Source organism: Saimiri boliviensis, chromosome 12, assembly GCF_048565385.1.
Source record: "Saimiri boliviensis isolate mSaiBol1 chromosome 12, mSaiBol1.pri, whole genome shotgun sequence".
NCBI lineage: Eukaryota > Metazoa > Chordata > Mammalia > Primates > Cebidae > Saimiri > Saimiri boliviensis.
This window is the reverse complement of record NC_133460.1, coordinates 15,086,642-15,147,589: the sequence shown is the minus strand read 5'-3', so window position 1 is coordinate 15,147,589 and position 60,948 is coordinate 15,086,642. Positions and strand designations below refer to the sequence as shown.

The following is a 60,948-nucleotide window of genomic DNA, read 5'->3' as shown; positions in this document are numbered from 1 at the left end:
ATTTTATTGTCTCACACACACAGCTGGAAGTGAGCCACAAGTCTGACTTCCCCCGAGTCCTCTCAAGGATTGAAACGGGATTCAGTTTCCATAAAATTACAGCCAGCCACTTGCTCAAGAGAGGCACAGCTCTTCCTTCAGGAGACCCTGGAGAAAACTCTCCCGAGCACCCTCAGTGAGATCCCTGTGATTCATGTGTTTGTGGACCTGGATTTGTAGCTGCTGCCCCAGGGTCCATGGATGCAACTGATGACTTAATGAGGACGTGAAATTCCATGAAGGTGATATTCTATGAGGCCAAAGCAATGCAGTCTAATTATTTAGCTCTGGGAATTTAGAAACTCTGGAAGGTCTGAACTGAGGGCAGTGGCTTATGCCTGTAATCCCAGCACTTTGGGAGGCCAAGGTGAGTGGATCACTTGAAGTCAGGAGTTCAAGACCAGCCCGGCCAACATGGTGAAACCCTGCCTCTACTAAAAAATACAAACATTAGCTGGGCGTGGTGGCACACGCCTAAGTACTAGTCCCAGCTACTTGGGAGGCTGCAGCATGAGAATCTCTTGAACCTAGGCAGTGGAGGCTGCAATGAGCTGAGATTGGTATGAAATCCAACTCCTGGCCAGATGTAGTGTCTTATATCTGTAATCCCAGCACTTTGGGAGGCTGAGGCGGAAGGATCACTTGAGGCTAGGAGTTTAAGACCAGTGTGGGCAACTTAGTGAACCCCTGTCTCTACCAAAAACAAACCCAAATAGCTCGTCATGGTGGTGTGTGTCTGTGGTCCTAGCTACTCAGGAGGCTGAGGTGGGAGGATCGCTTGAGTTCTGGAGTTCTAAGCTACCGTGAGCTATGATCACATGGTTGCACTGCAGCCTGTGCAGCAGAGCTAGACCCTGTATCTGAAAAAGAAAGAATGAAAGAAATCCAGCTCCTTCCCATGGCCTGCAAGACTCAAGCTTGTATAGGAAAAGGAATCTCCAAGGACAGCTTTTTCCATAGTGCTAACGATGAGGTGTGGTAGATTGCAAAGAACGACCTCATGGTCTTCATTCTCCAGTAAGAGATGGAATCTCTTTCTTCTCTGTTTGAAGCTGGGGTGGCCCATGGGGCCATTAGAAACTTGAGCCACACCTTAAAGGTGCTTATGCACTGGGGTTTGCCTTCTCTCGTTACTCTTGGGAACCGTGCGATTCACTTCCTGTGATCTAGTTCCTTTATCTCTTGCCCTCTTTTCACTTCACAAATGAGCATAATTCTCACTCATCCCAAATCTTTTTTTTTTCTTTTTTCTTTCTTTATTTTTCTTTTTGAAATGGAGTCTTTCTCTGTTGCCCAGGCTGGAGTGCAATGGTGCGATCTCGGCTCACTTCTACCTCCGCCTCCTGGGTTCAAGTGATTCTCCTCCCTCAGCCTCCCAAGTTACTGGGATTACAGACGTGCACCATCACGCCCAGCTAATTTTGTATATTTAGTAGAGACGGGTTTTCACCATGTTGGCCAGGCTGGTCTTGAACTCCTGACCTCAGGTGATCTGCCTGCCTCTGCCTCTCAAAGTGCTGGAATTGCAGGTGTGGGCTACCTTGCCCAGCCTGTGTTTCACATTTTTTTTTTTTAATCAGTGTCTAAAGGTAGGAAACACTAAGAAAATGTGTAAATAGCCAGGTGCAGTGGCTCACACCTGTAATCCCAGCACTTTGGGAGGCAGAGGCAGGAGAATAGCCTGAGGTCAGGAGTATGAGACCAGCCCGGCCAATGTGGTGAAACCTCATCTCTACTAAAAATACAAAAATTAGCTGGATATGGTGGCATGTGCCTGTAATCCCAGCTATTTGAGAGGCTGAGGCAGGAGAATTGCTTGAACCTGGTAGGTGGAGGTTGCAGTGAGCAGAGATCATACCACTGCACTCCAGCCTGGGTGACAGAGCAAGACTCCGTCTAAAAAAAAGAAAGAAAAAAAAAATGTGTAAGTAGGCTGGGCGTGATGGCTCACTCCTGTAATCCAAGGACTCTGGGAGGCTGAGGTGGGAGGATACCTGAGGTCAAATTCAAGACCAGCCTGGCCAACATTGTGAAACCCCATCCCTACACAAAAACTTAGCTGGGTGTGGTGGTGGGTGTCTATAGTCCCAGCTACCTGGGAAGCTGAGACAGGAGAATGGCTTGAACCTGGCAGGTGGAGGTTGCAGTGAGACGAGATTGCATCACTGCTCTCCAACCTGGGTGACAGAGCAAGACTCTGTCTCATAAAAAAAAAAAAAAAAAAAAAGTATAAATAGCATACCAACATTTTCTTGTACTCATGAGTTAGAATATTCAGAAATATTTGTTTAAAGCTGTATTTGTGATTTCATTTTTCTAAACATTTGGATTTTTAAAAACATTTATTTCTTTATTTTTTGAGACAGTGTTTCACTCTTGTTGTCCAGGCTGGGGTGCAATGGCGTGATCTCGGCTCACAGCAACCTCTGCCTCTCCTGGGTTCAAGCAATTTTCCTGCCTCAGCCTCCTGAGTAGCTGGGATTACAGGCATGTGCCACCATGCCCAGCTAATTTTGTATTTTTAGTAGAGACATGGTTTCTACATGTTGGTCAAGCTGGTCTTGAACTCTTGACCTCAGGTGATCCACCCATCTTGGCCTCCCAAAGTACTGGGATTACAGGTGTGAGCCACCGTGGCTGGCCAGAACATTTAATTAATACAATAAGGGAAGTCTAAAAAAAATAGATATTGAGTAGATATGAACATTGCTATGGTATTTGCATTTTATTGTGTACCTTTAAAAGAATGATATTACTAGTTTCAACTTAAAACTATGGTGTTTATAATATACCATAAATTACATTCTTTGTGACTACAACACACACATACAAATATATCCTTTAAAAATTTTGTGCAAAAGTGCTCATGCCATAGACACTATATTTAACCTTACTTTTTTCACCTAATAAAATATTTTGCACACCTGTAATCCCAGCACTTTGGAAGCTGAGGTGGGCAGATCACTTGAACCCAGAATTTCACAACCAGCCTAGGCAACATAGGGAGACCCCATCTCTACCCCCCCCAAAAAAAAAATTCAAAAATTAGCTGGACATGGTGGCACATGCCTGTAGTCTCAGCTACTTGGGAGGCTGAAATAGGAGGATCACCTGAGCCTGGAGAGGTCGAGGCTTCAGGGAGCCAGGATTACAGCACTTCGCTCCAGTCTGGGTGACAGTGAGACCCTGTCTCAAAACAACAACAACAACAAACAGAATCCAAACGTTTTGGAGATCTTTCCATGTGAGTACATATGGATCTACTTATTTTTATCAGCTGCATGCTATTTCTTTATTTCAATGTAGCAGAATACATTTAACTCAATGATTATTTCAGTAATTTCAGGTTTTTATGCTTTTATGCACAATGCTACAAAAGATAACCTTGAATACCTGTCACAGGAAATTTTAGCAATGGGATCTCTGTGTTAGAGAGAGGTACCTTTTACATTTTGAAAGGTGCTTTCCAAATTTTCACCCAGTAAGGCTGCACTTTCCACCAATGGGGATTGCAAGTGTGTTTTCCAGATCTCTCTCAGCCTGGAAAAAATCTAAAATGTCCAAGTGGTTAAAAACAAGATAGATAGATAGATAGATAGATAGATAGATAGATAGATAGATGATATAGAGATAGAGATATTTTTTGTTTTGATTTGCATCTTTCTGTGCATGAGGTTAAGCCATAATGAGTGAGATTGAGCAACTTTTCATATTTTCATTAGCCATTTTATTCCTTTATTAATGTCCTGCCTAATTAAAAACTGGGTTTTTTTTTCTTAATAATGTATGCATACTCATTGTCAGTTAAGAAATGAATTAGACCTCTGTCTGTCACATGTATGGCAAATATTTTCAGAGTTGACGTTCTGTCTTTTATCATTGTGTCTATGTGTGTGCTTTTTTTCATCTATAGCTGCTTTAGAATTTTTATAAAATTGTATCTTTAAAATTAAAAAAAAAATTTTTTTGGCGGGGCACTGTGGCGTACACCTGTAATCCCCCACACTTTGGGAGGCCGAAGCGGACAGATCACTTGGGGTCAGGAGTTGGGAGACCAGCCTTGCCAACATGACAAAACCCCATCTCTACTAAAAATACAAATATTAGCTGGGTGGAATGGTGGGCGCCTGTGATCCCAGCTGCTTGGGAGGCTGAGACAGGAGAATCACTTGAACCTGGGCTCGGAGGTTGCAGTGAGCCGAGACTGCCCCACTGTACTGCAGCCTGGGTGACAGAGTGAGACTCTGTCTTAAAAAAATAAAATAAAAAAAAAAATGTTTTTGACTGGGCACAGCGGTTAATACCTGTATTCTCAATCCTTTGGGAAGCTGAGGCTGGGATTACAGGTGTGAGCCACTGCTCCTGGCCCCTCATTTTTAAATTTATTCAGTAATTTATTTTTATCAGTATGGAGTCTTGGACACTTTTTTTTTTTTAATGGAGTTTCGCTCTTGTTGCCCAGGCTGGAGTGCAATAGTATGGTCTCGGCTCACCACAACCTCCGTCTCCTGGTTTCAAGCCATTCTCCTGCCTCAGTCTCCCAAGTAGCTGGGATTATAGGCACGTGCCATCAGACCTGGCTAATTTTTGTATTTTTAGTAGAGACGGGGTTTCTCCATGTTGATCAGGCTGGTCTCAAACTCTTGACCTCAGGTGATCCACCCGATTCGGCCTCCCAAAGTGCTAGGATTATAGGCATGGACACTTACTTTATACCTTGGGTTATAATCCATTACTGCTTTATTTATTTTGTCATGTGTAGATTAAAAAAAAAAAAAAAACTATCACTGGGTGCAGGGCTCATGCCTGTAATCCTCACTTTGGGAGGCGGAGGTGGGCAGATCACTTGAGGTCAGGAGTTTGAAACCAGCCTGGCAAGCATGGTGACCAGCCTCGCCAGCATGGTGACCAGCCTCAGCCTCCCAAAGTGCTAGGATTACAGACGTGAGCCACCGCGCCTGGTCCCGCGTTCTGTATTTTCTCTGGTTCAGATGATCAGGCCTTGCCATTTATGAGAGGTGTCTAGTGTTCCTGTCAAGCCTTTTCCCTCTCATGACTACAAAAACATCCACCTATGTTTTATTTTAGTGCTTTTATGGTCTTGCTTTTACCTTTTAACCTTTGGTTCATTTAAAATTTATTTTGAGCTAAAGAAGGAGGCAAAGATCCAACTTTGTTGTTGTTGTTTTTTTTTAAATGAGGTTACCCAGTGTTCCTAACACTATGTAGGGGTCAAAGGAAAGCTTCCTCTTTACCCTTTGAAGGTTCACTGAAAATCACTGACAAGAGGCAGATTAGTAGGTGAAAAGGCATCTATAGTTATTTGATCAGAGTTTAATGTGACATGGGAGCCTTCAGAATGAAGACCCAAAGATACAGGGGAAACTCCTATTTTTTTTTTTTTGGAAACAGAATCTCGCTCTGCCTCCCAGGCTGGAGTGCAGTGGCACACTCTCGGCTCACTGCAACCTCTGCCTCCTAGGATCAAGTGATTCTCCTGCCTCAGCCTCCCAAGTAGCGGGGAACTACAGGCATGTGCCACCACACCTGGCTGTTTTTTATATTTTTAGTAGAGACGAGGTTTCACTGTGTTAGCCAGGATGGTCTTGATCTCCTGACCTCAGGATCCGCCCGCCTTGGCCTCCCAAAGTGCTGGGATTACAGGCATGAGCTACCGGGCCCGGCCAGGGAACTCCATTTTTAAGTTCAGGTTCAGCAAAGTAGGACAGTCTTACAGAAATAGGATTGGGAAAAAGGGTCTGATTGACAACTAATACACTGAGTGGGGAAACCCCAAGGCCTGTCTGTCTGCATTCTTCTTGGCCCCTCTGAGCAGCACTCATTCCTGGTTGGCGTGGGGAACAACCTTCTCTGGAATGGGGGTCTTATGGCCTAACAGGATAGATCAGATAAATTCTGGGTCAGTTTTAACACCGAAAGGCAGAGGAAAAGGTAGAATAACATTTTTAGATGTTATGGCTGGCTTGGGGGAAAAGGGGACGTGGTTTCTATCACCAGCCTTAGGGAAGAAGGATTCCAGTGTCTAGGACTTGCTTTAGGGGAGAAAAAGGAGCCGGAGACAGGAGGGCAAGACGGCAGAGGAAAAACTTCTGTTTCTGAGGCCTTCATTTTGGGGTGTCATTTTTTGAGCCCCAGTAACTATTTAGACATCTTTTTATTTATTTTTATTTTTATTTTTGAGACAGGGTCTCACTGTGTCACCCAGGCTGGAGTGCAACGGTGTGATCTCGGCTCACTGCAACCTCCGTCTCCCAGGTTCAAGCGATTCTCCTGCCTCAGCCTCCCGAGTAGCTGAGACTACAAGCATGCGCCACCATGCTTGGCTAAATTTTGTATTTTTAGTTCAGCCAGGGTTTCACCATGTTGGTCAGGCTGATCTGGAACCATGTTGGCCATCCTGACCTCAAGTATTCACCCACCTCGGCCTCCCAAAAGTGCTGGGATTACAAGTGTGAGCCACTATGTCCAGCCTTATTTAGACATCTTTAACTCTCGACTGTAAACATCAATATAAATTTCCCTGTGAGTGTTTGAGTCTAAAAGGACTCCTTTAAAAAACCTACCAGGTATCAAAGAACTGTGCGTTTTGTTTCTTGCAAATTATTCACTCTTGGCCTTAAATGAAGAATTCCTTGAAAAAAAACAAGATATGCCTTATCTTTAATGGGAAACTACTCTACCCAATAGCAATTTATATATATCAAAGATAAAATTCTTATGATTTAGGTCAACAGGATTGTTTGTATGTCCCCTAAACAGAAGGATACAATTATTTAGAATTTAGATATATAGCTATACTAATGTACATTTCTACTCTATCTGTATGTATGTGTAATCATGATTGTGGAAATAAAATAGTTTACAGTGAGTTGCCAGACCAAGATAGTTGCTTTTATTTTTTTAAAAAAGATTGTGACATTTTATCATGTTTGAAGAATAAAAAGAAATAATATACTAGGGCCGGGCTTGGTGACTCACCGCTGTAATCCCAGCACTTTGGAAGGCTGAGGTGGGCAGATCACCTGAGGTCAGGAGTTCAAGACCAGCTTAGCCAACATGGTGAAACCCCATCTCTACTAAATTAGCTGGGTGTGGTGGGGCATGCCTGTAATCCCAGCGACTTGGGAGGCTGAGGTGGGAGAATTGCTCAAACCTGGGAGGCAGAGGTTGCGGGAAGCTGAGATTGCACCACTGCACTCCAGCCTGGGCGACAGAGTGAGACTGTGTCAAAAAAAATAAATGAAGAAAAACCAGGAAGAGAGAGAAGAAGAGAGGAGGAAGAGAGAAGGAAGGAAGGAAAGAAGGCAGGGAGGGAGGGAGGGGAGGATGGAGGGATGGAGGGAGGAAAGGAAAGAAAGAAAAGAAAGAAGGAAAGAAAGAAAGAGAGGAAGGAAGGGAGAGAGAGAAAGAGAGAGAAAACTAAAGTACTGGTTGTGGAAACAGACTTACATCTCCGCTGTGTGTGGTCCTGGTCCACACTCCTTTACCTCTCTGGGTCTCAGCTCCCTTGTCTGTGAAATGGGGATGGTAATTATGATACTTACCTCACACAGTTGTTGGGTGGACTAAATAAAATAAACAAAGCCAGAATACACTGTGCCTGGGGCTACCACTGACATCCAGACCTGAGTTCTTAATTTAAACACCTACCCCAACGCACATTGACACCTTCAATTAGGTTTCAGCTTCTGGGTGGTCTTTTTTTGTTGTTGTTAACTATTATTATTTTTGAGACAGGACCTCACTCTGTTGCCCAGGCTGGAATGCAGTGGTGTAGTCATGGCTCACTGCAGCCTCAAACTCCTGGGCTCAAGAGATCCTCCTGCCTCAGCCTCCCAAGTTGCTGGGACCACAGGCATGCACCACCATACCCAGCGAATTAAAAACCATTTTTTTTTTTTTTGAGATGGAGTTTTGCTCTTGTTGCCCAGGCTAGAGTGCAATGGCGTGATCTTGGCTCACTGCAATCTCCCACTCCCAGGCGCAAGCGATTCTCCTGCCTCAGCCTCCCATGTAGCTGGGATTACAGACGTGTGCCATCATGCCCAGCTAATTTTTTATTTTTAGTAGAGATGAGGTTTCACCATGTTGGCCAGGCTGGTGTCAAACTCCTGATGTCAAGGGATCCACCCGCCTTGACCTCCCAAAGTGCTGGGATTATAGGCATGAACCATTGTCCCTGCCAAAAAAAATTATTATTATTATTTTAGGGATGGGAGGGTCTTGTTATGTTTCCTGAGCTGGCCTTGAACTCCTGGGCTCAAGTGATCTTTCCATCTTGGCCTTCCCCAGGCATGCCGACCTCACCTTCTGTTTTGTTTTGTTTTGTTTTGTTTTTTTAAATTTTTATTTTATTTAACAAGCCAGCTCCTGACTACACAGAACACTTAGCCTCGTTTCTGTCCACCCCATCCATGACTCCTTATCACTGTTGGCGGTATCATCAGCCGGTATCACTTGACTTCCCTTCTTGTTCTAGCTAAGAACGTCCTGCCCACCTATGGGTATGTCTTTGTACTTTCAGCTAGAGGTTACCAATGCAGCGCCCTCTGCACTGGGGTGATGGTTAGGGTCCTGCTTAATTATCCCACTGTTTTCTTCCCATTGGCCTATGGTATCAAGGTCCTAGGGGGTCTTGTGGAAAACTAGGATACTTTTTTTTTTTTTTTCTCAGTATCCTCATCTGTGGAATGGGGATGATTTTATTTTATTTTATTTTTGTATTACATTTGCTTTATTATTTTAATTTTTTTTATAAGAAAAAGAATAAAGAAGAGGAAGAAAGAGAAAGAAGAAGAGGGAGAGAGAATGGGGGTATTGCTTTATTGCCCGGGCTAGAATGCAATCTAAATACGGGTATGCCTATAATTCTCCTTAATAATGGAGCTATAAAAGAAAATGAGGGAAGAGAATAACAAACAAGGAGCCAACCAACATTTCGTTTAAACTTCTAAGTTGATATGATGTGGTACTGATCTACGTATTCCTGTATTGGGTGCATATGTATTTAGGATCTTTTGCTCTTCTTGTTGTTGCATTGATCCTTTTATCATTATATAATGTCCTTCTTTGCTTCCTTTGATCTTTGTTGCTTAATTGTAACTTCTGCTTTTTATTTATTTATTTTAGCTCTCTGGTTGGTTGGTAAATCCTTCTCCATCCCTTGTTTTGAGTCTTTGTGTATCCTTGAATGTGAGATGGGTCTGGATGCAGCATACTGATGGGTTTTAGTTTTTTATTCAAATTGCCTGTCTGTCTTTGGATTAGGGGATTTAGTCAATTTAAATTTAGAATTAATAATAATATATGTGAGTTTAATACTGCCATTTAATATTAGCTGGCTATTTTGCCCATTAGTTGATGTAAATTCTTCATTATGTTGATGCTCTTTTTGGTATTTTTTTAGAAAGGCTGATACTGTTTGTTCCTTTCTGTGTAGTGGTTCTTTCAAAAGCTCTTGTAAAGCAGGCCTGGTGGTGATGAAATCTCTGAGTGCTTGCTTATTCACAAAAAACTATTTTTCCTTCACTGGTGAAGCTTAGTTTGGCTGGATGTGAAATTCTGGGTTGAAAGTTCTTTTCTTTAAGGATGTTGAATATTGGTCCCCACTCTCTTCTGGCTTGTAGGGTTTCTGCTGAGAGATCTGCTGTAAGTCTGATAGGCTTCCCTTTGTGGGTAACCTGACCTTTCTCTCTGGCTGCCCTTAGTATTTTCTCCTTCATTTCAACCCTGGTGAATCTGACGATTATGTGCCTTGGAGTTGCTCTTCTTGAGGAATATCTCTGTGGTGTTCTTTGTAGTACCTGGAGTTGAATATTATCCTGCCTTACTAAGTTGGGAAAATTTTCCTGAATAATATCCTGAAGCGTATTTTCCAGCTTGGATTCATTCTCTTCATCACATTCAGGTACACCTATCAAGCGTAGATTAGGTCTTTTCACATAGTCCCATATTTCTTGGAGACTTTGCTTGTTCCTTTTTATCCTTTTTTCTCTAATCTTGTCTTCTTGTTTTATTTCATTGAGTTGGTCTTCGACCTCTGATATCCTTTCTTCTGCTTGATCAATTCGGCTGTTAAAACTTGTGCATACTTCACGAAGTTCTCGTATTGTGTTTTTCAGCTCCATCAATTCACTTAATATTCCTCTCTAAATTGTGTATTCTTGTTAACATTTCGTCAAATCTTTTTTCAAAGTTCTTAGTTTCTTTGGATTGGGTTAAAACAAGTTCTTTTAATTCACAGAAGTTTCTCATTATCCACATTTTGAAACCTGTTTCTGTAATTGGAACACACTCGTTCTCCATCAAGCCTCGTGCCGTTGCTGATGAGGAACTGGGATCCCCCGCTGAGGGAGAGGCGTTCTGATCTTGGATATTCTCAGCCTTTTTTGGCTGTTTTCTTCCCTTCGTTATAAATTTATCCATCTGTGGTCTTTGTATTTACCGTCTTTGTAATTGGGTTTGTGAGTGGACGTCCAACTTACTGATTCTCAGCGCCGAAATCTGAGCAACCCACTGCACCGACTCAATCAGCGGCGTTAAGATTGATGGTGCTTTTCTGACCCTGCACCAAGAACCAACGCTTCGAGGTGCCGGCAAAACCGCCTCGCCGGTCACAAGAGTCACGCTGGCGACCCATGGGGCTCCTCCGCTGGGAATCTCCTGGTGCGTGAGCAACAAGAATTCATGTGAAGGTATGGCATCCTCTCGTTCTTTGCACTTTAACTGGGAGCTACAACCCCGAGCTGCTAGTGGTCAGCCATCTTGGATCTTTCTCCGCAAAACTAGGATACTTATTCTCACTGGGACAAATGTCCCAAAGACTAGGAATGCAAATGACTCTGTTGTCAGAATTTCTGGAATTGTGACAAAAAGACATTGTTGACAGACAGGTTGACACCCTGTCTGTTGGACCAGAGTTGAGTCATCAGTGGTGGCCACATAAACCCCAGAACAGCTTACTGGAATGTGGCTTTTGCCCTCACGTTCTGCTTTATGTGACAGTTACTGATGCACCTGACACATCTCCCCAATTTGACTGTAAAGTCCGTGCGACATTGTCGGTTACTCATCTATATTCTGATATTGAGGTGTGCCTCAAGTGTGATGACTAAAGTATTGCCCTGTGCACAACCACAAGCTGGGGCTTGGGCTTCAGAAACACTAAGGACATGTCTTCTTGCTGTGGTGTGTCTGGTCCAGCATCTCCTAGGAATTCTGAAATCTATGAAGCAAACAATATCTTGGCAGAAAAGGGAGTTCAGTTTTGGCAGAAAAGGATCCTCCGTTTTTGAGGAGGGGACAAAAATCCAGCTCCAACTGGCTTAAGAAAGAAAAAGACCTGAAAAAGACCAGGGCTAGTTCAGGCACAGCTGGACCCAGGGCACAATATGGATTCATCAATCTTGCTCCACCTCTTGGCTCTGGGAGTGGCTCCCTTCTCTTCTGGCCCATCCCTTCTGGTGGCGAACATGGTGGCTGGTAGCCTCAGGTCTAAATCCTCATCCTCAGCAACCCCGTTGAAAGGATGGCTCATGCCTGTAATCACAGCACTTTGGGAGGCTGAGACCGGTAGACCACCTGAGGTCAGGAGTTCAAGAGAGCCTGGCCAATATGGTGAAAACCTCTCTCTACTAAAAATACAAAATTAGGTGGGCACCTTCCTGTAATCCCAGCTACTTGGAGGCTGAGGCAGGAGAATCACTTGAACCTGGGAGGCAGAGGTTGCGGTGAGTCGAGATTGTGCCATTGCACTCTAGCCTGGGCAACAAGAGCGAAACTCAGTCTCAAAATTTTAAAAATAAATAAATAAATAAAAATACAACAATTAGCCAGGTGCAGTGGTAGGCACCTGTAGTCCCAGCTACTCAGGAGGCTGATGCAGGAGAATCGCTTGAACAAGGGAGGCAGAGGTTGCAGTGAGCCGAGATGGCACCACTGCACTCCAGTCTAGATGACAGAGCCAGACTCTGTCTCAAAAAAAAAAAAAAAGGAGGGGTATGTCTAACTCCCCAAAGTCTCCAGGAAAACTCCCAGATTGGCCTGACTCTGACCACACGCCCATCCCTGAAGTATGGGCTGGGAGAGGGAATGTCTGATTGCTGGACCTGTGTCTGAAGTGCAACCTTTGAAGGAGTAGGGAAGATAAGGTTGGGGAGCTGAATGTTGCTGGGGAAGGGGATCTGCTCTACCCAAATCATGGGAACCTGGAGTGGAGGAATGGTGACTTCCCCAAGGAAAATCAAGATGCTGTCACCTAAGGAAGGAAGAGTGAGATCTTGAGCAGATATGTATGCGAGATATCCATGGACCATGGGACATAGCTGGAGAGATAGCATCAGAGAGGGACAGGGAGAGTTAGGTGGACCATTAGGGAAGCCAACCAGTAACACGGGGAAAAAAGAGGCATTGGTAATTTTAAGAAGAAAAGTGACTTGTTTTAACAATCCAGAAACAGAGATGGGCGTGGTGGTTCATGCCTATAACCCCAGCACTTTGGGAGGCTGAGGCAGGAGGATCACTTGAGCCCAGGAGTTTGAGACTAGCTTGAGAAATACAGTGAGATCCCCATCTCTAAAAAAAGTTTTAAATTAGCTGGGCATGGTGGTACATGCTTTTAGTCCTAGCTATTCAGCAGGCTGAGGTGGGAGGATTACTTGAGTCCTGGAGTTCATGACCAGCCTGGGCAACGTAGGGAGACCCCATCTCATATTTTTAAAAGGAGAGAGAAAAAAAGAAACAGTTATTACATGGATGTTCATAGCAGCATTATTCTGCACAACCTAAAGGGGGAAACAACCCAAATGTCCATCAACAGACAAATGGATAAACAAGGGCCAGGTGTGGTTGCTTTTGCCTGTAATCCCAGCACTTTGGGAGGCTGAGGCAGGTGGATCACAAGGTCAGGAGTTCGAGACCAGCTTGGCCAACACGGTGAAATCCATCTCTACTGAAAATACAAAAATTAGCTGGGTGTGGTGGTGGGCACTTGTAATCCCAGCTACTTGGGAGGCTGAGGCAGGAAAATCACTTGAACCCAGACGGTGGAGGTTGTAGTGAACTGAGATGGCATCACTACACTCCAGCTTGGGTGACAGAGCAAAAGTCCATCTCAAAAACAATACAACGCCAACAACAAAATGTGGCCTTTACATATAATGGAATATTATTCTGTCATCAAAAGCGAGGAAATTCTGACATACGCTGTGTTGGAAATAGATGCTAAGGGCCACAAATTAAAGTCAGCACTGAGACAAAGGATTTTTCAGCAATGCAATTTTTACTTCCTGGACTGCAGGAAGGGTACTCCTGCTAACCATCTTGCCACGAGAGTACAATGAACAAAGGGAAAACACACAGCTTTAATCCTTGCACATTTGGGGTCGTCCTTACTGCTGTGTCTGATCTCCATTGGCTGGAGCCAGACCTCACAATCTAAACTAAAACCCAATTGGGTAACAACTTAAAACTTTTCTAGTGAAACCCCGTCTCTACTAAAAATACAAAAAAAAAATCAGCTGGGCATGGTGGCGTGTGCCTGTAATCCCAGCTACTCAGGAGGCTGAGGCAGGAGAATTGCCTGAACCCAGGAGGCGGAGGTTGCGGTGAGCCGAGATCGCGCCATTGCACTCCAGCCTGGGTAACGAGCGAAACTCCGTCTCAAAAAAAAAAAAAAAAAAAAAAAAACTTTTCTAAACAGGTAAAAGCAATGGAGAGCTGGGTGCCTGTGAGCACATCCAGCACAGATACATTGGTTAAAGTACAAGGACATAGAATGTACTATGTGCCTGTAAGCATGGCATGTCTAACAGCTACATAAGATAGGGCTTACCAAAGTTACTAGCATACTTATTCTTTAATAGGAAAACTTTAAAAAGGAACTTTTCTATTTCCCACATGCTGCAACATAGGTGACCCTTGAGGACATTATGCTAAGTAAAATAAGCTAGACTAAGAAATTTATGTATCATGTGATTCACCTAGAGTAGTCAAATTACTGGGGACAGAAAGTAGAACAGTGGTTCCCGGGGCCTTGAGGAGCAGGATTAGGGAGTTAACAGTCCAGCGGAGTTAAAAGTTTCAGTTTGGGAAGATGAAATGTTCTGGAGGTGGACGGTGGTGATGGCTGTATAACAATGTGACTGTATTTAATGTCACTGACCTGAACTTAAAAATGGTCAAAACAGTAAATTTTATATTATGTATATTTTCCCACAATAAAAATTAAATGAAAAGAAACAGTTGCTGTTGGGACTGAGAGGAAGGAAGCCATTTCGCCCCACACCTTGACAATACACTTAACTCAGACTTTGCCTAGTGCAGTGCCCTGCAAACAGAAGAAATAAATAAAAATTTCCTGGATATATCAATAAAGCAACTTGAGATGTTCTGGCCCCATCACCAAGCCAGCAATAATTTCTTTTCTTTCTTAATTTCTTTTCTTTTTTGTTGAGAGAAAGTTTCACTCTGTTACCCAGGCTGGAGTGCAATGGCACGATCTTGGTTCACTGCAATATCTGCCTCCCAAGTTCAAGCGATTCTCATGTCTCAGTCTCCCGCGTATCTGGGACTACAGGCGTGTGCCACCATGACTGGCTAATTTTTGTGTTTTTTGTAGAGACAGGCTTTCACCATGTTGACCAGGCTGGTCTCGAACTCCTGACCTCAGATGATCCCCCGCCTCGGCCTCCAAAAGTGCTGGGATTACCGGCGTGAGCCACCATACCTGGCCACCAGCAATAATTTCTGAGCAAATGTTAAAATCACCATCCTCTGGCCAGGCGCGGGGCTCACATCTGTAATCCCAACACTTTGGGAGACTGAGGTGGGCGGATCAACTGAGGTCAGCAGTTCGAGACCAGCCTGGTCAACATGGTGAAACCCCATTTCTGTGAAAAACACAAAAATTAGCTGGTCGTTGTGGCACATGCCTGTGGTCCCTGCTACTTGGGAAGCTGAGGCAGGAGAATCACTTGAACCCAGGAGGTGGAGGTTGCAGTGAGCCGAAATCACGCCACTGCACTCCAGCCTGGGTGACAGAGTGAGACTCCATCTCAAAAAAAAAAAAAAAAAAAATCATTATCCTCCACATGTCACGTTATAGCCCTGAATCCTTGAGTCCATGTGGGGACCTCAGCATTGTCTCACGAAGACTTGATCATCACCATGTGTCTGCCAGCCTTCCCCAAATAGCCCAAATCCTTTTCAGTTCTCAACCGTTCTTGCCCCTAGAGCACATCAGGCAATATCTTGTTCTGTTGCCAGGCTGGAGTGCAGTAGCACCATCTCGGCTCACTGCAACCTCCACCTCCCAGAGCCAAGCAGTTCTCCTGCCTCAACCTCCAAGTAGCTGGGATTACAATTTTTGGTTGTTATAACTAAGGGATCAGGGAGATTTCATAGATAGAAGCCAGAGATGCTGCTAAACATTTCAGAATGCACGGGACGGATCCCCATAAAAAGTTATTCAGTCCTAAATGTTGATAGTTGCCAAAGCCAAGCCCACCTGGGAGGCCCTCTTACCTGTCCAAAAACTCAAACACACACATGCACACACACATGCGCAGGCACACACACACATGCACACCCTCACCTATGTCCTCCTAGGTACCTTCCTGGTCTGTGTTAACTTTAAATGAATCACGTGAAGTTTACAGCATAGAAATACACTTCTAAAATTAACTTCTTGCTCAATATCCTTTACAGCAAAGGATCACGCCATAAATTTGCCTTGGATTTAATTCTGTGCCTGGGATTTTGCATGACAGGGTGGAGGCAGGAAGAGGAAGGGAAAGGGAGGGGCATTGAGATGCGGTCATAGCCCAAACAATAAGGACCAATGCCCTCTCCTGCCCAGCTGGGCCCATCTGAACCCTCCTGACCTCAACACACAGATGTAAATCACCAATTAAGTGCAACACACAAAACGGACTTTCTAGAGGTGGCAAGGAGGGTTAAGGGGTAAGGAAGGGAAATGCATACTGTTTGAAAAAATATAATCACACAGCCAGGCATGGTGGCTCCAGCCTGTAATCCCAGAACTTTGGAAGGTCAAGGCGGGAGGATCACCTGAGGTCAGGAGTTTGAGACCAACCTGGTTAACATGGTGAAACCCCATCTCTACTAAAAATACAAAAAATTAGCCGGGTGTGGTATAGTCCTAGCTACTCGAGAGACTGAGGCAGGAGAATCACTTGAACCCGAGAGGCAGGGTTGCAGTGAGCTGAGATCATGCCATTGCACTCCAGCCTGGGTGACAGAGCAAGATACTGTCTCAAAAAATATATATATACATACATAAATATATATGTATACATATTTTTATATAGGCATATATGTATATACATATACATATATATGTATATGAATATATATACGTGTGTATATATAATCATACAGTTTTATTTTTAAAAATAAACATATGGTCGGGCACCGTGATGCACGCCTGTAATCCCAACACTTTGGGAGGCCGAGGTGGGCGGATCACGAGGTCAAGAGATCGAGACCATCCTGGCTAAGGTGGTGAAACCCTATCTCTACTAAAAATACAAAAAGTCAGCCAGGTGTGGTGGCAAGCGCCTGTAATCCCAGCTACTCAGGAGGCTGAGGCAGGAGACTCGCTTCAACCCAGGAGGTGGAGGTTGCAGGGAGCTGGGATCACGCTACTGCACTCCAGAGGGAGACTCTGTCTCAGTAAATAAATAAATAATAAAAAATGAACACATATTGGCCTTCCTGTGTTTCTCGAGAGATGGGTTAACTTACAGAATGTTGTAGTTTGACACTTTCTATCAGGTCAGAAGTTAAACTTTCTACTTGATTGACTAAAATTCTTTTTGTGAAGCAAAGTCAGAAAAATCAAAACAAAAGCAATGAAATTTAATTACTTTACGTATTCCTCTCCTTGTTTTTAAATGTTTTATATCCAGCTTGCTTCCGGTTGGATGAGTTAGCCTAAGCACATTTTTTCCTCCCTAGGTTTTGTTTTGTTTTGTTTTGTTTTTTTGAGACAGAGTCTTGCTTTGTCTCCCAGACTGGAGTGCAATGGTGCAATCTCGGCTCACTGCAACCTCTGCCTGCTGGTTCAAGTGATTCTTATGCTTCAGCCTCCTGAATAGCTGGGATTACAGGCGCCAGCCACCTCGCCTGCTAATTTTTGTATTTTTAGTAGAGACAGTGTTTCACCATATTGGCCAAGCTGGTCTTGAACTCCTGACCTCAGGTGATCCACACACCTCGGCCTCCCGAAGTGGTGGGATTACAGGCATGAGCCACGACACCCAGCCAATCCCCTTAGGTTTTAAATGTATACTATTGCATTAAAATTTTTTTCCTGTTACATTAGATATAATAGAATTACAACATTTAACTAATGGATGACTATACAACTTAGGTTTGTAAAATCTCACTCCATTAGACCAATGCCTAGAACATTAGGAGTGATAGTTATTCAATAGGATTCAACAAAACCCAACTGGTCAGTCTTTTCTATAATTTTTCAAAGAACAGAATACATATGGCTCTGATTAAGCAAGATGTACATTCTAATTCAACAAATATGTATTGAACATATACTATAAACAGCTATTAAAGTTCTATGCTAGGTGCTGTCATATGTATTTAGCTTAGTAACCAAAACAATAAACATCTTATACAGAATATTTAAAAACCCACAGAAATAATCCATGGAAACAGCTAGGAGCACTGCGTCATGACTGGACAGTTATTCAGTCCTAATTGGACAGATTTTCCTTTTTTTTTGAGATGGCGTCTCACTCTGTCACCAGGCTGGAGTGCCAGTGGCACGATCTCGGCTCACTGCAATCTCTGCCTACCAGGTTCAAACGATTCTCCTGCCTCAGCCTGGGACTATAGGCATGCGCCTGAGTAGCTGGGACTATAGGCATGCGCCACCATGCCGACTAATTTTTGTATTTTTAGTAGAGACAGGGCTTCACCATGTTGGCCAGGGTGGTCTCCATCTCCCAACCTCGTGATCCACCCACCTGAGCCTCCCAAAGTGCTGAGATTATAGGCGTGAGCCTCTGCGCCCGGCATCCTTTATTTATTTATTTTTCCTGTCTTTTCTTTAGCTTAGAGGGTCTCAAATGTAATGTTCATAAGAATTATCAACATTAGGGGTGGCACAGTGGCTTACACCTGTAATCCCATCACTTTGGGAAGGCAAGGTGGGCAGATCACTTGAGGTCAGGAGTTCAAGACCAGCCTGGCCAACATGGCAAAACCCCATCTCTACTAAAAATACAAAAAAATTAGCCAGGCGTGGTGGCACATCCCTGTAGTCCCAGCTACTCCAGAGGCTGAGGCAGGAGAATCACTTGAACTCGGGAGGCAAAGGTTGCAGTGAGCCGAGATCATGCCACTATACTCCAACCTCAGCGACAGAGTGAGACTCCATCTCACTTGATCATCTCTTATTGATCATTTGGATTTTTTCTTCTGTAGAGTTATTTCATTTGGATGTAGATAAAAAGGATATACGAGATAGAAAAAGAAAACTGAGTGCCAAGCTCTTAGTAGGTTCTCAAAAAATGATAGTCATTTTTATTGTTCAAAACATGTAGATAAAGACAAGCTGGATCCTTGCTGATGAGACTTAGTGTAGTTCTTCCTTAGTTCAAGGACTTTCTGTCTGTAAAGCATTCTGAAATAGCCAATATAACTGGTTACTTGTGACTCAAAAGACATTGAACACCTTGACCCTGACACTGCAGGGAAGAAAAGAAAGAGCTGGTGACTTCTATGAGGAAGGAAGTTGCTCAGGTGCAAACTAATCTTGCAATTTGAGAAGACAGAAAGGTGAACACTAGACTTAACCCCCAAGCTCCAAGTGGAACTCATTTGCACAGCGCCCCCCCCTCAAAATTGTGCAAGAAAGTGAGACCCCCATCTCTACAAAATAAAAATTAAAAAGCTGGCCAGCCTTGGTAGCACGTGCCTTTAGTCCCATTTGAATACAATCGCAAATCTACTTACATAGAAAGAAAGCAGTTTCAGGAGAGAATGAGGTTCTGCTTTAAGTTTCTGTGGCTGTCCACAGAGCACAGCCTAAATGATCAAGTTTCTGCATTATAAGTGGTGTCCAGTTTTGAGAAGAAATTATTAAGCTGAAACCCAGTATCTCTGAAATTTTGGGGATGATGTATCTGCGAGAAGTGTTCTCTTCTGTAAGTACTTGAAATAGAAGAACATACATTCTTTAATTCAGAGGCCCCCAAACTTTCTTGGTTCACTCCGTGCAGAGCCCCCTGCAAAATACCCAATAATTTTTATTTATTAAGGAGTTAGTTTCAAAATACTTAAAAAGTTCTTATGTTCTAACAACTTAATAGTCATTTGAAAAAAAAAAACCCACAGGTACAAAAAAATTCACATATATTGTACATACAGACAATAATACACATACACTGAATAGACACGTACATGAAAAGACATATTTTATTTATATTTGTATTCCATTCTTAAATTTATGTGACCTCCCAGCAACAGAGTGAGACTCCACCTCAAAAAAAAAAAAAAATTACGACTGTAGAACCTAAGACCAGCAGCCCTGCGCTTGATGGGTCAGCTGGCCCCACCCAGATGGATAAACTGGCTCATCTGATCTTGTGGCCCCCACCCAGGAACTGACTCTGTGCTGCAGAATATCTCAAGCACTCTGTTGCCCAGGCTGGGGTGCAATGGAGTGATCTTGGCTCACTGCAACTGCCACTTCCCAGGTCCAAACAATTCTCTTGCCTTAACATCCCGAGTAGTTGGGACTACAGTTGTGTGCCACGATGCTCAGCTAATTTTTGTATTTTTACTAGAGACAGGGTTTCACCATGTTGTCCAGGCTGGTCTTGAACTTCTAACCCCAGGTGATTTGCCTGCCTTGACCTCCCAAAGGGCTTACAGGCATGAGTCACTATGTTGGGCCTATCTATATGGTCCAAGATGGCTGCCACAGCACCAGCATTGTATCTGGCACAACAGTGCAGCCATCAAGGCAAGAATAAAGGGAAAGGTGAGATGCCAGGGTAAAATGTGACCTGCGTCTACACTCCATCTGGACCTGGTGGGGAATGGCAGGCTGAAAAGATGCGGAGTGATCTAGCCAACCAAACAGGGATAAACATTAGAAGCCTTGGTCATGTCAAGAAAACCTGGGATTGGAAAACTAGGAAGTTTGCCAGCCAAAGAATTTTTTAGGAAGACAGTATCTCCTTAGCCCACTGAGTTCTTCAGTGATTTCGAGAGACCAGTATATTGTATATGAGGACATCAAGACATATTCCAAAACTCTCATAGTGGAAATGTGTTGTTTTGCCTAAATGGCTTTCAGGTTTTTCCCGGAAGCCGCTAGTTTTAGAGCTATGGAATCAAACCTTACCTTGAATGAGGGAAGGGTGGGTCTAGAGGACTAATATGTGTTGGCCGAGGCATCAGGGAGGATGTAATATCTGATCTGAGATCTGAATGAGGAGTAGAAGTTGACCAGGAGGGCAAACAAGGACTCCAAGTAGAGAGACAGGCATGGACAGGGCCAGGTGAGGGAACATGGCTTATCTGATAAATTGTTTGGGTTCATGTGGAGATGATTCAGGGGCTAGGAATTGAAGCCTCTGTGGCTAACTAAGAGAGTCTGGTTTTGTCTTGAAACCATGGGAGACACTGAATCATTTAATTCACCAAAAAAAAACTCAACTAGAACCATGGTCTCTAGGAAAGCAACAATTTTTACTATGTGGCAGAAATTGCTTGATATTCATAAAATGCCTTTCTTTTTCCCCCTGGGCACATGGCTAGGCTACAATTCCCAGGCTCAACTGCAGTCAGGTGAAGCCATGTGACTGAGCTTGAGCTCGTCATATATAGATGAGAGGGAGATTTAGTATTTCTAGGCCCAGACCATAATAATCTCCTGCACAGCCCTCCACAGTCTCTTTTTCCCATTTTGTTGGAGAAGATCTGAGGACCTAGATGGGGCAGCTCCAAGATGGAAGCTCCATTTGGAGACAAGCCTGCCATGGACTATTATGTGAGCAAAGAATCCTGTCTCAGCCTCCCAAGTAGCTGGGATTATAGGCCCGCGCCACCAAGCCCAGCTAATTTTTCCATTTTTAGTAGAGACAGGGTTTCACCATGTTGGCCAGACTGGTGACAAACTTCTGAAATCAAGTGATCTGTCCACCTTGGTCTCCCAAAGTGCTGGGATTACAGGTGTGAGCCACTGCGCCTGGCCAATTTGAATGATTTTTAAGTGTACAGTTCAGTGACATTAAGTATCTTTACACTGTTGTGTCACTATATCATCCATCTCCAGAACTTTCCTCCCGAACAGGAAATCTGTACCCACTAAACACAAGCTCTTCATCCTTCCTTCCCCTCAAGCCCTGGAAACCACCATTCTGCTTCTGTCTCTATGAATGTGACTAGTCTATGTACTTCACACAAATGGAATCATATACAGTATGTATCCTTTTGTGACATCCCACAAGTTCTGTGATCATATAAGCTGTATAATCCTGGGAAACTCAACCTTCCTGACACTCCACTTCCTCATCTGTGAAATAGCTGTAATAGTAGTACCTGCTTCACAAGGTGGCTGTGAGGTTTAAATGAGATAATAGAAGCCACTTAGCCCCAGTGCCTGGCACATAGAACGTGTTCACTATTAGCTATTAGTTACAGCTAAGCATGTATTGTTAAATTAGTGGATGCTGGTATTGTGTGTCTGGCACTGTCCGGAGCGCTTCACCCATATCAGCTCATTTAAACTTCCTGACCACCCTATGACATGGGTGCAGCCACTAACATCCACACCTAACGGTTGAGAAAACAAACGGCTAGAGAGGCAAAGTCATGTGCACAAGGGTTACAAGGCTAGTTTACAGCAGAGCTGGGACTGAACTCCAGGCAGCCTGTTTCCAAAGTCCATGGGTCTTGCCGTTGCCTGTTGCTTGTCTCCTCTGCCTCGCTCAGTGCAGGATCATCATCTATACACTCAGTCCTGGCTCAGGCTGTCAGGGTGACTGCAGGTGTTTGAGGCCATGGGAATCAGTGGAAAAATAATTGAAGATGAGTTTGCTGTCTCTTTGTTTCTGTTTTATTGTTGAGAGAGGGTCTCACTCTGTCGTCCAGGCTGGAGTGCAGCGGCGCTATCTCGGCTCACTGCAACCTCTGCCTCCCGGGTTCAAGTGATTCTCATACCTTATGCTCCTGAGTAGCTGGGATTACAGGCACACACCAACGTGCCCAGCTAATTCAATCTTCCCTCCCTCCCTCCCTCCCTTCCTCCCTTCCTCCCTTTTCCTTCCTTCCTTCCTTGCTTTCTCTCTTTCTCTCTTTCTTTCTCTCTTTCTTCCTCTCTTTCTTTCTTTTGGCAGAGTCTTCCTCTGTCGCCCAGGCTAGAGTGTAGTTGCACAATCTCAGCCTACTGCAACTTCCGCCTCCTGGGTGCAAGTGATCTCCTGCCTCAGCCCTCCAAGTATCTGGGATTACAGGCCTGCACCACCACGCCCGGCTAATTTTTTGTGTTTTTAGTAGAGACAGGGTTTCCACTATGTTGGCTAAGCTGGTTTAGAACTCCTGACCTCAAGTGATCCACCCGGCTTGGACTCGCAAAGTTCTGGGATTACAGGTGTGAGGCACCCCACCTGGCTGAGTTTGCTGTTTCTTAACATGTGAGGTTCCAACCTGATGGGGCCCACTTACATGCGCTGGTCTGCTTTGGACTGTGGGGAGCTGGGGTGCTGGTCCCATCTCCCACTTTCTGCGGCATGGAGTGTGCTCCTAGATGACACAGCCAAGCGGGGGTGTTTTTCCCTCATTCGCAGAAAGTTTAGCAATCTCTGACTCCCTCACCCTGCCCTGTTGAGATTTCAAAAAAGTTTCCTCTTCTGAGCCTCAGAGCCACCTCCTACCTGGGCTTTATTGCTTTCTCTGCACGTGCATTGAGCCTCTGCAGCCCTTTAAAAGGGGCAGAGCCTGTAGTGTGATCAGCAGGTCCTGTCCCTGGGAGATAAGACAGTCCTGGACAGCAGGTGTGGATTTCCCAGCAGCTCAGGCAGGAGCCCAAGGCTTGTGCCGTCTGATCCCGATGTCCAGAGAGGTGAGCCTTCTGCCAGCATCTTCCTCTCCGGGCTGGCAGAGCAAGGGGGGCTGTGAATTAATTCAAGGTTGGGGGCCGGGCCCTTCCAAATCTGGGCTAGCCTCCACCCGTGTCCACTATCCCTTTTTCCCTACGGCAGAGAGCCATGTGCGAGCTTGAATTTGGCAATGGCAAGGCCAGGGAGCCGAGCGTGGGCAGCAGATGGCAAGCGTCCTGGTACGAACGCTTGGTGCAGCCTTGCCTGGTTGAACTGCTGGGCTCTGCCCTCTTCATCTTCATCGGGTGCCTGTCGGTCATTGAGAACGGGACGGACACTGGGGTGCTGCAGCCCGCCCTGGCCCACGGGCTGGCTTTGGGGCTCGTGATTGCCACGCTGGGGAATATCAGGTGAGACTGGCTCCGAGCATTCAGCCTGGTGCTGACGAGGGGCACTGGGGGTGGAAAGCAAAGTGGTTGTCAAGGACCCCTGGGTGCATACCTATTCAGGATTTGAAGGAGCACTGTGGATAATTATGGGGTTGGGAGTCAGACTGTCTGGGGTCAACTCTGGACCCCAAAGCCTGTGAGCTTGTGACTTTGGGCAAGTCACTCTCTTTTTGAGTAGCTGGATCACAGGCATGCACCACTGTACCCAGCTAATTTTTAAATTTTTTCATAGAGATGGGGACTCACTGTGCCCAGGCTAGTCTTGAACTCCTGGTCTCAAGTGATCCTCCTGCCTTGGCTTCCCAAAGTGCTGGGATTACAGGTGTGAGCCACCATGCCTGGCTGGCAAGTCACTCTAAACCCCAAATTCCCCATCTATAAAACAGAAATAGTAGCTTGCTTGCTTGCTTATTTATTTATTTATTTGAGATGGAGTCTCTCTCTATTCTCTCTGTCACCCAGGCTGGAGTGCAATGGTGCCATCTCGGCTCACTGCAACCTCTGCCTCCCAGGTTCAAGCGATTTTCCTGCCTCAGCCCCCCGAGTAGCTGGGACTACAGGCACACACCACCACGACCAGCTAATTTTTGCATTTTTAGTAGAGATGTGGTTTCACCATGTTGGCCAGGATGGTCTCGATCTCTTGACCTCGTGATCCACCCGCCTCGGCCTCCCAAAGTGCTGGGATTACAGGTGTGAGTCACCGGGCCTGGCCAGTAGCATACTTTTAAATGATTTTTTTTTTCAAAGCAACACGTCTATATTGCTAACCATGTACCAGGTACTAGTCTAATTACTTTAAAGATATTAGTCATTTAATTCTCATAAAAGCATTGTGGGGTAGGTCCTGTTATTAGCCCCATTTTGCAGCTGCAAAAGGCAAAGGCTGTGTAATCTGTCCACGTTTGGAGGGCCGGAAAGTGGCAGAGCGGGAGTCAAGAACAAGCTGTCTGGTGACAGCGCTCAAATCCAAGGACCTCACGGGGGAGGCATGAGAATTAAATGAAGTAAAGCACCTGGTGCACACCAAACACTCAATAGGTATTGGTTGCCATGTGATTGTTACTGCTAGAAGGGGGTTTTAGGGAAAGCAGAAATGTGCAGAAGACCTGAGCCAAGTTTTCCCACCTGGGTATACAGGGATCTGCAGTGGTCCCAGCTTGTCTAGAAGTGATCGGGAAGGAGTGGCAGGGAAAGGGACAGGCTCTCTGGCTTAGCTCTCGTTTGCGTGGAGGCTCCATGGGGAGATCTGCTAGTTCCCAGGAGAGCCAGCCATCACGACGAAGATCTTGAATGGGGCGCCTGGCAGTGTGATCTGGGACATGGTTGGTCTGTATTAAATCTCACTCAAAAAATAGATCTGCATGAGGAAACAGAAATACTGTTTCTCAGAAAATCAGAATGGAAAAGAGCTTTAACATCTCTTTATGCCAGTGCAGTGACTCACACCTGTAATCCCAGCACTCTGGGAGGCTGAGGCGGGTGAATCACCTGAGGCCAGGAGTTTGAGACCAGCCTGGCCAACAGGGTGGAGCCCTGGCCTCTACTAAAGATACAAAAATTAGCCGGTCATGGTGGCAGGCACCTGGAGTCCCAGCTCCTTGGAAGACTGAGGCAGGAGAATCACTTGAACTGGGAGGGGGAGGTTGCAGTGAGCCGAGATCACGTCACTGCACTCCAGTCTGGGTGACAGAGTGAGACTCCGTCTCAAAAACAAAACAAAACAACAAAAAACAAAAAACCACATCTCTTTAGACATTCAAGGGAGGTTGCGAGTGAAACAGAAAGTACATGATCTTCCCTTTGGACGGATCTGAGATTGAATGGAATCTTTATCACTTCTTAGCTGGGTGACCACAGCAAGTTGCTGGAGCTCTGTGTGCAGGGGTACGAATGTGAGCAGTAATAACGGCTGACGTTTACTGAGTGCTAACTACATAGATAGTACTATGGGCTCTACACATACTAATTCTTTATATCTTTGCAATAGCTTTATCGGGCAGAGATCCTTGAGGTAAAGAGAGGTTATGTAACTTGGCCAAGGTCACACAGCTCTACAGTGGCAGAGTTGGGCCTTGAACCCAGGCCAGGGTTCTCAATGCCATTTCCAGCCTGAACGGCAGGCTTAGAGCCTACCTTTTATCCGCATTTTACACCCATCACACTTTCAGACCACAAGTAGGGTTTTCAATGGCTGAGCAGTTCAACCGATCCATCAGGAGCTCTGATTCAGGGCCTAGCTGCTCATGAAGGGAGGCCTGGGCCAGGTGCGGTGGCTCATGCCTGTAATCCCAGCACTTTCAGAAGCCGAGGTGGGTGGATCACTTGAGGTTAAGAGTTCGAGACCAGACTGACCAACATGGTGAAACCTCGTCTCTACTAAAAATACAAAAATAAACCGGGCGTGGTGGCAGGTGCCTGTGGTCCCCAGCTGCTTGGGAGGCTGAGCCAGGAGAACTGCTTGAACTCAAAAGGTGGAGGTTGCAGTGAGCTGAGATCACGCCCCTGCACTCCAGTCTGGATGACAGAGCAAGGCTCTGTCTCATAAAAACAAACAAATCATAAGGGGAGGCCTGGATACAGCTCTTGGGCTACTAACTTGGAGCCTTGGTGTCTCAATCTGAACTATGGCCACATCTCTAGAGGGCTGGAGGGAGGCTCAGAGGGAGCCAGGGAGGAGTTAAGGGATGGTCTCCCTACACGCTCCTCCTCCAGGGCCATCCTGGGGGCTGGGCTTAGGGCTTAGAGCCTGCCTTTTATCTCTTACCCTCCACCTGGCCTTTCAGGGAAAATGAAAGCAATCTGGTGCCTCTTTGTATGTGAGCTGGGCTCTCCCCCTGCGAGGCCAGCCTGGTGGGCTGGCTGGGACGCGTTGTCTTAAGTGCCAGTCATGCTATCAGCCCTGGGATCATGACTTCCTCTGCTCTTGTGGGTTACAGTGGTGGACACTTCAACCCTGCGGTGTCCCTGGCAGCCATGCTGATCGGAGGCCTCAACCTGGTGATGCTCCTCCCGTACTGGGTGTCACAGCTCCTCGGGGGGCTGCTCGGGGCTGCCTTGGCCAAGGTGGGTGACCCCCAGGAGCTGGGCTAGCGGCTTCCTCTCTGATGGGGCTGCTGGAGGTGCATGAGTGTGTGTTGAGGGGCAGTGGGGAGTGGGGAAATGCCCAATCCTTTGCTTGTTTCTGCCAGTGGAATTTGTGGACCCTTTTCTTCTCTCTTTCTTATTGCATTTAATTTTATTTTTTATGTGTTTGTTTTTTTGAGACGGAGTCTTGCTCTGTCACCCAGGCTGGAGTGCTGTGGTGTGGTCTCGGCTCACTGCAGCCTCTGCCTCTCAGGCTGAAGCAATGCTCCTGCTTCAGCCTCCCAAGTAATTGGGATTACAGGGACCTGCCACCATGCCCGGCTGATTTTTGTATTTTTAGTTGAGACGGGGTTTCACCATGTTGGTCAGGCTGGTCTCAAACTCCTGAGCTCAAGTGATCTGCCTGCTTCGGCCTCCCAAAGTGCTGGGATTATAGGCGTGAGCCACTTCGCTGGGTCTCTCTTTTTTATTTTAGAGATGGCGTCTCTGTTGTCCAGGCTAGAGTGAGGTGGTGGTGTAATTACAGCACTGCAGGTTTGACCTACTGGGCTCGAGTGATCCTCCCGCCTCAACTTCCTAAGTAGCTGGGACTATAGATGTGTGTCACCACATCCAGCTTACTTCTAAAATTTTTTTTGTGGAGATGGGCTATCACTGTGTTGACCAGATTGATCTCCAACTCCTGGCCTCAAGTGAGTCCTGCCTTGGCCTCCCAAAGTGCTGGGATAACAGTCATGAGCCACTGTGCTTGGCCAGTCACAGAGTTTTCATAGCCCTGTGCATAAATCCATGGATAGACTTTCTCCCTCCGTCCCTCGCTTTGCTTTGCCCTTTCCCTTCCCTTCCTTCCTTCCTTCCCTCCCTCCCTTCTTCCTTCCTTCCCTCCTTTTTCTTTCTTTCCTTTCTTTCTCTTTCTTCTCTCATTCTCTCTCCTTTCCTCCCTCCTTCCCTCCATCTCCTTCTCTCTCTCTCTCTCTCTCTCCTCTCTCTCTCTCTCTCTCCCCCCCTTTTGCCTTTAAGCCTCAGTTCAGCCAGGGGACCTTCAGCTCTTCCAGATGTGGGCCTTGCTTGGCACGTGTGTGGGGAGTGGTGAATGGGAGAGCTCAACCATAAGTGCTGACCCACCGCACTTTCTTCTCAAGCCTCACTTTGCTGTCATCCCCTGCCCTGGTCTCTCCATGCCTCGCTTTGAGAGCCCCAGCCTGTTACCCTGTCTGTGGAACACGCCTGGGACCTTCCTGCTCTGCTTCTTTATGAAAAGCAGTGGCCAGACTCTGGCTTAAGCCCTGCCTCTTAAAACCTGCCAAACGTGGTTCTGACAGTTTTGGGGCAGCAGGGTTCCCTAAATGCATTCTTCCTGCCAAGCGCTTTACACATGTTCTCTTATTTCATCTCCCAGCAACTTTACGAGAAACCACAGTAAGTTCATCGAGAGCACTGACCTTGTGCCAGGCACGCCAGCAGCCTTGTCTGTGAGCTAGGAGCTGTCAGTATCATCCCTATTTTACAGATGAGAAAAAAGAGTCACAGAGAAGCGGGTAACTTGTTCAAGTTCAGACGTGCTTGGAAGCAGCACGGCCCCATTGGGTCTAGAGTCCAGAAACTTGTGCACTGCCCTAGCTTTCCCTTGGGGACTGCGACAGTCCTGAGGCCGATTGCCTGCAGAAATAATTGAGCTCAGGCTTGAGGACTCTGGCACATGCCCCTTCCAATGTCCTAAGGGGATCTAGCGATGAGTTCACCTGACCATATGTGTTTGCAAAGTAAGGTATTTTTAGTTGTGTGCGGTAGCTGATGCTTGTAATTCCAGCATTTTGGGAGGCGAAGGCGGGAGGATCACTTGAGCCTAGGAGTTTGAGACCAGCCTGGGCAACACAGTGAGACCCTCCATCTCTACAAAAAATTAAAAAGAAATTCGGTGGGCATGGTGGCATGTGCCTGTGGTCTCAGCTACATGAGAGGCTGAGGTCGGAGGATCACTTGAGCCCAGGAGGTGGAGACTGCAGTGAGCTATGATCATGCCAGCGCCCTCCAGCATGGGAGACAGAGCAAGACCCTGTCTCAAAAAAAAAAGTAAGACAGTTTATGTTCTTTTTCTCAAAGAGGGTCATCTAAGTTATGTAACATTTAGACCTGTAACTTGGAGCCATGACTACGTTATCCCATTTTCCTTCTTTCCTTCCCTCCCTCCTTCCCTCCCTCCCTCCCTCCCTCCTTCTTTCCTTCCCTCCTTCCTTCCTTTCTTCCTTCCTTCCCCCTTCCCTCCCTCTTTTCTTTTTTCTTTTCTTTTCTTTCCTTTCCTTTCTTTCTTTGATGCAGTCTCGCTCTGTTGCTCAGGCTGGAGTGCAGTGATGCAATCTCACCTCATTGCAACCTTGGCTTCCAGAGTTCAAGGATTCTAGTGCCTCAGCCTCCTGAGCAGCTGGGATTACAGGTGCCTGCCACCATACCCTGCTGATTTTTGTGTTTTTAGTGGAGACAGGGTTTCACCATGTTGGTAAGGCTAGTCTTGAACTCCTGAGCTCAAGTGATCCACCCACCTCGGCCCCCCCAAAGTGCTGGGGTTGCTGGCATGAGCCACTACACCTAGCCCCATTCTCACTTTTCAGCTGAGCACAGTGAGGCCCAGGGAGGTTCAGTAGCTCACACAGGGTCACACAGTAAATCTGGCAGAGCTGGGATATGAATCCAGGTGTATCAGACTGAAATTGGACATGACCCTTCACTGGCCCTTAAGGTGGGAGGGTGTGTGTTTTTAGGCCCTCTCCCCTCAGTTTCCAGCTGTTTCTGCTCCACTGTGAGGCTGAGCAGCTTCTCTGTGCAGGCAGTGAGTCCCGAGGAGAGGTTCTGGAATGCATCTGGGGCGGCCTTTGTGACGGTACAGGAGCAGGGGCAGATGGCAGGGGCATTGGTGGCAGAGATCATCCTGACGACGCTGCTGGCCCTGGCTGTATGTATGGGTGCCATCAATGAGAAGACAAAGGGCCCTCTGGCCCCATTCTCCATTGGCTTTGCTGTCACCGTGGATATCCTGGCCGGGTGAGTGTCCCTTGGCAGTGGGGTGACCATGCCCAGGTCTGCGCTGTTCAGCTCTGCAGGACTTCAGGCCTGAGGGCCACAGATTCAGTTGCTATTAGGGGCCAGGGAGGTGCTGCAAATGGGGAGGTGGGCTGGCATCAGGCAGACAATAGGGAGTGGTGGGGACTGCAGTGTCAGAGGCGCTCCAGCCGATTCAGCTATTTTCAATGATTGCTGTGTGGGAACATGGGTCTGGGGTTATGCTTCTTCTGATTTCATTCAAGGGAAGTCAGAAATTTAAATCTGCATGTGATGTTTTCCAATTTTGGTAGTGAAAACGTAACATTTCTGTGTACGGGGTTCATTTGGTTGGCGGGTAGCCAGGTTTCAGCCTCAGGCCCTCAGGCTTAAAAACAGCATCTGTAGCTGTTGTCTAATATATTTTGAGTCTCTCAGGAGGCTTTGGAAGGGATTAACTAGACAAGATTGGGGTGATGGCTCCCGTTTTATTTCATTTTTCTTTTCTTTCTTTTTTTTTTTTTTTTTTTGAGACAAAGTCTCACTCTGTCACCCAGGCTTGGAGTGCAGTGGAGTGATCTTGGCTCACTACAACCTCCACCTCCTGGGTTCAAACATCTCCTGCCTTAGCCTCCCTGAGTGGCTGGGATTATAGGTGTGTGCCACCACGCTTGGCTAATTTTTGTATTTTTAGTAGAGACGGGGTTTCACCATCTTGGCCAGGCTGGTCTCAAACTCCTGACCTCGTGATCCGCCCACCTCGGCCTCCCAAAGTGCTGGGATTACAGGCATGAGCCACTGTACCCAGCGATGTCTCCTGTTATATAGGTGAGGAAACTGAGGCTCAGAGAGGACAGAAGTGACTTATTTAAGGCCAACGGGCAGTGGCAAACTAAGTGACAAATTTGGGACAAGAAGATGAATAAGCCCTTTCCTTTTTATTCTTCTTGTAGAGATGGGGGTCCTGCTATGTTGCCCAGGCTGGTCTTGAACTCCTGGCCTTAAGCTTCTCCCCCCACCCCCTGACCCCATCTTGGCCTCTCAAAGTCCTGGTATTACAGGGATGAGCCACAGTGCTTGGGCCAGAGAGTCTCTCCCTCATGTCTGTTTCCTTTGTTTTGGACACAGGACCAAGTCTAACCTTTCCCCTGGGTCAGCACTTCCTCAACTTTGGGAGATAGAGCCGGGGCAGGCTGGGGAATGTGTGTGTAAAGCGGTGGCCATGCTTTGCTGCCCCCTAGTGGCCTTAGATTCATTTACAAGCCTTTTGACTTCGAGGCTGGACACAGGGTGGGGCTGAGGTCTACAGGACCCCAGCCTGAGGGAATTGGGTAGAGACAGGGCCCCAGAAGGAGAGAGAGAGAGACCTAGGGAAGAGTCTCCCTGTAGGAGATTCTGGGCCTTAAGCCTGCGGTGCAACAAGGGCCTCTTCTGGACCAGCTAGATCAGTTAATGCTTTTTGCATATTGCATATTAATTATATTCAAGGCGTGGGCTCCATTTGCTTTTTCTCATTCACTCCTGACAACAATCTATGGGATAGTCACTTTCACCTCAGTTGAACACAGAGAGGCTCAATGAAGGTTCCCATAACTAGAACTATCTGGGCTGGTGTTTTCTCTCTTTATATGTTTTTAAATGTAAACAGGTGTATATGTTTCTGGGTTACATAAGATATTTTGATACAGGCTTGCAATGCATAATTATCACATCAGGGTAATAGGGTATTCATCTTCTCAAGTATTTATTCTTTGTGTCACAAACAATCCACTTATACTCTTCATTATTTTAATTTTTTGAGACAAGTGTCTCGCTCTGTCACCCAGGCTGGAGTGCAGTGGCGTGATCATGGCTCACTGCAACATCCAACCCCTGGGTACAAGCAATTCTCCTGCCTTAGCCTCTCCAGCAGCTGGGATTACAGGCATGTGGCATCACACCCAGCTAATTTTTGTATCTTTAGTAGACAGGGGTTCACCACGTTGGCCAGGCTGGTCACATACTCCTGACCTGAAGTGATCTGCCTGCTTCGGCCTTCTATAGTGCTGGGATTACAGGCATGAGCCACCGTGCCTGGCTGAGGTTACATGAAATGTTTTGATACAGGTATGCAACGTGTAATGATCATGTCAAAGTAAATGGGGTATTCATCCTCTCAAGCATTTATTCTTTGGGTTACAAACAGTCCAATGATACACATTTCATTATTTTATAGTGTGTGGTCCGGGTTTTGAATCTAGGTCAGCTTGACTCGAAACGGGTTGAAACGGTTTGACTTTGCTTTGTAGAGTTTGGAGCGGACGTAGGTCAGCTTCTCTTCCTGCCATCGTCACACAGGCATTTTTGCTGGGCATTCTAGACGAGTTTGTGGGGAGTCCCTGACTGCACGCCCGGCAGGGAGCCACACCTTATGCTTCCTAGCACTAGCGGCTGCTCCACCTTCCTTAGGATCTACCCAGGAACCCATGATGTGGGAGTTTAGAGAGAGTTTCTGGGTGGCGTGTGACTAGGCCTGGTTGGGGATGTGCGTGTGAGGTGAGGTGGGGCCTGGCTGGGATCCTGGTGACCGGGGTGCCTGGGTGTTTGCAGGGGCACTGTGTCTGGAGGCTGCATGAATCCTGCCCGTGCTTTTGGACCTGCGGTGGTGACCGGCCACTGGGACTTCCACTGGATCTACTGGCTGGGCCCACTCCTGGGTGGCCTGCTTGTTGGACTGCTCATTAGGTAGGAGGGTGACACAGGGTCACTGGCCCATCGGATGGGCACCTGAGAGTCCAGGGCTGGAGGGCTAGGTTGTTACTTGGGTTTGGGAGAGGAAAGAGGAAGCCTCTTCAGAGGCAAAGAAAATGCCTCCATAGATCTGTCTCCAAGTGACAGATCTATTTCAAAACAGCGTATGTCATAAAAAGGAATTTATTTGCTCACATTATCAAAAACTTCACAGGTAGCAGTGGCCTCAGGGGTGTTCAAACGTCTTTAGGACTTGGTCTTTCTCCTTTTTTTTCTTTTGAGACAGAGTCTCCCTCTGTTGCCCAGGCTGGAGTGCAGTGGTGTGATCTCAGCTCACTGCAACCTCCACCTCCTGGATTCAAGCAATTCTCTTGCTTCAGCCTCCAAGTAGCTGGGATTACAGGTGCCTGCCACAATGCCTGGCTTTTTTTTTTTTTTTTTTTGGTGTTTTTAGTAGAGATGGGGTTTCATCATGTTGGTCAGGCTGGTCTTGAACTCCTAACCTCAAGTGATCTTCCTGCCTAGGCCACCCAAAGTGCTGGGGTTATACGTATGAGCCACCGTGCCCTGCCTCAGTCTTTCTCACAGGCTCTGTCCTTCCCTGTGTGGGTTTCATGCTTAGACTCTCCAATGGAGGTAAAGATGCTTACCAGCCACTCAAGGCTTGGATCTTAGCAACTTGATAACTCCAGAAGAAACAGAACAACAAGCTCTAGCAAAAAGCCAGGGTCTGAGGTTCACTGGTTTGAACTGGCCCACTGTGTGTAGGTTATTTGCCCATTTCAGAATCAATCACTGAGCCATGGGGGTCAGGCACTGTTTTTTTTTTTTTTTTTTTTTGAGACAGAGTCTCACTTTGTCACCCAGGCTAGAGTATAGTGGCTCAATCTTGGCTCACTGCAACCTCTGCCTCTTGTGTTCAAGCAATTTTCCTGCCTCAGCCTCCTGAGTAGCTGGGATTACAGGTACATGTCACCATGCCTGGCTAATTTTTGTATTTTGGTAGATACGGGGTTTCACCATTTTGGCTAGGCTGGTCTCGAACTCCTGACCTCAAGTGATCTGCCCACCTCAGCCTCCCAGAGTGCTGGGATTACCTTCATGAGCCACTGAGCCTGGCTGATCAGGCACTCCTATTGGCTATGTCTGGAGCATGAGCCTAAGCCCGAAGTCGGGATGAGATCAGCCTTACCCGAACACCGCCAATAGGACCAAGAGTAGGGGAGGAGTGTTCCCTGTGGGGTTACTGTACAACTCCAGGAGATCCCATTTACATGGGAAAGTCATGTAAATGGTACCCCCATGAGCATGCATGTCAGAAGACGTCATTCACAAGAAATACCCATGAACGGTGCTTCCCAGGGTGCAGCAGTGGGTAAGAAGGTTGCTATTGCCGGAAGGGTAAGTGGAACCCACGTGGAAGAGTCTAGAGTTCCTCTGCATCCCGCTTGGCCTCTTCTCCGTGGGCTCCCTTTTCATGCCCCATTCCTTCTGAACTCTGAACTCCAGGAGTCCAAGGATCATTGTCTGGATTTAGTAAACAAAGTTGGGACAACCTTGCACTGTCTGGGCAAGGACAGGTACTGGGCCAGGCCAATCTTGACTACTTGCTCCACCGTTCGCCAGCAGTCCTGGGGTCTGCTACCCAGTCTGTAGTTCAGTGAAAAGCATCACTATTTTCTTGAGATGAAGTCTCACTCTGTCGCCCAGGTTGGAGTGCAGTGGCACGGTCTCAGCTCACTGTAGCCTCTGCCTCCTGGGTTCAAACTCTTCTCCTGCCTCAGCCTCCTGAGTAGCTGGGACTACAGGTGCGTGCTATCTTGCCTGGCTAATTTTTGTATTTTTGGTTTTGTTTTTTGAGATGGAGTCTTGCTTTCTCACCTAGGCTGGAGTGCAGTGGCATGATTTTGGTTCATTGCAACCTCTCCCTCCCGGGTTCAAGAGATTCTCCTGCCTCAGCCTCCCAAGCAGCTGAGACTATAGGTGCCTGCCACCACACCCAGCTGATTTTTATATTTTTAGTAGAGACGGGGTTTTACCATGTTGACTAGGCTGGTCTCGAACTCCTGACCTCATGTAATCTACCTGCCTGGGCCTCCCAAAGTGCTAGGATTATAGGCATGAGCCACCATGCCTAGCCAATTTTTGTAATTTTTTAGTAGAGATGCGGTTTCACCATGTTGGCTAGGCTTGTCTCCAACTCCTGACCTCCAGTGATCTGCCTCCCAAAGTGTTGCATTATAGGTGTGAGCCACTGTGCCCCGCCATCACTATTCATTTTGTCTGGGCTTTTAGAGTGGCAGCCATGAGCATCTTCAAGAAAAGTGTTAGAAACCAAGCAGGACCCAGGCATGTGGCTTATACCTGTAATCCCAGCACTTTTGGAGGCTGAGGCAGGTGGATCACTTGAGGTCAGAAGTTGGAGAACAGACTGGTCAACATGGTAAAACCCCATCTCTACTAAAAATACAAAAATCAGCTGGGTGTAGTGGTGCCTATCTGTAGTCTCAGCTACTTGGGGGACTGAGCTACGAGATTCGCTTGAATCCAGGAGGTGGAGGCTGCAGTGAGCCGAGATCTTGCCACTGTACTCCAGTCTGGGTGACAGAGTGAGACCTCGTTTCAATTTAAAAAAAAAAAAAAAAAAAAAGGAAACCAAGTAGAAAGAAACAGTGTCTTCCTCTCCCCAGATCCAGGGGATCTGGCTATTAAGGCTGGGGAGTCTCAGGAAGTCATCTCTCTGGAGAATGCGGAGCCTAGAGACATATGACAAAGGGCCGGGTCTCTCCTCCGGGGCTGAGACCTTTCTGGGTCACCTTTCTTGCAGGTGCTTCATTGGAGATGGGAAGACCCGCCTCATCCTGAAGGCTCGGTGAAGCTGAGCTCAAGCTCGTGGGATTCCTGCTCAGGTGAGTCCTCAGCTCTCCTGTCCCAGACTGAGAACAGGAGAGTTCCTGCACTTCCTGCCAGGGCACAGGCCCAGAGGAGACACCCACTTGCTCCCACTGTGTGGGACTGGTTTCTCAGATAGACGGACTGTTGAGGAAGCTCTAGGTTCTTGGAATTTCTTTGTGCTCATCAGAGACCCCAGCCTGAGGAACAGGTTGCCTGTGCTGCCCAGGGAGCGGTGGAAATGGCATGAGAATTTTTCTCAAGAGGAAAGTCCTGAGTTGGAAGAGGAGGCTGTTTCTGTACATCAGCTCATTTCCCGCACCCCGTTTCTTTCTCCTTCTCTTGTTTCTTGATAGCTCTGTTGTACAAGGGCCTTCTGGGCTCCAGCCACTTCCTTGCTTCTCAAGCTGACAATTCTCACTTTGCAGTAAACAGTCTGGTATCTCCTTCCATGTGTCCACTGGTTTGCCTTTCATTTGAGAAATGGGCACTACTGAGGAGAAAGCAAGCAAAAAAAAAAAAAAAGTTGGGGGGCCTAGGGTTAGGCCTTGGCTGCCAGAGTGGCTGATCCTACAGCCCAGCTCGGAGTCCTGGGTCATGGCAGGCACTTGGAACTTAGGCCAGCCCAGAGCCTGTCTCTACTTGGACAGGCCCATGCTGGAGCTCTGTCTGGAGCTCAGAGTGCATTCTAGAGTGCCAGCTGGACTCTAGTCAGAGTCAGTTTCAGATCACAGACCACAGGACCCTGCTGAAAAGCCCCAGGCAGAGTCCAGGGTCTGGATGAGTGGCCAGCGCTGTCCCTAGTTGAGGGCTCCGTACTATCCAGGACATGGGTCAGCCCATTCATTCACTGTAGCTGGGGAAGTGTGTGTGTGTGTGTGTGGGGGGGGGGGGGGTGTGGGCTTGTGGTGGGCTGCAAGAATTCCCCGAGGAATATTAGGTTTGTGGAAAAGATTTTTTTTTGAGACAGAGTCTCACTCTATCACCCAGGCTGGAGTGCAGTGGCGTGATCTCAGCTCACTGCCACCTCTGCCTCCTCCTGGGTTCAAGTGCTTCTCCTGCCTCAGCCTTCCAAATAGCTGGGATTACAAGCATATGCCATCATGCCTGGCTTATTTTTGTATTTTTACTAGAGATGGGGTTTCACCATTTTGGTCAGGCTGGTCTTGAACTCCTGACCTCAAGTGATCCACCTGCCTTGGCCTCCCAAAGTGCTGAGATTACAGGTGTGAGCCACTGCACCCGGCCAGTTGCTGTAAAAGTAATTGCGGTTTTTGCCATTACTTCCAATGGGAGTGTAACAAATAAGAAAGGATGGAAAGACACACTCTGAAAGTCATCCCTTCAAAGCAGAGTGTGCGTCTTCTCCGTAAGAATCAATGGGTCATTTACAAAAGATGATCCTTATAACACCATAAAGAAGCGCCAGGGAAAAATCACTCTCAACAAGTGGAAACACCCACTTCAACAAGATGAGCAAAAATGAAGAAAATCACCACTACAATATGAGAGACTGCCCATTGAGAAAATAGATTCACGATATATCCACACATCCAAACCGTTCTCAGCGTAAAGAATAACACACAAGAATAACAATGACAACTGGAAGAATAGAAAAAGGGAGGAGAAAATATGATACAATCAGAAACAAGCAAACTAGGACATTTACAGAGAGTTAAAAATGGGTCGGGCATGGGGTTCATGACTGTAATCCCAGTACTTTGAAAAGGTTGAGGTAGAGGTTGCAGTGAGCTGTAATTACAGAGTTGTCAAGCAGCAGAGCCCAGTTAGAATCCAGGATCCTGGACACACAGTCTAGTGCCCTTTCTACTGCAATAGGTGTGTACTTAATTCTCCAGACCCTTGGGGTGCAAGTACTGAGCCATTTCCTTTCGCCAGTATTATGTTGAGGTCCTCACATACCATGTTGTTGGGAATCCTAGTATTAAATATAACCTTATATTTAATAAATTTAATAAATATAACCTTATATTATTAAATATAATCCTAGGTTAAATATAACCCTACTAGGGTTATATTTCCAAGAACTCTGGGGTTTTAAGCAAGCCAAAAGGGAAGTGTACCAATCTTTTATTAATACTTCATGGGCTGGGAGCGGTGGCTCGCCTGTAAACCCAGCACTTTGGGAGGACGAGGCAGGTGGATCACCTGAGGTCAGGAGTTCAAGACCAGCCTGGCCAACATGGCGAAACCCCATCTTTACTAAAAATACAAAATTAGCTGGGTTTGATGGCACGTGCCTGTAATTCCAGCTACTTGGGAAGCTTAGACAGGATAATCTCCTGAACCTGGGAGGTGGGGGCTGCAGTGAGCTGAGATGGTGCCATTGCACTCCAACCTGGGTGAAAGAGAATCCATCTCATGCAACAACAACAACAACAACAACAACAACAACAACAACAACAACAACAACAATTTTTAGGAACAAAAAGCCTTGCATATTGTTGTAGGGAAATTTTTACTTCGTGCCTGCAGCTGCTGTTCTTTCTGCTGCCACATGGTGCCGCTGCTGGGAGAGGTTCTCAGAGATGGTGTACACTGCAGCAAAGTCACAAAGAGGACTTTGAAGACTGTCTTCAAGTGGGCTCCTTTACACATAATTCCACAACTTCCATGCCAAGCACATTTGCATGTGCCATGGACTCTGCACATGTACCCAAGCAAGGCTTACGGCCTTTTACGTCCCTCCTGTTCCCTTGGCTCCCCCAGATACTTACACACACCACCACCATCACCAGTATTTTCCCTTCAGAGTCCGACCACCTCAGAGTGAGTTAAGCATTTACCTGTCTTGGAACCCAAAGCCACTGTTCCCCCTCCAATCCCTGGACCCATCACGGAGTTTGGGGGTTATGATGAGCTATGTTCCTTTTAGTGCTTGAAACAAAGCATTCATTCTCCTCCTTTAATGTCTAATCACCTCAACTGATTTTTAGGAATTGAAAATTTGTAATCCTTAGAGATTTTTTTCCCCCTTAAAGACTTAAAGTCTTTCATTCAATTCCTGGCCCTGAGTGAGTTCACAGACTTAAGTCTCTGTGAAGGAGTGGGAGGTCAGGTAACCCTGTGGAAGAACCCTTCACGGCACGTGAAGATGATGATCTTGGCTTTCGCCAAAAAGGTCTGTGGCCATTTACTGAACGAAAATACAGAAACCTACAGGGGGACTCATCTAGTTACAGATACTCTGCAAAATCTCTACCTTGCCCTTACGACCATGGAGCTGGAGTTGTTACGGTAGGAAGGGCTAAGTGGAAGCCACTGGAACACTTCCTGTATGCCGTAACTGTCAATTGAAAGCAACACTGAAGGATGACAGAAGATGCCATCCCCGTATGTGCCACTTTTTGGAATAAGGGCTATCTTGAGCTAAAGGGACTTGAGAAACAGCAGGTGCCCCAGGTTACTCTCTCTCTTACTTCCTGAAAGCAGGAGGTGAAACTCCAAGTAAAGACACCCTCCCTGTCCCTCATTCTTATCACGAGATGGGGAGGCAAGGCCGAGGGAATCTGTACAGGCCTTGTTAAAATAATCCTTATCTTCCTTTGGTCCTCCCATATATTTTAGGTACTTTGCCACAACTGACTCTTTGTTCAATCCATAATACAGTTAGGTTTTGCTACTTCTTTAGGTCTTAGTTTCTTGTGGACATGCCCATGTATGCTTTTCTCTTATTTATTTTGTGTTACTTCAATCATCAGGCCTAGCCAGAGACCCTACAAGAGTAAAATTTTGCCTCTCTTGTTACTGTATCTTTGAAGGAACTTCAAGGTTTCTTCCACCATTAGGCTACAGGGGAGTGCCTCAGGAAAACAGGCAGCATGTGTATCTAAGGCTAATTACCGCCTAGCACTGGAGACAACCATTACTGGGACAATGGCAGGGACACCTACCAGAGGACTGCTGCACATACACGGCTGTGGACTCACAGAAGACCCCTGCTGCTTGTCGGGGAGAGCATGAACTAGAATGAGACTGGAATTCTTTTCTCTGGCTACAAGGATCAGCTTTTATCAACTTCTTGGATACATGATCTTTTCCCTTAATAGAAGACGCCCTTCAAATTATGGCAGAAACCAATGGGAGCCATTTATTTTAGACATTTATTCCACAAACAAGTTTTTCAAGAAGACATCTAAGTGAACACTGATACAAAATAATAAACCGACACCCATTTGCACTGGGTCTTGGAATGCATTCAGAGGCAGAGGCTTACAGTTTTACAAGTTACTCAGACACTTCTTTAGCTGGGGCTGCCCCGGCTCCCTCACAGGTGAGTCTTGTCTGTCATCGAGCTCCAGACCTCCGACAGAGGCTTCCCTTCACTTCAACTACTTGCCACTGGCTATTGAGGTGCCTGGGGTGCTGCCTGCCTGCGGACCATGAAGGACTTGCCCTTTCTCCTTCCCAAACAAGCTCCTGGGCTGACTTTGCTGTCACAGCATACCTTCCCTTTCTTGAAGCATGAAATGGATTTGGCATGGCCAGATGTGGCAAGCACAGGCAAGCCGGGCCGGCAGCCTGGCCTTTAACCTCTTTGGCATCTATACCACACTCCCCAGCCTCATGAAACATTAGAGCCGGAGCAACTTAGTAATCAAGCTCAACTTCTCTTCAGATGAGGAGCAGAGGCCCAGAGAGGCTATGATGTGTCAAATAACACTCATTAAGTAATGATAAGACTAAAAGGCTCTTTCAGCCTCTGGTCTCATGCTCATTCCACCGAAGTAGGCTGCCCTGAGCTTTTTATGTGTGAGGTTTTCCTCTTTAAAAAACTGTTTTTTTCCAGATGAATGAATTAGGTTGAATGCATAACATCACTGGTAAGAACTGGAGGTATCTGTGGCAGTAACAAAGCAAGCCTAGGTAGGACATACAAGCCCAGTTTCCAAAATGCCTTCGATGATAGTGAAAAAAATGTCAATTTATACTGCTTTTCAAAAACAGGATTTGACACAATTTCCAAAGAAATAAGACAAAATTAAATAAATATAGTTTGGGGCAGTTGGTTGAGGTGGGCTGTAAGTTTTGTTAAGCTTTCCAGCAGCCAGAACAAAGAGAGAAAAAGCAGCTTAAGTTATAAAAATCACAGTGTTTGTAATACATACATACAGATCTACACACATATATAGACATATGTGTGTGTGTATATATATATATGTATGTATGTATACTGCACTTAGGATCAAAGCTTTCCTTGGTACTGAGATCTAGAAAAAAACCTTTTTCTATGAATCTTCATAAAGGCAATGCTATGTGGTAAAAAAGACACATTGATGAGAACACGGTTGTTCATTCTGACTTACATGTACCGGGTGAAAAAAGATAAAATGCAGAGAGACAAGTAGTGTTGGTCTAGAATGGCGGGTAGACCTTCTATTTCTTCAGAACAAAGTTCATCAAACGCCCAGACAGCCCATTTACAATTAGGAAAAGCGGTAGAGGAACTCAAATTCCACCTCAGCTTGCTCCCAGGCATATGAGAATTAAATACAATCAGTTTGTCCCACTAGAGAAGGAACGTGTCTCGACCCTTTCCTGCCACTGGGGAGGTTGATGTGAAGGTACAGAATATGATTCCAGGCAACTTAGCAAAACTCTTCTGCAAGTGAAGGTGATGTTCTCATGACTGAGCTCCTGGCCTTTTCTAACGGCCATAGTGTAAGTGGCCCTACCTTTTGCTGTGATACTTCCTCTGTCAAACTGTGAGTTCCTTGAGTCCAGGCACCATGCCCCTTCGTTCCTTTTTTTTTTTTTGAGACAGAGTCTTGCTCTGTCACCAGGCTGGAGTGTAGTGGCGTGATCTTGGCTCACTTCAACCTCCGCCTCCTGGGTTCAAGCGATTCTCCTGCCTCAGCCTATCAAGTAGCTGAGATTACAAGCCTCCACCACCACACTTGGCTAATTTTTGTTTTTTTTGAGACGGAGTTTCGCTCTTGTTACCCAGGCTGGAGTGCAATGGCGCGATCTCGGCTCACCGCAACCTCCGCCTCCTGGGTTCAGGCAATTCTCCTGCCTCAGCCTCCTGAGTAGCTCGGATTACAGGCATGTGCCACCATGCCCAGCTACTTTTTTGTATTTTTAGTAGAGACGGTGTTTCACCATGTTGACCAGGATGGTCTCGATCGCTTGACCTCGTGATCCACCCACCTCGGCCTCCCAAAGTGCTGGGATTACAGGTTTGAGCCACTGCGCCCGGCTTTTTTTTTTTTTTTTTTTTTAAGTAGAGAGACAGGGTTTCACCTTGTTGCTCAGGATGGTTTTGATCTCTTGACCTCATGAGCTTCCTGCCTCAGCCTCCCAAAGTGCTGGGATTACAGGCGTAAGCCATCACACCTGGCCCTCTTCGTTCCTTTCTGTATCCCTCACTGTGGCTAGAACATGGCCTTACATGTAACAGTGCTTCATATTTATGAATAAGTCATCTACTTTCCTGAATCATGCTTCAATATAGTATCAATCCTGTGTACATATTACTAAGTGGTGATTTCTATTAATGTGCATCTTCGCTAAAGCTGGAATTCCAGAACATCTACACAATATAAACACAAGCCCACTGGCACCACACACATCTTACTGTGCTAGGCACACTACCAACATGGAACTGTACTTAGCATTAGAAATCTATAATTTAGACGACACAGAAAAATCAACCTATTGAGATGTGATCATAACATTTCCAACAAACATAAATCAGAAACATTTAGCAATGTTTACCTGAGTCACCTGCCTTCCAACAGGCCACACCCTATTCCGGCACCATAAATTAATTTTTTTCTACAGCGCCTATCCTCCTAGGTACTTTGATGAACAAGTTTCAAAAGACTGAAACATACTGAAAGGAAAAATGTCATCTCCAGATGGCTTCAAATAAGAGCATTTGACAAGAAACGGAGAGATAAGAACAAAATAATCACCTACAAACAGCCCTGACTCTGGTTCTCTTTCCACTAAACTTGTGATGTCTCCCTTGCCAAACAAAGCAAAGCCACCCTGGGTTACCTACATACTAAGGGAATAAATGTCACTGGCTCCATCCTGAAGCAACTGCCCCTGGAAAATCAAATTCCTGGGTTTCATCTGTAACTTCAAAAGTGAAGTAACCATCCCCCATCACAACTTTTCCTTCAGTGTTTACTGGGTTACTCCAGGGGGTTCTCAAAGAGATTTTCCAGATGAACAGGTAAATGAGGAAAACAAAAACAGTGTTCTGGATTCAAGTTTTTAAAAATGTTCGCACTTTTCACCCAGTGAGCTCTAGAATTGTGTGACTTGGGAAGTTATAGTTAGGTTTTTGATGTGCAGAACAGGGACTAGAAGCCTCAGGAATAGAGACTGGGAGATTCAACAGCAGGCCCTGAGAGTGCTGGTCTGAACTGAGGTGGCTCTCTGATCCACAGCAGTCCAAAGAAGTCCAACCAGTCTTAGAAATGTTTCAGGTGTCTATTACCTCTTCCCTATTCCCTTAAAGTTTTAGAAACACTATTAAAATATTACACTGCAGCGTGGGGGTGGGAGGTACAAAATGTCCCAACATACCAGTCACGTTCTAGGTAAGAGTCAGAGAAGTTAGAGGATAGAACTAGAAAGTGTCTGAAGCTTTGCTTTGCTTTAGTAAGACATACCACGAACAGGCCTCCTACTCCATCTGAGAAGGGCACAGTAATTCAGAAGAGGCCAGGAGGAGCACCCAGAGCAACTGAGAGGTAAGTGCAGGGCTATAAGAAACAGTACAAGGACCTGGGATTACTTATAGGCCGGAGAAGCAGCAGCCAAGGGGACTGAAGTCTTCAGGTACAGAAAAGGATGAGGAGTGAAGAACTGCTTCTCATCTCCATGGAGGGCAAGGCATTAGTAACAGGATTTTAGTGACAATACAGGGATTCTGCCCTAGCTATTTGGATCAACTTCTTGACATGAAAAAAGGTACACTGTGACAGACTTCTGAGGAAAGCTATAAAATCTTCACTCTTCTTTTGTGGATATCTTCAAAACCAAGATGGATTTGATGTAGTTCTGATCAGACTCCTCAAAGTTCTACTCAAATGTGAGAATCTTATCAAGTTGCATCCAGGATCTCATGGAGTAGGTTACAACAACAAAAAAACTTTTGGCATTTTTTATATCCTTGAAAACAACTGTCAACCACATGGAAGGATCTTGAATGTTGCCAAACTTAGCAATCCAGTTGCAGTGGCCTCAACATACTGAAGAGTATTTTATTCTAAACTCAGACAATGTATCTTCTCCACATTCTTTAAGGAGAAGCTGAGACATAGAAGAGGAGGAACAGACTGATCAAGTTAGAGGCAGAGGTGAGAAGAGGATGAAAATGTCTAGTTTATTTACATTCTCAAGTTTATCTTGGGAATTACACTCCATAGCTAAGAAAAAATTGCTTCCAAGAATGAGATTAGGGTAGGATGGCTAAAGCGGCATCTAGGAAGAGAAGATCATCATCAAAAAGTTTTCCTAAATTCATCAGTCTTTCCCTTATGTGGGTTCTCAGGGCAATACAGAGATGGAGGGTGCGGCAGAGGCTTTTCTCTCACATGAACTTCCCGGTGTTTGGTAAGAACAGAACTCTTACTGAAACGTTTGCCACACTGAGCACATCCATACGGCTTCTCTCCAGTGTGTATTCTCCGATGTTCTCGGAATCTTGTACAGTTATTGAAACTTTTTTCACAGTCCACACACTTGTAGGGATTCTCCCCAGTGTGGACTCTCCGGTGGGCACTGAAATGAGAACTGTTGGTGAAGCTTTTCCCACACTCTCCACACTGATATGGCTTCTCACCAGTGTGGGTTCTCTGATGTATAATAAGACTAGAACTTTGACTAAAGCATTTTCCACACTCTCCACATCTGTAGGGTTTCTCTCCTGTGTGGATTCTCTGGTGGGCACCAAAATTTGAGGAATCATTAAAGCTTTTCCCACAGTCAAGACATTTAAAAGGTTTTTCTCCTGTGTGGATTCTTTGGTGTCTGATCAGGCTCCTGCTTCTACCAAAGCACTTTCCACAGACACCACACTTGTAAGGATTCTCCTTGTGGTGGGTCATCCGGCACATCAGACGAGTGCTCCTTCCAAAGCTTTCTCCGTATTTGAGAAGTCTGTAGGGTCTCTTCCCCACAAAAGGCCTCTGATGCACAACGGCTTTCCCTAAATCTCTAGGCTGAGACATCGGTTTTCCCTGTCTAATTCCTTGAAGATTTTCCCATTGTCTTCCTGAGATGCATTCCCTTTTACGATATTTGCTGGGGTCAGTATTCTGGGAAACAACTATTTTAGACTTTTCCATTAATGCCCTATGCTGTTCCATGTCCTTATATACTATCTGTGTTGGATCCTCCTTGATGCTACTTCCAATTTCAAAATCTGAAAAAACAAAAGACAATACAAATTTCATGCAAGTCTGATATTAACATCAACAACCTGGCCTGCAAGGCTTGATCAGTTATGATCTCCACACACTTCTCTAGTCTCAGATCCTGTGACTCTTCCCTGATTCATTCTACTGTATTTCTTTTCATTCATAAATAGGCCAATAACAGCCAGTACAGAGTAGGCCTTCAGAAACGTTTCCTGCATTATAATCCAAGCCATGATTCCTCATCCATATCCCAACTGACATGGGGGCAACCTGGCTTATCTCCCTGAAGTTCACTCTAATTCATCCTATTTTCATTATTTCACCTCTATACTAAAGTATACTACACCACACTGGTCTTTAGAATCTGGCCAAGTCCAAGTTCCTCGAGAGACTTGAGGAACTAAATTTTTCTATGTATATAATCATATCCCAACCAAGAATGCTTTTTTCTCAAATGTTCTTCTTTCTTTATTTTTCAGGCTGTCCCATAAACCACACTAACCGAAATCTTAATTCTCACTGTTCCCCAAATTGGAATTATTTTCTCACGCTTTTCATCTACATTCCATGTTCACTACTGGGTACATCTTGGATCCAGATTTTCTGTGAAGTTTTCAGGACAGAGAGTGTGACATGGTAAGAGAGACAAGCTTTGGAATTACACAGCTCTGGGTCTCGTCCCATCTTGGTCAGTTATTAACTTTTATTATGGAAAATTCAAACACACAGAAAAGTCTGGAGAATAGTATGCATAAAAAGCTCCCACGAACCACTTAACTACATTTAACTATGACCTATGCATGGCCAAGCCCATTTTATTTCTTCCCCTCACACTCTCTGCTCCCTCCACCCAGACTACTTTGAAGCCATTTCTAGACATCACATTATTTCATCCATAAACATTTCACAAGCTATGCAGCTTAGGCTCAATCCAGGCTGATTTGATTACCAAACCCTTATTCTTAAGCATCTGCCTTCCTGCCTTGTTTCTATTGCCAGTTTCAACATTACTTTCCTTTTACACATTCAGTGGGAACCACAGATAACTCTCAATCCCAAGTGGGGAGGCATGGAATGGGGAGAGGAGGGCACCATCAATCTAGTCACTTAAATAAAAAGCCCTAATGATTCCATCTTTCATTTATTAGTACTTTTTTTTGTCACCCAGGCTGGAATGCAGTGACATGATCATAGCTCACTGCAGCCTTGACCTCCCAGGCTCAAGTGATCCTCCAACCTCAGGCCCTCAAGTTGCTGGAATTACAGGAGCACACCACCACACCCAGCTAACTTTTTAGTTTTTGTAGAGATGGGGTCTATGTTGCCCTGGCTGGTCTCAAACTCCTGCGCTCAAGTGATCCTCCCACCTTGGCTTCTCAAAGTGTTAGGATTACAGGTGTGGGCCCCCACACCTGCCTGTCAGTACTTCTTTTGAAGTTTTCTGATTGAGTCCAACATTGTTCTGGGATTTGGAGGAAGACACAGTCTAGCAGTTGGCTCAGAGGAGCTTGATAATTTGATGATAGGTCTGGAGCTTATCTTAAAAACGATTCACAAGGACTTTGTTTCCAGAGTTATTAAAGCCAGGATTCTATAGGACTTAATTCAAGCCTTCACACTATAATTTTCCATATTTATACTAAACTGGAGTCACTTGCTTCAATAAACTAGTCCTGAATTATCCCACATATTCAACTGATTCCTGGGGGCTTAATGTAGTATTATGGGAAGGTGGAGCTCCTGTCCTACAGGAGCTCACTGTGTCTGGGAGATCTTACGTACAAAGTGTTCAGAGAGAGACAAAGTATGAGAGGTAAGAGAGAATTTGGACATGGAGATATGTAGAGCCAAAGACATTCAAGGTAGAGGGAACATCACAAGCTAATGTCTGGATGTCAAAAGGCTTGAAGTGTGTAGTAAGTAGCCAGTAGTTTTGCTTTGAATAAGCATAGAGTTGAGGAAGAAAATACTAACATGTAGGCTAGAAGAATAAGATGAGCTCAGATCAAAAATGGCTGTGAAACCTTAGTAAAAGTATGGGTGGGGTGGGGAAAACTGGTTTGGAGGCTTTTACAACAGTCTAGGCAAGAGAGAGAGAAGACTGAACTAGACAGTGGCTAATGGTAACTGAAGAGGGGACAGACAGACGTGACAGTCTACAATAGTTGACAAAACATGTCATCTGCATGGATGTTAATGATGAGCAAGGTGTCAAGATAATCTCTAAAGTTTTTCAGTCTGGATGAGAGCAGGAGACCACAGGGAAGAACCATGGTGTGTTAAGGAAGAGGGTGATGTTAGTTTTGAACATCTTAAGCCTGAGTTACTAGTGAGAGGCCCACGAGGGCATAAATCAGTGGGAAAAATGCAGGTGGAGCTCAGGACCAGAATAGTCTCTCATGTTCATGTCTCTATCTTTTTTGTCTTGCACACCACACATAACTGTAAAATGTTATTGTTTTGTGCTTACTGACACACTTCCTTCATCCAAGTTTTTTCTCATGTGTAATTCCGAGTTTTTCTTCCCCATGGTATTTCCAGGAGATACAAAACACTGTCTGACCCATACCGACAAAACCAAGGCTGAGATCCCAAGGACTGAGTTACTCTAATGTGAGTTTCTCCTTTGGATAGAAGAACTATGAGAACAGGAACTGTTTTTTTCAGATGGAGCCTTACTCTGTTGCCCAGGCTGGAGGGCAGTGGCACAATCTTGGCTCACTGCAAACTGCCTCTGGGGTTCAAGTGATTCTCCTGCCTCAGCCTCCTGAGTAGCTGGGATTACAGGTGCCCACCACCATGCCTGGCTAGTTTTTGTATTTTTAGTAGAGACAGGGTTTCACCATGTTGGCCAGGCTGGTCTTGAACTCCTGACCCCAGGTGACCCACCTGCCTCAGCCTCCCAAAGTGCTGGGGTTACAGGTGTGAGCCATCATGACTGGCCAGGAACTGTTTTATTCATTGCTATGTCCCCTGTTCAAGTAGCACAGGGACGCAAACATTTGTTGAATGAAAGAATATTCATGAGCTATGGCCAAGATATACTGATTTTTCAGTAAATAATACTTACTCCTCTTTTAGACTAAAACTCCTACCAAATGGTAAGGTTTTGCACCTTACCATTTGGGCTCTGCAGCAGACCTACCTGGATGTCCCTGGAATTCTGGCTCTTGTACAATTTCCTCCTCACTCATTCTTTCACTGCAAGAGTCTTCTATTACTGCCTCTTGTGAGGTCTCTTCAGGTTCCCAGCCTGTAGGTTCCTGGGGTTCAACCTCAATACCCTCTCTTTCTTGCCTTGAAGGTGATGGGACTTCTTCTAGGGTGCTGGGGGAAGAAGCAGGTGCCCGAGAGTTAATCAGGGCATCCATCTCCTTGTAGAATGCACAGGACTCTAGCACGTGGCCATTTTTCACCTTGCGGTAACTCTTCTGAAGGCTTTTGAACTTGGTTCGGCACTGTTCTGGTGTCCGAAGGAAGCCACACTCTCGAAGTTGTTCCGCTACAGCCCCATACAATTTGCTCTTCCGATGACAGGCTTGAAGTGCTTCGTAAAACCGAGTCTCACGGAGGATATCAAGAAAAGTCTTGGTTTCTTCATAGCCCCAGTGCACACCTGCCATTCGGGAATAAGGTTCACAATACAAAAAATAAAAAGTCTGTAGCCTCTATACCAGGCATCCCCAAACTACGGCCCGAGGGCTGCATGCGGTCCCCTGACGCCGTTTATCCGGTCCTCCGCTGCACTTCAGGAAGGGGCACCTCTTTCATTGGTGGTCAGGGAGAGGAGCACAGTATGTGGCGGCCCTCCAACGGTCTGAGGGACAGTGAACTGGCCACCTGTGTAAAAAGTTTGGGGACGCCTGCTCTATACTATATGCATTACAAAAATGTAGAGGTTAAAAAAAAACCCAATCACAGTGGCAATAGGAACTACCATATGCATAGGAATAAGCTTTGCAAGAAATGAGAAAGTCTGTATAAAAATGTGCAATATCATAAAACTAGGAAAAAAATGATGAGACACTGTTTATAAATAGGAAGACTCAAATTGTAAGATACCATTTCTCATATGATTCTATAGTCAAAATCTCAATCGGATTTTTAAAATCAAAATTGGTAAACTAATCTCAAAGCTTATTTGGAAGAATAAAAATGCAGTCCCCCAAATCTGCCACTGCTATGGTGATTAACTAAATGATTTAGTTCTCTAAAAGTGCCTTTCCAAAGTGGTTAAGAATAATGACTAGAACTTCCAATGGGAACTTTCCCCTCAAATTTCCTAGCACTCCTGTAACCCATCTTCCTTGAAGAGCAGAACTATGTTCAGAGTAGTTTTTCGATGTCATTGAGTGTTCTACTTTGAGATCAAATGATCTGCAAGACAAGATTATGTTCTGCATTTATAGCAGAATAAAACTTTTCAGGGCATGTCTAAATATAATTTATAAGACATGCTTTTTGTATGTTTTGTAATCTATAGTGGGAAAAATATCCTCTATCTTACCAGGTGGCTCTTCCAGGCCTATGACTGGATTCCCATACTTGAGACCTCCCCAAGAGTCCCAGCCTGTTTATGGATTTTCTGATTGGTGAGACCTGTCTAGGCATAATGCTTCTTCCCATCTTAGCAGATGTTTATTTATTTTTTTTAGACAGAATCTCTCTTGCCAAGGCTGGACTGCAGTGGCATGATCATGGCTCACTGAAGCCTTAACTCCTGGGCTCAAGTGATCCTCTCGCTTCAGCCTCCTGAGTAGCTGGGACTACAGGAGTGTGCCACCACACCTGGCTGTTTTATTTTTTGTAGAGACCGAGTCTCGCTGTGTTGCCCAGGCTGCTCTCGAATTCCTGGCCTCAAGGTGGCCTACCAGCTCAGTCTCCTGAAGTGCTAGAATTCCAGGTATGAACCACTGCATCCAGCCAGTTTCTTTTGAACAGGGGTAGTCATGAATACGTTCCTTAGCCTGATTTCGTTTTCCATTCTATGTAAGAATTTATAGGCTGGGTGTGGTGGCTCACACCTGCAATCCCAGCATTTTGGGTGGCCAAGGTGGGCAGATCATTTGAGGCTGGGAGTTTGAGACCAGCCAGGTGTGGCTAAGTTTTGGTGGTGGTGGGCGCCTGTAAGCATAGCTACTCAGGAGGCTGAGGCAGGAGAATTGCTTGAACCCATACAGGAGGCAGAGGCTGCGGTGAGCTGAGATTGTGCCACTACACTACAGCCTGGGCGACAGAGTGAGACACTGCCTCAAAAAAAAAAAAAAAAAAAAAAAAAAAAAGAATTTATCTCTAGCTGGAGTAAAGAAACATTACTAATAACAGTGATACCAGGCAATGCTGTATTTTATTTTAGCATTTTCACAGTGCCTTCCATTTATATGATCCTATTTAACGCTAATAACAACCCTACAAGGTATTCGTAGTCATATATTTTACAGATGAGAAAATAGAAGCTTAAAGTAGTTAAGTGATGTGTCTACTGTCGCACAGTTATTAACGGGTGATTTAATTCTGCATGTCTGAGTCATGAAATGTTTAATACCAGTTTTCTTTTGCATGTTCTCTGCCTTTTTAATTTTAATATCTCTGTATTATATCTAAGATGGATCTCTTATAAGCAATTAATGTCTGATAATCTTAGCTTTTTAAGTTTGTAATTAATGATATATTTGGATTTATATCTTATTTTTTTTCAATCTGACTAATCTATTTTGTATTCTTTTTTCTCTTCTTTCTTGTCTTCTTTTAGATTAAGGAAAAAAGTTTATTTCATTTTTAACTCTCTTTGAACCTGTTACATAATTTTTTACTGGTTATTTTAGATAATGTAATAATGCCCATTTGACTTATTACAATCCAATATAATTGATTGCTTTATGCCAATTATCAGATAATAACAGACCCTGAGAACCCTTTAACTCCAATTATCTTCCTTCCACAAAGACCCAAATACTCAAAATCCATGCTGTGCTCTAAAGTGAAAATGACCCCTCCATCACTGCTTGGAGCTGTCACTCTGATGCCCTGGGGGCAGCATCTGAGAGCACTTCAGTTATGTGGCCACTGGACAGTGAAAGTGGCGAGGTGTGTGTGACAGCACCCCCTGGGTTTAGTCACTTCTGGTCTACTCCTTTTTCCACAAGAGCACACATCTGTTTTCTTACCAGATAAAAAAGCACAATTCTTACCACTTAGGTTCTGAAACAAGACAGGGGCACCACGGATTTCAGACTTGCGGATAAATTCAATGCCTATTTCATCACCATCCGAATCTTCTGCGGCTTCCTCCTCCTCCACCAAGCTGATGTGTTCCTTAGCACTGATGGCAATTCTCTTCAGTCTGGGGAGCGGTATCATCTCCTTTGGTTTATCAGTGGATGAAGCATGGGCTGCAGGGTTCAACAAAGCATCCATGTCCTCAAAGAAGGCGCAGGGTTCTAGCATGTGGCCATTTCTCACCTTTCGATAGCTTTTCTGGAGACTTTTGAACTTGGTTCGACACTGTTCTGGGGTTCGAAGGAAGCCACATTCTCGCAACCACTCAGCCACAGCACCATATACCTGGCTATTTCGGGGACAGGCTTGAAGTGTTTCATAAAAGCGAGACTCTTTAAGAATTGCCAGGAAAGTCTTCGTTTCCTCATAGCTCCAATGCACACCTGCTATCTTCTCATCTTCTAAACCCCACTGCTGCTGCTCTCTCCATGTTTTTCCTGCACTTCTTGCAGGGACCTGAATAGTATGAACTGACTTTTCCTTGATGTAGTTGCTTCGTAGGGTACTTCTCTTACTAGAGGAATGCAGACCTAGAGTCCATGGCTCCTTTCTCTGTTCCAACCGGGTTATCCTGTTAGATGTAGACACTGTACTTCCTGTAGGAAAATAAATATATTTCATGGTGGATATAGAAGTCATTACTGCATGCCTCAATCTTCTGCTGTCGCATGCTCTCCTGGGCTGCTTGTTCACACCCAGACCTTCCTCAACTGTGACACTGCTTTACTTTTACATGACTTCCTTGGTACAAACTTCTACTAACTTACATATTTTACTTCTCATGTATGCACCATTTCTTTTCTTACCTAGTTCTTACAGAAAAGCTTTTAAGGGTAAGAATATATATTTTTAACCTTTGATTTTCTCTTAGTGGGTAACACTGTGTTAGGTTCAAGGTATGCTCCTATTCAGTATTTGTTAGTTAAAAAATAAAGCATTATCTCTTCCCTACAACTCCTCCATGCCCACGCCAACATACATATACATATACACACTGGAAATATAAGAGATGAGAAGTCAAGAATTTTTTTGTTATATTATATTACAAAGCTATAGTAATCAAGACAGTATGGTACTGGCATGAAAACAGACACAAAGACCAGTGGAAGAGAATAGAAATCCATGCATATATGGCTAAATAAACTTTAATAGAGTGCCAAGAACACATCACTAGGAAAAGGTCATCTTTTCAATAAATGGTGCTGGGAAAACTGAATATCCAGATGCAAAAGAAACTGGACCCCTATCTTATATGAGTCACAAAAATGAACTCAAAATGGATTAAGCCTTAAATGTAAGACCTGAAACCATAAATCTCCAGAAGAAAACACAGGGGATAAAGCTGCTTGACACGGGTCTTGGCAATAATTTTTTTGGATATGACATCAAAGCACAGGCAATGAAAGCAAAAATAAATGAGTGGGACTACATCAAACTACAAAGCTTCTGTACAGCAAAAAAACCTAATCCAAAACAACAACAACAAAACAGTCAACAAAGTGATGAAACAATCTATGGAACAGAAGATTTGCAAACCACTTATCTGCTACGGGGTCATTATCTAAAATACACAAGGAACGCCTACAATTCAGTAGCAAAACAACAACAAACTAAACAATATCATTAAAAAATAAGCAAAGGACATGAATAGACATTTTCCCGAAGAAGACATACAAATGGCAAGTAGATACATGAAAAGGTACTCAACATCACTAATCATCAGGGCAATGCAAACCAAGGCCACAACGAGATATCACGTTTCAGAATGTCTATCATCAAGGAGACAAAATAAGCAGTGTTGGTGAGAAGAAAATGAAACCTCTGAATACTGTTGGCAGGGCTGTGAATTGGGAAGAGTCATCATGGAAAAGAGTGCAGAGGTTCCACAGAAAACTAAAAATAGAATTACCATATGATCCAGTAATCCTGCTACTGAGTATATATGCAAAGGAATTAAAATCAGTATGCCAAAGAGGTACTACCATGTTAACTGCAGCATTATTCATATATAGCTAAGATATGGAAACAACCAGGAGGCTGAATGGATAAAGAAAACGTGGTCTAGGTGGGATGCAGTGGCTCACACCTGTAATCCCTTTGGGAGGCCGAGGAGGGCGGATTATGAGGTCAGGAGTTTGAGGCCAGCCTGGCCAACACAGTGAAACCCTGTCTCTACTACAATACGAAAAATTAGCAGGGCATGGTGGCGGGCACCTGTAATCCAGCTACTTGGGAGGCTGAGGCAGGAGACTCACTTGAACCTGGGAGGCAGAGGTTGCAGTGACCTGAGATTGCGCCACATCGACAGTGCGAGACTCCATCTCAAAAAAAAAAAGTGGTCTATATACAAAATGGAATACTATTCCACCTTAAAAACGAAGAAAATTCTGCCTTTTGCAACAATGTGGATGGTGGACATCACGTTAACTAAGGTAAGCCAGGCACAGAAAAGACATATATCACATATCTCACTTTTTTGGCGGAATCTAAAAGTCCAACTAATAGAAGTAGAGAGTAGAACGTAGTTACCAGAAGCTGGGGGAGGGGAAGGGAGGATGGGGAAAGTAGAGATTTGATCAAAGGGTGCAAAATTTCAGTTAGATGGAAGGAATAAACTTTAGTAATCTATTATATAGAGTAGTGACTATAACATGTAGTAATGCTTTGTCTATTTCAAAATTGCTAAAAGAGTCGATTTATTTTTTGAGAGAGTCTCACTCTGTTGCTCAGGCTGGAGTGCAGTGGCACAATCTTGACTCGCTATAACCTCTGCCTCAGCCTCCAAGTAGCTGGGATTACAGGTGCCTGCCACCACACCCGGCTAATTTCAAATTTTTAGTAGAGAAGGCATTTGCCACATTGGCTAGGCTGGTCTCAAACTCCTGACCTCAGGTGATCTGCCTGCTTCAGGCTTCCAAAGTGCTGGGATGTGTACAGGTGTGAGCCACTGTGACTGGCCTAAAAGAGTAGATTTTAAATATTTTCACCATGGGAAAATAAGTATGTGAGATGATGGGTTTTTGTTTTTTTTGAGACAAAGTCTTGCTCTGTCGCCCAGGCTGGAGTGCAGTGTCTCGATCTCAGCTCACTGCAACTTCCGCGTCTTGGGTTCAAGTGGTTCTCCTGCCTCAGCCTCCTGAGTACCTGGGACGTGGTTTAACTAGGTTGGCCAGGTTGCTCTCGAACTCCTAACCTCAGGCGATCCACCTGCCTCGGCCTGCCAAAGTGCTGGGTTTACAGGTGTGAGACACTGCACCTGGCTGAGGTGATGGATTTATTAATTAGCTTGATTTAGTAACTCCTCAATGTGAACATGTATCAAAACATCACACTGTACCCCACAAACATATATAATTATTATCTGTCAATTAAAAAAAGACAAATGATAACAAGGTTGTGGAGAAAAGGGAATCCTTGTGCACCGCTGGTGGGATGTAAGCAGGTACAGCCATTACGGAAAACATTAGGAAGGCTCCTCAAAAAATCAGAACTACAATATGATCCAGCAATCCCATTTATATTACATATCCCAAGGAGACAAAATCAGCGTCTTGAAGAGACAGCTGCACTCCTGTGTTCACTGCAGCATTATTCACAAGAGTCCAGACATGGAAACAACCCAAGTATCTGTTGACAAATGAATGAAAATATAGGAAAAAAAATATAATGGAGTACTAGTCAGTCATAAAAAAGGAGGAGGCCGGGCACAGTGACTCATGCCTGTAATCCCAGAACTTTGGGAGGCTGAGGTAGGTGGATCACAAGGTCAGGAGTTCGAGACCGGCCTGACCAACATGGTGAAACCCTGCTTCTGCTAAAAATACAAAAATTAGCCAGGGCTGGTGACAGGCGCCTGTAGTCTCAGCTACTCAGGAGGCTGAGGCAGGAGAATTGCTTGAATCTGGGAGGTGGAGGTTGCAGTGAGCTGAGATTGCGCCACTGCACTCCAGCCTGGGTGACAGAGCAAGACTCCATCTCAAAACAAAAATAAGAAGGAAATTATGCCATCTGTGACAACACAGATGAACTTGGAGGGCACTGTGCTAAGTTAGGTAAACCAGACAGAGAAAGACTAATACGATCTCACATGTGGAATCTAAAATCCTGAGCTTGCAGAAACAGAGAGGAGAACAGTGGTTGCCAGGGGCTTGGGTAAGGGGAGATATTGGTCAAAAGGTATAAGCTTTTGGTTATAAGATTAATAAATTCTAATTATACAGCATGATGGTTACAGTTAATAATGCTATAGTGTATACTTGAAGTTTACTAAGAGAGTAGATCTTAAATGTTCTCAACATGCATGTACACAACTATGTATGGTGATGGATGTGTTAACTCAAATACGGTAATTATTTTACAACGTATATGTACATAAAATCAAGTTGTAATATGGCATTCTTAAATATACACAATTTTATTTGTACATATATATGTAGATATATTTTTTTGTTTTTTGTTTTTTTTTTTTTTGAGACAGAGTTTTACTCTTGTTGACCAGGCTTGAGTGCAATGGTGTGATCTTGGCTCATCGCAACCTCCACCTCCTGGGTTCAAGCTATTCTCCTGCCTCAGCCTTCCAAGTCCCAAGTAGCTGAGATTACAGGCATGTGCCACCATGCTCAGCTAATTTTGTATTTTTAGTAGAGATGGGGTTTCACCATGTTGGTCAGGCTTGTGTTGAACTCCTGACCTTGGGCGATCTGCCTGCTTTGGCCCTGCAAAGTGCTAGGATTACAGGGGTGAGCCACTGCACCTGGCCTTATTTGCATGTATTTAATAAATATTAAATTTATTTATACCCCAATAAAGCTGAAAAAAAGTTTGGCAGAAGAACCTAATTTTCAAACAAAAACTTACAGGAACCCACAAATACATATATCAAAGAAATAAAATCCAGTTGTTTTGCTTAAGGAGGTTGTAGGTGGGGCAAAAAAAGCCTTATAACTTATTATAGCTTTGTGGTCCTGAGACACATAAAAGATGTCTTTCTCCTCAAAAGAGACTGAAAGCCACTCTTCCATTACATGAAGGGGAAAAATAATCTGTGACTTCACATTTGAAAATTATTGGTACAGATACATTTTCATAAGTATTTATTGAAAACAAAATATTTCATTAATGAAATATTTCATTAATTTAAAAAAGAACTTCTGGAGACATTTTGGTAAGGTTAATAGGAAAGAGTTGTTAAGAATAGAAAGCAAATTGAGAATTTGCTAGCTTAGAATACAAAAAGAGATGAACATGTTGTAAATTTGAATCCTAGCTATGTTGCTTACTTTCCTTTTTGATCAGGGAAAGTTTCTTAAGCTCTCTAAGCCTCAGTTTCCTAGGGAGTAATACCATTTACTGTACTATCCCATTTTATAGAATAGAAAAATGATAGTCATATATAACTCCTCTCTAATGTCTTAATCACTAAATTATGATTTTTTTACTGGAAGAAGGAATGGGTGAGGGAAGAGAACCTGGCTACTTGATTACACTAGACAATCCTTAGAGATCCTTTAAGTGTTAACATTTATACCTATCTTCTAATCAGTAGAAATGAATATATTAGAAAGCCCCAAGTCTTTCATTTGGAAAGGGAAGGAGTCCTTACCCAGGGAGACCACGTTCCCAATGTTCTCCTTCCTGAAATCCCGGTAGAGGCCCCTGTGGGCAGGAATCTGATGCACACTCTTTTTGTAGGAAAAGCCTCTTGCCACGTGGACATCTTTCACAGGTTCCTGTAACGACACTAACACCAGTGACTACCAAGATAACTGCACAGGTCTTCAGAGGATGAACAATCATGGATGAGGCAGAGAGGGACCCTAAAGAAGAACTGAAATCAAGGAACAAGTGGATAGTATGTGCCAAATGAAGCAGAAGACAAAGAATCATAAAATGACAAGATAAGCAAGATGATCCAGCAAGAAGTCTCATTACTCGGAAGACTGAGTCTCATCTTTCTGGGAAAAGGAATAAAGGGGAAAAAGTCTCTTGTGGGGAGTATAAAAATCTGAGGACAGTGAAGGCACAGAAAGGCACTGTGCTAAACACCCTAATAAGGAAGGCCAGAGAAGATAATTACGGCCAGGCATGGTGGCTTACATCTGTAATCCCGGCACTTTCGGAGGCCGAGGCAAGCAGGTCACTTGAGGTCAGGAGTTTGAGACCAGCCTGGCCAACATGGTAAAATACCATCTTTACTAAAAATACTAAAACTTAGCTGGGTGTGGTGGCATGCACTTGTGATCCCAGCTACTCAGGAGTCTGAGGCAGGAGATTCACTTGAACTTGGGAGGTGAAGGTGGTTGCAGTGAGCTGAGATCGCACCATTGCACTCCAGCGTGGGTGACAGAGTGAGACTCCATTACACACACACAAAAAAGACAATGACAATTACAATGTACCTGGGACCCAGTAGGAAGCCGTGTGGTTGTCATTTCCTGATCTAGGATGTTCCATTCATCAGCAAGGGCAGGAACCCAGGGAGAAGGCCGAGCTGTAAGAATAGAAAGAAATGATTAGCATTCCGGGCTTTGACCCTTTAATTCATGTGGTCTCTTTTCAAGAGATGGGTATGTATTGAAACACCAGCAAATATAAATTGACCATTTTCTCTGTGAGTTCAGAACAATGCCCAAAACCACAGTATCCTAAAGCTGGGATCACAACCTTGACTGCTTTCTGGGGGGTAAGCAGGTAAAGTACAAGATTGAAGGGGGCCAGGAAAGGACTGTAGGAACTGGAGAGCACATACCTGATTGAAAGGGCACAGCCAGTGCTCAGGTCCTGCTCATGTCTCAGTGTTAGAATATGGCTCTGGTACAGCCAGAGCTTCTCCTTTTTCTTTCTTTCTTGAGGCAAGGGTCTGGCTCTGCTGTGCAGGCTGGGGTGCTGCGGTGTGACCATAGTTCACTGCAGCCTCCAACTCCGAGGTTCAGGTGATCCTCCCAAAGTGCTGGGATTACAGGTGTAAGCCACGGCACTTGACCCTACCTTTTTTCCAGAGAAGCCAGAAATCTAAACTTTATGTGAAATCTCAGAAGTCTTAAACTTTGATAATTAAAATCAAACACAAAACCCTCAAACAGAAACTCTTTATAGGGGTTACAGTCTGACTTGGCATGCAAGTTACCAGCTTGCAATCTCTAGTATAAATGAATCGCCCATGAGTGAATATTGTCCTAAGAAATGAGCATATAGATACACGGTAATGGACACTATAGGCAAACATACCCCTCCAAGGGTGGAAGAAAGATATATAAATTTACATATAGCATTAATCTGTGGTCTAACTTCTTCCCTGGAACATCTTAGGAAAACATCAAGAATAACTATCACTTGTGACCAATAATTCAAAAGCTTGCTCCACTACTTTCTACAGAAGGAAATCAAGTCATTTCCTTGGAAACATTGTATTCACTGAGGCACACATGGCTGAAATTAAAGAGTTTCCTTAAATTCACCTTTCTGAGGTATCTAGCCCTCAAATTTTGTCCTTCATTCCCCCAAATTAGTACTCAACTTTTCCACTTTCGGAATTCCTTATCACTCTGGGATTGCAAAACCCAGTAACAGCGTGAATAGGTATTTAGCAGACTTAAGCTTATCAGGTAAAGTCGCTGGGGCCATCTAATCCATGTGAGCAAGGGAGCTTTGATGCTAATGAACACACTCTGGGTGATTCACAAACCACAAACATTTGCAATGCATTCCATCATAATATGAATTTGGGGAGGCATAAAAAAGTAGAGTATAGTAAGTAGTTCCAAATCTTGCCTCTCAGTAAAGGGCTGTATAAGTCAGACAAACTTGAGGTTTAAAAATAATTGTGCCATTCTGGGAAAAAGGAAACTAACATTTATTGAGCACTATTATGCACTGGCTCCTTTATGCTGTCTCATTTAATCTCCACTAATGGCCTTGCTACTTCCCTTTTAGAGATGAGAGGACCGGGCGTGGAGAGGCTCACTCCCGTAATCCCAGCACTTTGGGAGGCCAAGGCAGGCAGATCACCTGCGGTCAGGAGTTCAAGACCATCCTGGCCAACATGGTGAAACCTCGTCTCTACTAAAAATACAAATATTAGCTAGGCATGATGGCACATGCCTGTAATCCCAACTATTTGGGAGACTGAGGCACGAGAATCGCTTGAACCCGGGAGGTGGAGGTTGTGGTGAGCCAAGATCATGCTACTGCACTCCAGCTTGGGTGACAGAGCGATCCTCCACCTCAAAGAAAAAAAAAGTGAAATAAAGATGAGAGAATGGAAAGTTTAAGAAGTATCCTGACCAAGACCACATAGATAAAAAATGGCAGAGCTAGGTTCTGAATCTAGGTCTTTCTGGGTCTAAAGCCTAAGCTCTTAGCCTCTGTGCATTAATGCTCCTTTTCATATTATTTGCCTAAGATCACAGAGAAAGGGTGGCAGAGACAAGATGTAAGACTTTTGACAGAAGGTCCAGTGATCTTTCCATTCTTCTAAGTCTGAGATGAAGCCACACTTCAAGAGATGGAGAGATCACTGTGGACTGAGAAGGACAGCATATGCATTTCCTAGTATTGGACCTGATTCATTAATGTGCAGGGTAGTTATGAATGTCAGTGGTCCCTGCTCTGTGAAGTCTTCATGTTTATCTCTCTCGTATGCCACTTCTGTGATGCCTTGAATCAAATTTTGAACACAAATGTCTTGTTCCCTTCCAAAAGGCTTTTTGACTTTACATATAGTTAGCCAAGAGCGCATACACATGGCGGGACTAAAAAACACAAGATGATTATAGAATGCAGACTTTATTTTATTTTATTTTTTTTAGAGAAATGGGTTTGTCTCATTATGTTGCCCAGGCTGAACTTGAACTCCTGGCTTCAAGAGCTCCTCCTGCCTTGGCCTCCCGAAGTGTTGGGATTACGGAGTGGGATTATTGGAGAGTTTGAATAACACCACAAGATCTCAAAGCTGGCCCAGGCAATCTAAGTTTCCCCAGTTTGGATTCATTTATTTATTTATTTTTTGAGACAGCGTCTCACTCTGTCACCCAGGCTGAAAATACAGTGGTGTGATCATGGCTCACTGAAGCCTCAACCTCTTGTGCTCAAGCAATCCTCCTGTCTCAGCCTCCTGAATAGCTGGGACCAGGTGAATAGGTGTATGCCCTCATACCCTGCTAATTTTTTTTTTTGCAATTTTGTAGAGACTGGGTTTTCCCATGTTGCCCAGGCTCACTTTCCATCTTAACATCTGTTTTTACTTACATTGCACATGTTCCTAATTCTTGAAGTGAATGAAGCCTTTCTTCTTCAATACACTTACTTCAAATATGTATCTAGGGGGCCCTCCACTGAGCATTCACAGTGTTGGGGGTACCGTAGAAATCTGCCCCAGCTTCTGCACTGGGCATGCTCGAGCCTTCCCTCTTACCATTCTTGGGTAAGGGCCGATATTCTCGCTTTCGGTTCAGCTGTTCCTGGTGTCCTGAGTGGAGGCTTCCGGCTTCCTCTCGAGACACCACCCTGGATTGGGTCTCCACCTGTTCTGGCTGGAAGTCTGCCACCTCCCACACTGCTCCAAGTGGGGCATGCTTCTCTGGGTGCACAGGGCTGCTGACCTGGGAAAGGAAGTCAATACCATAAGAGGGAGTAAAACAGGCCCACATCAGGGCAAAATTCTCCCAGGAAAGACATCAAAGAAGGACAGAGACATGAGAAGAAATGAAAATTCCACTCTCTATTCCCAATGGAGTCGCTGAGAGCGCTGGGCTGAGAGTACTGTCCAGCAGTTTGGATATAAGGGAACAGAAGAGTATTCTTTTTTCTTTTTGAGACAGAGTTTCACTCTTGTTGCCCAGGATGGAGTGCAATGGCACGATCTTGGCTCACTGCAACCTCTGCCTCCCAGGTTCAAGCGATTCTCCTGGCTCAACCTCCCAAGTAGCT

General features: G+C 45.0%; 2 protein-coding genes across 2 annotated transcripts in view; one reads left to right on the top strand and one right to left on the bottom strand.

Moving 5' to 3' along the window:
• Nucleotides 1–16,422: 16,422 nt before the first annotated feature.
• Nucleotides 16,423–36,217, top strand: AQP8 (aquaporin 8). The gene is made up of 5 exons (XM_074381908.1): nucleotides 16,423–23,560; nucleotides 26,539–26,665; nucleotides 29,511–29,725; nucleotides 32,312–32,446; nucleotides 35,280–36,217. The coding sequence occupies exons 1-5, from the start codon at nucleotides 23,319–23,321 to the stop codon at nucleotides 35,326–35,328; spliced, it is 768 nt and encodes a 255-aa protein (XP_074238009.1). The 5' UTR covers nucleotides 16,423–23,318; the 3' UTR covers nucleotides 35,329–36,217.
• Nucleotides 36,218–38,096: 1,879 nt separating this feature from the next.
• Nucleotides 38,097–60,948, bottom strand: part of ZKSCAN2 (zinc finger with KRAB and SCAN domains 2) — a 25,015-nt gene continuing 2,163 nt past the window's right edge. The window contains exons 2-7 of the mRNA XM_010340800.3: nucleotides 60,434–60,620; nucleotides 57,420–57,511; nucleotides 56,624–56,750; nucleotides 50,934–51,617; nucleotides 47,888–48,358; nucleotides 38,097–44,747 (exon numbers count right to left, since the gene is read on the bottom strand). Of these exons, the coding sequence (XP_010339102.1) occupies nucleotides 43,825–44,747; nucleotides 47,888–48,358; nucleotides 50,934–51,617; nucleotides 56,624–56,750; nucleotides 57,420–57,511; nucleotides 60,434–60,620 (2,484 nt within the window). The 3' untranslated portion in view covers nucleotides 38,097–43,824. The remainder of the gene's footprint in view (nucleotides 44,748–47,887; nucleotides 48,359–50,933; nucleotides 51,618–56,623; nucleotides 56,751–57,419; nucleotides 57,512–60,433; nucleotides 60,621–60,948) is intronic.

Excerpts from the sequence above, each read along its gene's own strand:
- AQP8 (XM_074381908.1), top strand. The coding sequence starts at position 23,319 with ATGTGCGAGCTTGAATTTGGCAATGGCAAGGCCAGGGAGCCGAGCGTG. Across the intron at positions 23,561-26,538 it reads GCCACGCTGGGGAATATCAG|TGGTGGACACTTCAACCCTG; the intron begins GTGAGACTGGCT and ends TGTGGGTTACAG. Across the intron at positions 26,666-29,510 it reads TCGGGGCTGCCTTGGCCAAG|GCAGTGAGTCCCGAGGAGAG; the intron begins GTGGGTGACCCC and ends TTCTCTGTGCAG.